This window comes from Martes martes, assembly GCF_963455335.1.
Source record: "Martes martes genome assembly, chromosome: 6".
Lineage (NCBI taxonomy): Eukaryota > Metazoa > Chordata > Mammalia > Carnivora > Mustelidae > Martes > Martes martes.
The window spans coordinates 36530121-36602209 of NC_137893.1; positions in this window are offsets into that span (position 1 = coordinate 36530121).

The following is a 72089-nucleotide window of genomic DNA, read 5'->3' on the forward strand; positions in this document are numbered from 1 at the left end:
TCACAGGGCCTATTAGAATAAATATATATATATATATATATATATATATATAGAGAGAGAGAGAGAGAGAGAGAGAGATGGCCCCTCCCCACCCTGGTTCCACATTTCTTTCTTGGTGACCTCACAGACAGTAGATGGGGAATAGTCAGGTAAAGGAATTGAAAGTAAGGGTCAAATAAGGGAAACAGAGCACTCTGTGTGCCCCTAGGTCCCACAGGCTGTGGCTCCTTTGAATTACTCTATTACTGGGGCCCTTGCACTCTGGGCCTATGATAGGAGTAGCAGCTGTGAGGATCTCTGAAATGCCTTGCTTTGGAGTGAGGTCGTTCTTCCTTTGTCTTAAACAATAGCTCCTAGCTTCTGTGGAAGTGGCTGACTAAACTCCTAGGAAATGTTGGTTAGTTATACCCATAGTGTTCCTTTCTGAGCACATTTCTTCATTTTATCAATATGGATAGGCTGACAATTTTACAGATCTTTAAGTTCTGCTTCCTTTTTGATTAAAATTTCATTTTCAATTCATTTCTCTCTTCTGGCATTTTACTATAAGCAATCAGGAGAACAAAAGCCACACCTTCAGCATTTTATTGGAAGTAGCTTCAGCTAACTACCCAATTTCATAATTCGTGAGTTCTACTTTTCACAAAAAACCAGGGCACAAACAATCAGCCAAGTTTTTTTGCTACTTTATAATAAGGGCAGTGTTTCTTCTAGTTTTACTTAACATGTTCCTCATTTCTTTCTGAGACCTCATCAGAATGACCTTTATCATCTGTATTTCTAAAAACATTCCAGTGAGGATTACCTAAATATTCTATAAGAAGATTGTGTTTTTTTGTTTAGTTTTGTTTTGTTTATTTTGTTAGTTGTTTTGCAATTTCTTCCCCCTCCCCCTTCCAGGTCTCCTCTTTTCTTTCTGGGCCTTCCCCCAAATCACCCATGGAAACAGTTCATTCACATGGATGTAAGATTTTTTTTACTGTGCACTTCAAAATTCTTCCAACCACTACACATTACCCAGTTCCAAAGCCATTCCACATTTTTAGATGTCTGTTACAGCAGCACTCCACTTCTCAGTACTAAATTCTGTCTTAGTCCATTTTGGCTGCTTTAACAAAAATATTATTGGGTGGCTTAAAAACTTTTTTTTTTTTTTTTCCCCTAAGAGTTCTGGAGGTTGGAAAGTCCAAGATCAGGAAGCCAAGATCAGGAAGTCTGGTGATGGCCCGCTTCCTGGTTCATAGATGGTCATTTTTTTGCTGTGTCCTCATGCTGCAGAAGGGGTGAGAGAGCTCTTTGGGACCTTTCTCTTCTATAAAGGTAATAATCATATTCATGTGAGTTCCATCCTCATGACCTAATCAGCTCCCAAAGGCCCCATGTCCTAATACCATCACATTGGAAATTAAGTTTCATTTTATGAATGTTGGTGTAATGCAAACATTCAGTCTAGAGCAGATTGAATCAGTCACTTACAGGCCTGGTCATTTCTACCCAACATGAGAGAACTCATGGGCCTTGTTTAGCTCCAGAATATCTCTTTAGGGTCAGATAATACTGTAGTCTGGTCTGTTTTACAGCTGGACTTTCTACCCATTTTTGCTTCTTTATTTTCTTTGTAATACCTCTTAATCCCAAGACCACTCAAAAATAAATAATTCTGCTTACTAATTCATCTTCAAATCTACTTCCAGAAGAATGCAACCTGTAAATTTTCATAGACATCTCAAAATCAGTATTTCTAAAATGTTAACATTGCCCAGAAACTGTTTCTCTTGTGGGTTTTCTTATACATTACCTCCTGGTTTAAAAATATGGGACACCTGGGTGGCTCAGTCAGTTAAGCATCTGCTTTCAGCTTGGGTCATGATCTCAAGGTCCTGGGATCAAGCCCAAATCGGCTCCCCGATCAATGGGGAGACTGCTTCTCCTTCTGCCCCTTCCCCTGCTTCCCTGCTTGTGTTTCTGTCTCTCTCTCTACCCCTCAAATAAATAAACAAAATCTTTAATAAAATAAAATAAAAATAAAGACCTTATTTTCATTTTTTTAAAATTAGGCTTTCGTTTTGAGAAAATTAGATTTACTTGTATTTGTAAGAAATAATAATGACAGATCCCACTTACCTTGTACCTACTTTTTCCCACTGGTAACATTATGCAAATTATAGTACATATCATAACTCAGATATAGCGTTGATATAGTCAGTATACAGAATATTCTCATCACTGAAGGATCCTTTGCGTTGACCTGCTTCCTCCCTGCCCCTACCCCTCCTTAATTCCTGGCTATCACTAGTCTGTTCTCTATTTGATAATTTTGTCATTTCAAGAATGTTAAACAAGTAAAATCAAACAGTATGTAACCTTTGAGGGTGGGCTTTTTCACATAGTCTAATTCTCTGGAGATTTAGCCAGATCAACAATACATTTGTTTTTATTGCTGAGTAGTACTTCCTGTTTTGTTTAGCCATTCATTTTGAGGGACATCTGGGTTATTTCCAGTTTGAGGCTTTTAAGAATAAAACTAATACAGAAACATTTGTGTATAGGTTTTTGGATGAACATAAGTCTTCCTTTCTTTGGATAGATTCTCAGGAGTGCAGTTGCTGAGTCACTTGCCAGTTGCATGTTAAACTGCCAGTTTTCTATAGTGTCTGTACCATTTTAGATTCCCAACAGCAATATATGAGTGATCCAGTATTTTCACATACTTGCTAGCATTTGGGTGGTCATTTTTTTCCCCTATTCTTAATGTTTGATGTTTGGCAGTAACACTTGAGGTTTTAATTTGCGTTTACATAAGGACTAATGATGGTTAACATCCTTCGTTTTATTTCTTAATTACTTAAATTTTTAAAAGAATTTCCAGTTGTTTATCTCATTCAGTGAAATGTCTCTTCATGTATTTCGCCAATGTTTTAATTGGGTCATTTGCTTTTTTCTCCAGTTGGGTTTTGAGAGTTTGTGATATATTTTTGATATTAGTATTTGAGATATATAATTTGAAAATATTTTCTCCCAGTCTTCTACTTGCCTGTTTATTCTCTTGACAAAAACTCTAATAGAATAAATATTTTTAATATTAATGAAATAAAACTCACACATTTTCTTTTTTTGTAGATCATGCTTTGTATGTCAAGTCTGATAATTTTTACTAGGCCTAGATCTTGAAAACTTTTTCCTATATGGTTTTATAAAATTTTTACACTTTATATTTGTGTTCATGATTCTTTTTTTTTTAACTTAATTTGTGTACAAGGTGTGAGACTTGGTAAACATCATTATTTTGCCTATTGATATTAAATTGTTCCAGTATGATTTTTTGAAGAGGCTGTCTTTTCATCAATTTGCCTTTGGACCTTTTTCAAAATTAGTTGGGCTATGAAAACTCAGTGCTCACAAAATTGATAACCTAGATTTAAAAAACCAATTTCTTAAAAGACGTAATTTGTCAAAACTCACAAAAGAAGAAACAGATAATCTGAATAAAGTTAGATCTATAAGACAAATTGGGACAATAATTAATAACTGTTCAAGAAAGAAAACACTATGGCTAGATGGGTTCAGTGGTAAATTCTACCAAACATTTAAGAAAGAAATTGCAGTAATTCTCTGCTTTGTTTCAGAGGGTAAAAGAAAAGGGATTACTTCCTAACTCATTCTATGAAGCCAGAAATACCCTAATAACACCAAAACCAGACAAAGACATTGCAAGAAGAGAAAACTATAGACCAATATCTCTCACATAGATGCAAAAATTCTCATTAAAATATTAACAAATAAAATGCAAAAAATATAAAAATATATACCATAATCAATTGTGATTTATACTAGGTTTGCAAAGCTAGTTTAACACTTGAAAATCAGCTAATACAATCCATCCCATCAATAGCTAAAAAAAGGTCATATTAATAGATACAGAAAAGAATTGATAAAATCTAGTATTTATGATAAAAACTCACAGTAAATTAGTAATAGGGGGAAACTTTATCAACTTGGTAATAAATATCTACAAAAGCAAAAAAATACATCGCTGACATTGTACTTCATAGTAAAAAAACCTCAAAAGCTTTTCACTGAGATCAGAAGGTCAAGTACAAGAAAATATGTCTCCTCTCACCACTTCTTTTCAGTATTGCACTGGAAATTCTAGCTAATACAATAAGGTGAGAAAAGGAAATAATAACATTATTGTCTATGCAGAAAATTCAAAAGAATTAAACATCTAGAATTAAGTGATTATAGCAATGTTGATGGATACAGGATTAATATACAAAAGTCATTAGTTTTCTTATATCCCCATAATAAACAAGGGGAATTTGAAGTTAAAAACACAATACCAGGGCATCTGGGTGGTTCAGTTGGTTAAGCATCTCCCTTCAGCTCAGGTCATGATCTAAGGGTCCTGGGATCGAACCCTGCATTGGGCTCCATGTTCAGTGGGGAGCCAGCTTCTTTCCTCTCCCTTTGCTTCTCTCCCTGCTTGTGCTTATATGCTCTCTCTCTCTGTCAGATAAAAAATAAATAAAAATCTTTTTTAAAAATGCCATTTATAATAGAATAGCAACTCAAAAATGTGAAATATGTATAAATCTAACAAAATATGTAAAATACCTACATGAGAATAACCTCAGAACTCTTAAGTCTTATTTCAAAGAAGAACTGAATAAATGGAGAGATATTCCATGTTCATAGATAGGATGATTCAATATTGTCAAGGTATCAGTTCTTTCCAAATTGATCTAAGATTCAATACAATCCTGGTAAAAACCCAAGTTGTTTTGTGGATATTGACAAATTGATTCTAAAATTTATGTGGAGAGGAATAAGACCCAGAATAATAAATAAAATATCGAAGAAGAAGAACAAGGTTGGAGGACACTACCTGGCTTAAAAGCTAACTATAAAGCTATAGTAATTAAGCCAATGTGGTATTTGCAGAAGAGGAACAGATCAATAGAACAGAATAGAGAGCCCAGAATTAGAACTCCATAAATATAATCAACTGATCTTTGATAAAGGAGCAAAGTCAGTGCAATGAAACAAAGATAGTGTATTCAACAGTGTTGTTGAAACAATTGGATATTCACATGCAAAACAAAACAAAACAAAAAATCTAGATACAGACCTTGCTTTCTTCACAAAAACTAACTGAAAATGGATCACAGACCTAAATGTAAAACATTAAACTATAAAACTCCTCTATGATAAAATAGGAGAAAGCCTTGATGACCTTAAGCGTGATGACTTTTATTTTATTTTATTTTTTTTTAGATTTTATTTATTTATTTGTCAGAGAGAGAGAGGGAGAGAGAGCGAATGAGCACAGGTAGGCAGAGTGGCAGGCAGAGGCAGAGGGAGAAGCAGGCTTCCTGCTGAGCAAGGAGCCCAATGTGGGACTTGATCCCAGGACGCTGGGATCATGACCTGAGCTGAAGGCAGCCGCTTAACCAATTGAGCCACCCAGGCATCCGAAGCATGATGACTTTTAGATACAGCACCAAAGGCATGATCCAAGTGAGAAATAATTGATGAGTTGGACATCATTAAAACTTAAAACTTCAGCTCCATTAAAGTCACAAAAGAATGAGAGGAAAAATCACAGACTGGGAGGAAAATATTTGAAAATGATACATCGAGGGGTCTCTGGGTGGCTCAGTCAGTTGAAAGTCTGACTTTTGATTTCAGCTCAGGTCATGATCTTAGGGTTGTGAGATCCAGCCCCATGCCTCAGGCTTTGCACTGGGCATGGAGCCTGCTTAAGATCTCTCCCTCTCCCTCTGCCTTACCCCACCTTCCTCTCTTTAAAAAAAGAAAAAAAAAATCACACATCTATAAAAATCTGCTTTGCAAAGAACTCTTAAAACAAGAAAATAATCTGATTTAAAAATGAACCAAACACTTGAATAGACACTTCAACAAAGAAGATAGATGCATGTGGTAAATAAACAGATGAAAAGATCTTCCACATGATAAGTCATCAGAAAGTTCGATCAATCGATCAATTAGATGGTACTATACACCTTTTAGAATGGTTGAAATCTGGAAAACTGACAATACCAATACTCATGAAGTTGTAGAGCAAGAGAAACTGTCATTCTTTGCTGGTGGGAATGTGAAATGTTATAGCCATTTTGGAAGACAGTTTTATAGTTTCTTACAAAACTAAACACTTTTTTTTTTTTTAAGATTTTATTTATTTATTTGACAGAGAGAGATCACAAGTAGGCAGAGAGGCAAGCAGAGAGAAAGGGAAGCAGGCTCCCCGCCAAGCAGACAGCCTATTGTGGAGCTTGATCCGAGGAACCCAAGATCATGACCTGAGCCAAAGGCAGAGGCTTTACCCACTGAGCCACACAGGTGCCCCACTAAACACACTCTTATATGATTCAGCAATCATATTTCTGTCATATTGGTATTTACTCAAAGGAGTTGAAAATTTGCCTTCACACAAAAACCTGTACATGATATTTATAGCAATTGTATTTAGTATTACCAAAACTTGACAGGAACCAAGATGTCCTTAATGTGGGTGGATGGATAGATAAATGGTAGAACATTCAGAAAATGAAAGTATTCAATGTTAAAAAGAAATGAGCTATCAAGCCATGAAAAGACATGGGGGAATCTTAAAAGAATATTAATAATTAAAAGAAGCCAATCTGAAAAGTCTACATAATGTATAATTCCAACTATATGCTCTGATGGAAAGGCAAAACTATGGGGATAGTAAAAAAAGTCAGTGGTAGCCAGGGTTTTGGGGAGTGGGAAGTGATGAACAGGCAGAAAACAGATATTTTAGCACAGTGAAAATACTCTGTGTGATACTATAATGACAGATACATGTCATTATGCATTTGTCCAAACTCATAAAATGCCCAACAGCAAGAGGAAAGAATAAAAAAATTGTGGATTCTTCATGATTATAATATGTTAACATAGGTACATCAGTTATAACAAATGTGCCATTCTGCTGGGGATGTTGACAATGGGGTAGGCTATGCATGTATGGAGACAGGGGTTATTTGGGGTATCTACTTTCCTCTCAACTTTTCACTGAACCTTAAACTGCTCAAAAAATAGAGTCTTAATTTTTAAAAATTAGTTATATGCATTTTTGTGAGTTGATTTCTGAGTTCTCTATTCTGTTTCACTCATCTGTCTCCATCTGGTGACCAACACCAGTCTTTTTACTGTAGCTATATATTGGTTTGAAATCAAGTTGACTGGTTTCTCCTACTTTATTTTTCTTTTCCAAAAGTACTTCAGTTATTCTTATTCCTTATCTTTCCATATAGACTTTAAGATAATATTGTCTATATCTTCAAAACTGTTTCTGAAATGTTGTTAGGAATTGCATTAAACTTGTATATCAATTATAGATGAAATTCAAAAGACATCTCCAAATCAATCAATATCTGTTATTAGAAATATTTGAACAGTGTGAAAATCTGACTTTTTGTGATGTATGTCTGTTTCTCTCATTAAATTATAAAGTACTTCAGGGAAGGCAGTCTTTCCAAATTCATTCATACATTTTTGAGGTCTAGCTTCTTTGTGTGCGAGAGAAGATATTCAGTAAGTCATTACTTAATGAGTTGTATTATTAGTATTACTAACTTTAGCAGGTTACACTACACTCTCAAAGTTTATTTTCCAATACATTATTCATTACTCAAAATAATGCCGTTCTTTTAAAACTTAATTCTTACCCCTTTCTTTCATGATGATATCCTTCCGTTATTACCTTGAGTGGTTTAGAAAATGCCTCTAATTATCTGATAGTTAATTGCATGAAATCACCAAAACTTATTTTGTCTTTTATGTGTTGATTTTGAACAGAATTGGTGATTATTGTGCTTGCCTAGAAATTCACATTTGTAAATTTATGTTAACAGATCAGATCTTTATAAGAGATAACTGGGAATTAAGTCCATTGCATTTTTTTCTCTCTCTCTGTTGCCTGTGTAAAACCCAAGATTACAACACACTGTCCAACATTTACTTTTCTACATACATTTTTCAAGGCAAAAGTACCTTTGTGAAGTTATTATCCATTTTTTTTCATCAGTTCAAAAACTACCCATCAACCATACATAAATAAAGGTGCTCTATTACATTTTTATTGTGGGTTAAATATTGCCAAATGAAACTTCTTTTATTACTAATAATATCCTTCTCTTTTCACATGTAGTGGATTCTTCTAGGTCAATCTCTTAATATAATTTTTTTTAAAGATTTTATTTGAGAGAGAGAGAATGAGAGAGAGCGAGAGAGCACGAGAGGGGAGAGGGTCAGAAGGAGAAGCAGACTCCCTGCTGAGCAGGGAGCCAGATGCAGGACTCAATCATGGGACTCCAGGATCATGACCTGAACTGGAGGCAGTCACTTAACCAACTGACCTACCCCGGCACCCATCTATCTCTTACATAAATTCTTTTCTGAAAAAACTTACCTGATTATCTTTAGCTTATGGATAATATTCAATTTGTTGTATCAATTAGTGGGGAATTAAGTCTACAATTTCTCCTGACAGTGTTTTTATTGCCATTTAACCACTACTTAAATATTAATTTTTCCTTGGAGGAGGAGATTTTGGGTTTCTTTGTTTGTCTTATTTTTTTTTTATTATTTTTTATATACTTTGTTGTTTCTCCCAGTTGTAGATTCCTGGAAACCTATGGTATATAGTATATTATAAAGACATTTTTATATGATTTGATTTGAGTAATATTTATACCTCAGAAGCACACTAAATGGTCAGTTGTGACCCAGAAGCTGTATTTTCAAAACCTTTAGCAACATCTTTCTTTTATTCCTATCTTGAAAATTTTGACCAAACAATTATTCAAGGTATTTTATTGTAATGAATATTCACATGATCATATGATAATAAAGAACTAAACTCTATGGTGGTCATATGGTCTCCATTCAGATTTCTGCTACACCATTCTTGTTATCCCTTAACTGTGTTAGTTTAACCTTTCTACTATGTATTCCTAATGAAGATTATTTTATTGTATAATTCTGTGATTTTTAAAAAGTAGTCAAATTTCTCTTGGATCAGATTTCAGTAAATATCATGCACTTTTGAGAAATGCATCTTTTTGTACCTCAAAGAGGTACTGTATGTAAAGCACTTAGTATGTGCTTGTAATGTAGTAAGCAATATCATATATGTTACTTATTATTAATGGCGTATCTTCAAAGATGAATGCTTTTTCCCATTCACAAGCTACATTGTAGAAATTACTGCAATTATTGGGAGTTACCAGTTACTTCAGATTACTATTACTACTACTACTACTACTACTACTACTATTTCCATAGTACTATCCTAAAAGAACAGGAATATAGCATCTGAATTTTTTTTTAAAGATTTTATTTATTTACTTGACAGACAGAGATCACAAGTAGGCAGAGAGACAGGCAGAGAGAGAGGGGGGGGGGGAAGCAGGCTCCCTGCTGAGCAGAGAGCCCAATGCAGGGCTCAATCCCAGGACCCTGGGATTATGACCCGAGCCGAAGGCAGAGGCTTAACCCACTGAGCCACCCAGGTGCCCCAGCATCTGAAATTTTTAAAGAGAGATGAAAACTTCAGTGTTGAGTTTTTTCTTCTAAAATACATGTATTGTATTATTACAAGTAACATTTAATATATGCTCAATAATCTGTAATAATATTCCAACTGTTGAATGTGTTCATTAATTTTTCCAGTAATATTCTGCCTACATTTCTAGACCACGTGTTCAATTTTAACAAATCCTGATTCTATGGAAGACTGTCACAGTCATAACACCCTCCTTCTAAACTAATTTGCATCACCAGTGCAAGCTGTCTCAGTGCTCTGGTAGTCTGATTCTCTTTGATCAAACTTCAGTAAACATTCTGTGCTTCTGTGCACTATATCTTACTGGCTTCCATTTATCTCCTGGGCATGATTTTAGTTAGAGGGCAAGCCTTAGGGAAAGAACTTTGTAAGATCCTTTAAAGAACAAATTGTCTCTCTGCTTTGGCAGCAGTTAACTTGTCCTGGTCTAATCCTAACAACAACTCATATTTTCTGAAGGTTGTGTGAGAATTTACATCATCGCTGTTCTAGCTTAATCTTATTGTTTGTCATCCCTCTAGGTTAGTATGGATCCCGAGTGATTTGAGGAAATTGAAATAGTGAAATAATACCAATTGAAAAATGATTTCTACTTATAGAGTATTAATCTGTGGAGTTCAAACTCATTAATCTAGAGCACCTCCCTTTGAGAGAGCAGGAAACATGTATGACAATGTAACTGAGAGGTCAGATTGAAAAAAAAAATGAAAGAAAGAAAGAAAGAAAAGAGAGATATTAAAGAACTTTAAGGTTACATAATAAATCAAAGAGGAGTTAGAAAATTTGCTAAACTTTTAGTTTGCTTAATAGGGCATTTCTCAAAGCCAAATGAAATTATTTTGGTTTAAAATGCCCTACTAACCCAGAGAAGGAAACTTCCAAAAATTAAACACGATAATACTCAGAGAAAAAAATTCTTTTAAGGACAAATTTTGATTTTTTTTTTCCCCATTCCACTTAAACTCTTCAGTTACAACTAATAAAACTCATTCCAAAAATATAATCAGGCTCTGTGTGATTTTACCCCTTTTATTCTTTGTTCAGATGTTACTCTTTAGAGATTTAGAGAAATAGATGCTGAGGAGGGATGGCATTTGTTACTGTGGCAGCTGTAACCATTTGGGTGGCAGGAAAGACATTTGTTAAAACAGAAGTATTTCTAACTTGGCAGGTGTGTCCTTAATGACAGCTATAGAACCTTATAACTCTCTGGGACAGTGATGGTAATATCATTGCCTATGGTGTTTTATATAAATGTTCCATTATAGTACAGGAACAAATATATGGAAGATGCCTGTGGAATCAAATAAATAAATAAATCTAATACCAAATATTATAGCCATAGCACTGAGAATATTGACAGTGTTCTTGGGAGTTAAGTAAACTGATTAAAGGAATGTAACTATTTTGTTGAGGAAATTTATTGTCCAACACAAATGTTATATAAGATTAATATCCAGTACCATGATTTCTATGAAAGAACACTACTAAACAAAAGACAGATGAGGAATTTTAAGTGTCTTGGAGAATGAGACAGTCATTTAATAGGGAACAACTAGAGAGAAAAGTCCCATTGGTGGGAACTTCAAAACAAGATTTGAAAAACCAGCATCTAAAATGAATGTGTTTTTTGTTTGTTTTCATTTCTTTAGGATTGTTTTCTGTGGTGTATGTCTAATGTCAAACTTCTCCAAGGACATAAAAAATTCTAGTAAAGTCATCTTAATCACTTAAGGTTTCTTTGAAAATTAGAAGAGGCTTTGAATTTTGCATCCAATAACACCATAAGACCCAGAGAATGAAGAAGATATATAGAAGATACACTAGAGATATATTTTAAGGTTTTAAAAAATATAAAAATATTTTAAAGAAAACACTTTGTTATACTAGTTTCAACAATAAAATACCATATTTTCTAATTTAGTTATTTTTTTAAAGATTTTATTTATTTGACAAAGAGAAAGATCACAAGTAGGCAGAGAAGCAGGCAGAAAGAGAGGGGAAAGCAGCAGGGAGCCTGATGCGGGCCTAGATCCCAGGACCCTGAGATCATGACCTGAGCAGAAGGCAGAGGCTTAACCCCCTGAGCCACCCAGGCGCCCCTCTAATTTAATTCTGTAGGTAGAACGACTGCATCTGAAATATTATCAGTTTTGCTGCCTGAACCTAAAATGCTTTTTCAAATTTACGTTTATCAATTATTCTTAATAATAGTAGAGTTGAAAATATTCTAAGATTTGAAATTTTAACCTTTTTTTAAAGCATACTGACATCCAGTTAAAATTATGAAGGTTGAAAAAAAGTTTTATGTGGCATGGCTGAAATGCATTAATATATTCATGAGGCTAATTAAAGGAGAACAATAGAAAATGGAAGTATTCATTGAATGAATGTAGCTCTGTGTTTGTGTGTGGGAAAGAGGGGTATGTATAATATCCATATATTTATTATAGGTATTTACTTATTTATTTTTGTAGTTCTTTAAATTATTTCTCATATTTCACATAACCTCCTAATTATTTTAAAGGTAATAAAAATGCCAAATATATTATTGGTGACTGGAAACTAAAATTACTTGTTTTTAAGTATTTATTTCCTCAAAGCAATATGTGGTAATGACTACTAACGTTAAATGCTGTACTCTCAGAAGAAATATTATAAATATTGGCTTTGTATGTCTTTCTTATATTCAGACAATAAAAAGAAAGCAATTAATGGTGGTTAGGAAAATATATATTTAGTATTTGTCTCATTTCAATGATAACAAAGAAAGAGTAATGAGAAGCACATTTAAGATTGGAAGAGCAAATACTTTCGACAGGTGCCTGGATTTCATGGAGTATAGAGGGTATTCAAACTGTCCTCTGTTGGTTGCTGCCAGATAGCTATGCTTTTTGGCCTCTTTATAGAATTAAACAAGATTACCCAGCTGGCTAATAATTAACTGGTAGGATAGTGCTTTTCATCCTTTTTATGGAGGATTGTCCATACCTTCCTTTACAGCTTTTTTAATCCTGGATTTGTTTGCATACATGTAGTTGAGAAAAGTTTTTTAAAATATTGAACTCTAGAAATAAAAAAAACTTAGTATATTCAATTTTAGCCTGACAAAAGACTCCTGATTTTGTGTCTCAGGACACTGGTTTTTCTGTTTTTTTAGTGTCACAATAACACCTGTTACAAATAGATAATTTAGCTAAGGTATGAGGATGTGAAGGGTCATATTAATTAGTCATATTTTTAGCAATAAAGAAGTGTCAAGTATTTTTTATGTTAATGCCAGCTTTCTAGATCTGTAACTGGAAAATAGTACATGCTGTCCCAAGTGGGATGGGCTCCAGCTTTTCCTCTCCATTTTAACTAAAAGTGTTTCACTTGGGTTAGTTTATAATAACTTTCTAAGTAAGGTTTTAGATGAAAACATGTCTTGTAAATTAAAAGCAAAGGTGGGAAAAAAAAGTTCTATGGCAAACAGGTTGTTATGTCCTATAGTATGTAAAGGCCAAACTGAAGACCAGATTCTTCACGTACTAATCCCGGCTCACCAGATATATATACATATACATATACATATACATATACATATACATATACATATACATATACATATACATATATATGTGTGTGTGTGTGTGTATATATATGTGTGTGTGTATATATATATACACTAACCTCTTTGTACTTCAGTTTTCTCATGTGTAAAAGAAGATAACAATACTACCTACCTCAGAAAGTTGCTTTGAGAATTAAATGCATTAGTAGTACCTTGCAGAACACTTAGAATGATGACTGGCAAAATACTAAATTGATAAAACTTAGACATTATTAACATTTTTGTTGTCATTACTTTTGTATTTTTATCATTATGCTCATTGGCTCTTATATCTCCTTTTATAATGACATAGGAGGAGATGTCTAACTTACCTCATTAAATTATAGATTGAAGAACAGAGGTAGTAGGTAGGGCTGCTCACAAATATTCTGGTTGTACTTCTAGGTAGCAGAAAGGACTTCACATTCTTGCTCTTGTAGTAAGGAATTGCCATGTGTCTTTTTTTGCTCAAGGAAATGAGAAATGGAAATATGCATATCACTTTCAGATAGAAGCTTTAACAATCAATGCACAATTTACTGTGTCACCTCCCTGTGTCTTGGTGACTGTGGAAGCATGTTAATACTGAACTTCCATCAGCCTCAGTGGCTATAATGGCCAGAGACTTTGTCACTGCCCTGCATGAAACCTGCAGCAAAAATAAGAAGTAACTTTTTGTTGCTTTAAGCTGCTGAGAATTTGGAGTTAGTTTATTATCATAGCTTGAATTAACCTATTTTGACTTATACAGGAGGCAAATATTGGTATTCCTTTCCTTTTTTTCTCAATTTATTCAACAGTACAGAATCTTGTCAAACAAATGAAAGAAAATATCTTTATTGAAATAGTTGTTCTTCCTTGTGAAAACATGTGAATTCCACAAACTGTACTATCTTCAATCAAAGGATTATTTTCACCTTGTGTTTGACATTTTAATATCAGTTGACTGTTGCTTAATCCTGCTTCTTTCGTTTCATCTCATCATGAATCTACCTTATAGGGCTGCTTTCACTGGGAAATTTATAGGTTATTGCTGTGTTTCACTATAAAATCATACTTTCTGACATTTATTTCCCTTGGAAATGACAATGAAAGAACAATTGTTTAGTTGATTATTATGAAAATCTTCTGTGTTTTCTTGGTATTAATCACAAAATGTTGGAAATGTTTTTGTCTTAAAAAGATGTAGTTTCACTTTTATTTTTTTAAAGTACTCAATTAAGATTTTAGAAAGCACCAAGGCTTAGGGGATTCAGGAGAATCAGGGGAGGCATGCACTGAAAGCTCTGGGAAAGAATGAAGACTTCGAGAAAAGATTGTGGCTTCCAGAAAATGTTGTTGTTGCTTTCTAAAACCTTTCAGGTTTTTGTGCTTCTCTCTCTACATACAGGGGACCAATAGATCCTGCTTACATGAAAGTATTTTGGGGAGAATTGGTTTAGGGCACCTGGGTGGCTCAGTCAGTCTGCCTTTGGCTCAGCCCATGATCCCTGGGTCCTGGGATCGAGTCCCACATAGGTCTCCCTGCTCAGTGGCGAGTCTCCTTCTTCCCTATCCCTCTGCCTTTCCCCTCTGCTCATGCTTTCTCTTTCTCTCTCACTCTCACTCTCACTTGCTTTCAAATAAATAAAATCTTAAAAAAAAAAAAAAAAGAATTGGTTTGGTAAAATATTCTGGCCTGGAATTTATAAAAATATAATAATAGGAAGTTAATTAGAGTATGTGAATTTTCATATAGAAACCCAAAATATGGCAAGGTCATTGAATTATTTTATTTTGATGATTTTGTTCTGTTTTAAAAATAAACACATATGTTTTCTTATTCTTTCTGCTCATGAGCTTCTGCTCTGTTTTCTTGCTCATCATGCTCATGAAAGAGACTGTAGGGAACTTATGGCTATGGATGAGTGAGATACTCCCCAAAAAATAACTATAAAATGAGCATGGTTAATTAAGCTATCACTATAATTTACAAACATGGAAGATTCTAGAGGAAGCCACCATAAGGAGTATTAGAGATAAAACAACTCAGAATGCAAAGAAGAGATACAGGGAAAAGTCAACTCCTTGGTGATATCATTCTAACCATTAGATCAAGCCTTACTAGCTTCCACATTTTTTAATATATTTTTAGAACAGTTTTAAGTTCACAGCAAAATTGAGCAGAAAGTACGGAGAATTGTCTTATAACTCCTGCACAAACACAATCTTTCCTATTGTCAACATCCCACACCAGAATAATACATTTTTTACAATTGATGAATCTAGAGTGATTCATCATTATTACCCAAAGTTTACACTAAATCTCTCTCTTGGTATTATACGTTCAGTGGGTTTGGACAAATGTGTAATGGCATGTATCCATCATTATAGTATCATGTAGGAAAGTTTTACTAGCCTAAAAATCCTCTGTGCTCTACCAATCATTACTTCCTCCCTATACCCAATCCCTGGCAAATGCTGATCGTTTTACTATCTCCATAATTCTGCCTGTTGCAAAATGTTAATTAGTTGGAATCATACAGTATGTAGCCTTTTCATGACTTTATTCATGTGGTAATATTCATTTAAGTATAGCCGCCCCCCCCCCCGCCCCACCGTCTTTTCAAGGCATGGCAGCTGGTTTCTTTTTAGCACTGAATGATACTCCATTGTTTGCATGTCCCACCATTTATTCATTCACATACTAAAGTATATTATTATGGTTGCCTTCAAGGTTTGAGAATTATGAATAAAGCTACTAAAAAATCTGTCTGCAGGTTTTTGTGTAGACAAAGTTTTCGACTTATTTGAGTAAATTCCAAGGGGTATGGTTGCTGGATCATTGGTAAGAGCATGTATAGTTTTTTAAGAAACCACCAAACTGTCTTCCAGAGTAACCATACCTTATACATTCCTACCAGCAATGAATGAGAGTTTTATTGTTCCAGAACCTTACCAGCATTTTGTGGTGTTAGTGTTCTGGATTTTGGCCATTCTAATAGGTATGTGGTAGTATCTAATTGTTTTAACTTCCTGATTACATACGATGTACAGCATCTTCCTGTAAGGTTATTTGCCATGTGTATCTTTTTTAGTGAGGCCTTTTACTTACTTTTAAATTGGGTTGTTCATTTTCTTATTATTGAAGTTTAAGAGTTCTTTATATTGCGGCTAACAGTCATTTATTAGATATATCTTTTGCAGTTATTCTCTCCTAGTCTGTGCCTTGTCTTCTTATTTTCTTTATAATTACATGAAGAAATATATCCCTTTCAATTTATAAGGCATTAAAAAATCTAAATGATACAATATTTTTCAAGAGTTTTTGGATGGTAGCATAACCACTCAAAGAAGAGAATTATTTTAAGTGACTTTAAGATAATGCATTTTGACAATATATTTCTAGTAAGTTATAGATTAAAGGCAAGAGAGAGAGAAATCTTAAACCACAAACAATACAATTAGTAGTAAGAAAATAAGTATTATTTTGAAATTATTTTATGTGTATATAAAGAAAGTAGACTACATGTTAATATTATTAGAACCAAGATTTCAATGTAGGATAAAAGAGATATAAATATAAAATCAGAGAGGTCAAGTAAAACTCTATAATCTTAAATTTGAATTTGCAATACCAGCATAAATTTATGATTTCTATTTCCTTTCTAAAAATGTGTATTTCTAGCTGTATACACTAAAAAGAGCAAGAATCAATAGCAACCCAATGGCAAAGAAGATCCACTTTTGGTCTCTAAACATAATTTCCACTAAAGGAATCGGAGTTCTTTGGGGAAATGGCTAATTTCAGGTTTAGGGCAGGATATGAATGCACAAGATGAATCTAAAACATCTTTTTCCCAGGAATCAAGGAATTTGAAAGTGAAAGTGAAAGACTAATGTGGTCATGTGAAAAGGACATTCCAGTCAACCTGAGAAGCTCTCATTGGCATATAAGAAAATAATCTGAGCATTGAAAAAGCACTATAATTGGGGCACCTGGGTGACTCAGTCCTTTGAGCATCTGACTCTTGGTTTCAGCTCAAGTTATGATCTCAGGATCATGGGATCAGTCCACACAGGGCTCTGAGCTTAGCTCGGAGTCTGCTTGAGATTCTCTCCCTCCCCCTTACACCTCTCCCCTCTTTCACTCTTTGTCCTTCTCTCTTTCTAAAATAGATAAACAAATCTTTTTGTAAAAGACTATAATTTATTGGAACAAGACAAAAAAGAATTCACAAACTCATAATAGTCAAGAAAGAAAGACCTAGTTTATCACTGTTAAATGTTGTTTGGGACTATGTTTCTTTTCTTTGAAAATTAAAAGTAAGTGGAAATAATATTTTTTATGAAAAAAAAGGGGGAATTTTTACTAATTTCAGAAGCCAGTCCACACATAATTAAGAATGGTTCAGAAAAATTATGGGTCATTAGTTCAGAAAAATTAAGGGTCATTAAATTGCTTAGCCAAGTACAAAGTAGAAATTTGAGACTTGAAAGAGTATTTTAAAATGTGCTCTATACTTCATTAAAATTCAGTGTGAAAGGAGAATGTCTACTGTAGACATTTTATAGAAAATAGATTTTAGTGAATCTAAAATCATTAATGTTCAATTCTTTATTCCTGCTATTGGTTATTGTACCTCCTCTCTTTTTCTTATCAGTCTTCGTAGTGTTTTTTTCAGACAATGAACATTTCTTTTGTTCATCTCCTCTATCATTGTTTTTATGTCTCCAAAGTCTGTACTTATCTTTATTAGTTATTCCTACTGCAATCTTTAATTTTATGTTCCTTTTCTAACTCTTGACATGAATACATGGATAGTTTATTATTCATTCTTTAAATGTTTTTCCTATGTACAATTGTGAAGTCTATGAATCTTCTTCAGAGCATGGGATTTAACTGGATCCCACAAATTCTGATATGTAGTTTTCCTATTATGAGTCAGTCGAGAACATTACCAAATATTCTCTGATCTCTGTTAGATAGACCTCTTTGCCTTCTGGATTATTTAAAGGGATATAATTTTTAGGATTTTAGAATTTTAAATTGCCTTTTGTTTTTTATTTCTAATTTCATTATTGTCAAAACTTATACTTTCTATCATTTCAGTCCTTTATGAATTTATTAAAATTCACATCATGGACCAACATATGGTCTATTTTGGTAAGTGTTCCATGTGTACTTGAAAAGAATACATCTTTCAGTTTTAGATTCCATATTCCATATATGTCAGTTACATAAATTTCTTGGTTATATTTGTTCAATTTTTTTTAATACACTTACTTATTTTTTGTTGTTGTCTTATTACTGTCATTCACTCGGAGGTGAGTGTTAGAATCTCATTGTGTGGTTATAAATGTGTTTATTTCTCCTTATACATAAGTCAAATTTATGTTTATCTCTTTTGAGTGATTTCTGTTACATCCATCATATTCAATTTTTTAAGAATTTTTTACAGATTCCTGAATGATCAACCACATTATCATTATGGCATATTTCTGATTATCTCTAATAATGACCATGGCCTTAAAAGAGATTTCTTTTTTTTTTAATTTTTTTATTTTAATAAACATATAATGTATTTTTATCCCCAGGGGTACAGGTCTGTGAATCGCCAGGTTTACACATTTCACAGCACTCATCATAGCACATACCCTCCCCAATGTCCATTTCCCCACCACCCTCTCCCATCCCCCCTCCCCCCAGCAACCCTCTGTTTCTTGAGATTGAGTCTTTTATGGTTTGTCTCCCTCCCAATCCCATCTTTTCATTTTTTCTTTTCCTACCTCCCCCCTCCCCCGCCTTGCATCTCCACTTCCTCATATCAAAGAGATCATATGATAGTTGTCTTTCTCCGATTGACTTATTTCGCTAAGCATGATACCCTCTAGTTCCATCCACGTCGTTGCAAATGGCAAGATTTCATGTCTTTTGATGGCTGCATAGTATTCCATTGTGTATATATACCACCTCTTCTTTATCCATTCATCTGTTGATGGACATCTAGGCTCTTTCCACAGTTTGGCTATTGTGGACATTGCTGCTATAAACATTCGGGTGCACGTGCCCCTTCGGAGCACCACGTTTGTATCTTTAGGATATATACCCAGGAGTGCAATTGCTGGGTCGTAGGGTAGCTCTATTTTCAGTTTTTTGAGGAACCTCCACACTGTTTTCCAGAGTGGTTGCACCAGCTTGCATTCCCACCAGCAGTGTAGGAGGGTTCCCCTCTCTCCGCATCCTCGCCAGCATCTGTCATTTCTTGACTTGTTAATTTTAGCCATTCTGACTGGTGTGAGGTGGTATCTCATTGTGGTTTTGATTTGTATTTCCCTGATGCCGAGTGATGTGGAGCATTTTTTCATGTGTCTGTTGGCCATCTGGATGTCTTCTTTGCAGAAATGTCTGTTCATGTCCTCTGCCCATTTCTTGACTGGATTATTTGTTCTTTGGGTATTGAGTCTGATAAGCTCTTTATAGATTTTGGATACTAGCCCTTTATCTGATATGTCGTTGGCAAATATCTTCTCCCATTCTGTCAGTTGTCTTTTGGTTTTGTTAACTGTTTCCTTTGCTGTGCAAAAGCCTTTGATCTTGATGAAATCCCAATAGTTCATTTTTGCCCTTGCTTCTGTTGCCTTTGGCGACATTCCTAGGAAGAAGTTGCTGCGGTTGAGGTCAAAGAGGTTGCTGCCTGCATTCTCCTCAAGGATTTTGATGGATTCCTTTCTCACATTGAGGTCCTTCATCCATTTTGAGTCTATTTTCGTGTGTGGTGTAAGGAAATAGTCCAATTTCATTTTTCTGCATGTGGCTGTCCAATTTTCCCAGCACCATTTGTTGAAGAGGCTGTCTTTTTTCTGTTGGATATTCGTTCCTGCTTTGTCGAAGATTAGTTGACCATAGAGTTGAGGGTCTATTTCTGGGATCTCTCTTCTGTTCCATTGGTCTATATGTCTGTTTTTGTGCCAGTACCATACTGTCTTGATGATGACAGCTTTGTAGTAGAGCTTGGAGTCTGAAATTGTGATGCCACCAACTTTGGCTTTCTTTTTCAATATTCCTTTGGCTATTCGAGGTCTTTTCTGGTTCCATATAAATTTTAGGATTATTTGTTCTATTTCTTTAAAAAAAATGGATGGGATTTTGATAGGGATTGCATTAAATGTGTAGATTGCTTTAGGTGGAATAGACATTTTCACAATATTTGTTCTTCCAATCCATGAGCATGGAAAATTTTTCCATTTCTTTGTGTCTTCCTCAATTTCTTTCATGAGTACTTCATAGTTTTCTGAGTATAGATTCTTTGCCTCTTTGGTTAGATTTATTCCTAGGTATCTTATGGTTTTAACGGGTGTGATTGTAAATGGGACTGACTCCTCAATTTCTCTTTCTTCTGTCTTGTTGTTAGTGTAAAGAAATGCGACTAATTTCTGTGCATTGACTTTATATCCTGACACTTGACTGAATTCCTGTATAAGTTCTAGCAGTTTTGGAGTGGAGCCTTTTGGGTTTTCCACATATAGTATCATATCATCTGCAAAGAATGATAGTTTGACTTCTTCTTTGCCAATTTGGATGCCTTTAATTTCTTTTTGTTGTCTGATTGCTGAGGCTAGGACTTCTAGTACTATGTTGAACAGCAGTGGTGATAACGGACATCCCTGCCGTGTTCCTGACCTTAGCGGAAAAGCTTTCAGTTTTTCTCCATTGAGAATGATATTTGCGGTGGGTTTTTCATAGATGGCTTTGATAATATTGAGGTATGTGCCTTCTATCCCTACACTTTGAAGAGTTTTAATCAGGAAGGGATGCTGCACTTTGTCAAATGCTTTTTCAGCATCTATTGAGAGTATCATATGGTTCTTACTCTTTCTTTTATTAATGTATTGTATCACATTGATGGATTTGCGGATGTTGAACCAAACTTGCAGCCCTGGAATAAATCCCACTTGGTCGTGGTGAATAATCCTTTTAATGTACTGTTGGATCCTATTGGCCAGTATTTTGGTGAGAATTTTCGCATCTGTGTTCATCAAAGATATTGGTCTGTAATTCTCTTTTTTGGTGGGATCCTTGTCTGGTTTTGGGATCAAGGTAATGCTGGCCTCATAGAATGAGTTTGGAAGTTTTCCTTCCATTTCTATTTTTTGGAACAGTTTCAGGAGAATAGGAATTAATTCTTCTTTAAATGTTTGGTAGAATTCCCCTGGGAAGCCGTCTGGTCCTGGACTTTTGTTTGTTTGGAGATTTTTGATGACTGTTTCAATCTCCTTACTGGTTATGGGTCTGTTCAGGTTATCTATTTCTTCCTGGTTCAGTTGTGGTAGTTTATACGTCTCTAGAAATGTATCCATTTCTTCCAGATTGTCAAATTTGTTGGCGTAGAGTTGCTCATAGTATGTTCTTATAATTGTTTGTATTTCTTTGGTGTTGGTTGTGATCTCTCCTCTTTCATTCATGATTTTATTTATTTGCATCCTTTCTCTTTTCTTTTTGATAAGTCTGGCCAGGGGCTTATCAATCTTATTAATTCTTTCAAAGAACCAGCTCCTAGTTTTGTTGATTTGTTCTGTTGTTTTTTTAGTTTCTATTTCATTGAATTCTGCTCTGATCTTTATGATTTCTCTTCTCCTGCTGGGTTTAGGTTTTCTTTGTTGTTCTCTCTCCAGCTCCTTTAGGTGTAGGGTTAGGTTGTGTATTTGAGACCTTTCTTGTTTCTTGAGAAAGGCTTGCACTGCTATATACTTTCCTCTCAGGACTGCCTTTGTCGTGTCCCACAGATTTTGAACCATTGTGTTTTCATTATCATTTGTTGCCATGAATTTTTTCAATTCTTCTTTAATTTCCTGGTTGACCCATTCATTTTTTAGAAGGATGCTGTTTAGTCTCCATGTATTTGCATTCTTTCCAAATTTCCTCTTGTGGTTGAGTTCGAGCTTCAGAGCATTGTGGTCTGAAAATATGCAGGGAATGATCTCAATCTTTTGGTACCGATTGAGACCTGATTTATGACCCAGGATGTGGTCTATTCTGGAGAATGTTCCATGTGCACTAGAGAAGAATGCATATTCAGTTGCTTTGGGATGGAATTTTCTGAATATATCTGGACATATATATATGTCCATCTGGTCCAGTGTGTCATTTAAGGCCTTTATTTCCTTATTGATCTTTTGCTTAGATGATCTGTCCATTTCAGTGAGGGGAGTGTTAAAGTCCCCTGCTATTATTGTATTACTGTCGATGTATTTCTTTGATTTTGTTATTAATTGGTTTATATAGTTGGCTGCTCCCATGTTAGGGGCATAGATATTTAAGATTGTTAGGTCTTCTTGTTGGGCAGACCCTTTGAGTATGATATAGTGTCCTTCCTCATCTCTTATTATAGTCTTTGGCTTAAAATCTAATTGATCTGATATAAGGATTGCCACCCCAGCTTTCTTCTGATGTCCATTAGCATGGTACATTGTTTTCCACCCCCTCACTTTAAATCTGGAGGTGTCTTCGGGTCTAAAATGAGTTTCTTGTAGGCAGCATATTGATGGGTTTTGTTTTTTTATCCATTCTGATACCCTGTGTCTTTTGATTGGGGCATTTAGCCCATTAACATTCAGGGTAACTATTGAGAGATATGAATTTAGTGCCATTGTATTGCCTGTAAGGTGACTGTTACTGTATATTGTCTCTGTTTCTTTCTGATCTACTACTTTTAGAGTCTCTCTTTGCTTAGAGGACCCCTTTCAATATTTCCTGTAGAGCTGGTTTGGTGTTTGCAAATTCTTTCAGCTTTTGTTTGTCCTGGAAGCTCTTTATCTCTCCTTCTATTTTCAATGATAGCCTAGCCAGATATAGTATTCTTGGCTGCATGTTTTTCTCGTTTAGTGCTCTGAATACATCATGCCAGTTCTTTCTGGCCTGCCAGGTCTCTGTGGATAGGTCTGCTGCCAATCTAATGTTTTTACCCTTGTATGTTACAGACTTCTTTTCCCGGGCTGCTTTCAGGATTTTTTCTTTGTCGCTAAGACTTGTAAATTTTACTATCAGGTGACGAGGTGTGGACCTATTTTTATTGATTTTGAGGGGCGTTCTTAGCATCTCCTGGATTTTGATGTTTGTTCCCTTTGCCATATTAGGGAAATTCTCTCCAATAATTGTCTCCAATATACCTTCTGATCCCCTCTCTCTTTCTTCTTCTTCTGGAATCCCAATTATTCTAATGTTGTGTCGTCTTATGGTGTCGCTTATCTCTCGAATTCTCTCCTCGTGGTCCAATATTTGTTTGTCTCTCTTTTGCTCAGCTTCTTTATTCTCTGTCATTTGGTCTTCTATGTCACTAATTCTTTCTTCTGCCTCATTGATCCTAGCAGTGAGAGCTTCCATTTTTGACTGCACCTCATTAATAGCTTTTTTGATTTCAAGTTGGTTAGATTTTAGTTCTTTTATTTCTCCAGAAAGGGCTTTTATCTCTCCGGAGAGGGCTTCTCTAATATCTTCTATGCCTTTTTCGAGCCCGGCTAGAACCTTGAGAATTGTCATTCTGAACTCTAGATCTGTCATGTTACCAATGTCCATATTGATTAGGTCTCCAGCCTTTGGTACAGCCTCTTGTTCTTTTTTTTGAGGTGAGTTTTTCCGCCTTGTCATTTTGTCCAGGTAGGATTTGCTTTCTCCTGCTGTGGAATTCCGCTGTTCTTGGTGAGTGAAGTTGGTTTTGGATGGGTTTCTTGTTGATCTTCTGGGGGAGGGGCCTGTTGTAGTGATTCTCAAGTGTCTTTGCCGCAGGCAGAATTGCACCGCCCTTGCCAGGGACCGGGCTAAGTAATCCGCTTGGGTTTGCTTTCGGGAGCTTTTGTTCCCTGAGCGCTTTCCGTAGAGTTCCGGAGGACGGGAATGAAGATGGTGGCCTCCCAATCTCTCGGCCCGGAGGAGCCGAGAGCTTGGGGTTCCTCTCCTCAGTGCGCTCTCAGAGCAAAGCACCCAACCGCCCCACCTCCCTGGCCTGCGGTCGCGCCTTGAGGAAAGCAGTCAATTGCTGGAGTTGGAGAAAAGCGCCAGGTCGCTTCCATCTCCGCAGCCTCCAGCCACGCTCTGAGCCCACCCAGCCTGCGACCGGCACAAGGTAACCCCGGGCTTAGAGCTCGCTCCTCGGCTTTGTCGCTGTAGCCGGCTTCCCTTCTCTAATACCTGTGAGCTCTGTGGCACTCAGACACCCCCAGTCCTTCTGTGACCCCGCGGGACCTGGGGTTATGCTGACCCCACCTGGGTTTCCCCCCGGTTTAGCCTCTGGAGTGATGTTTCCCAGTCGACCCGACTTTTAAAAGTCCCGATTTTGTGCTCCGTTGCTCCACCGCTTCCCGGGAGCCAGCCCCTCCCCCCGGGGTCTATCTTCCTGTCGCTTTGGATTCACTTCTCCGCAGGTCCTACCTTTCAGAAAGTGATCGATTTTCTGTTTCTAGAATTGTTGCTCTTCTTCTCTTCGATTTCCCATTGGATTTGTAGGTGTTCACAATGGTTAGATAAGCTGTCTAGCTGATCTCCTGCTACCCGATGTCGTCTCAACCTGCGACTTCTCCGCCATCTTGACTCCTCCCCCTTAAAAGAGATTTCTTTCCGATACAGTACATTTCCAACTCCAGCTCTACTTTCGTTGGTGTTCATGTGATAAATCTTTTTCTATCTTTTATTTTTGTATACTTATGCATGATATGTGTCTCATGAGAAAGTTTAAGCAATCATTTCTTTTAATTGAATATTCAGACCACTTATATTAATATAATTTTTATGTATTTAGAATTAAATTTATTATTTGCTTATTTATCCTTTATGCTTTAATGTTTTCTTTTCTCTACTCTCTTTACTTCTTTTGACTTCCTTCAGTATTTTTAAAATTACTCCATTCCCCTCTTTTAGATTGCTAGTTAAATATCCTTTTATTATTTTAATGGCTACCCTAGCGAGTATAATATCACAAAGCAAAGATAGTAGAACAAATTAATGCTATGTATACATTGCACTTTTGTAGGATATTCACTTATATTTTAATTTTTATGTTTTAAATAAACAACATATAATTATTTCTGTTTTGTTCTATTCTATTATATTTATCTACATACTTTTTTTTCTTTTGATTATTGATCTTATCTGCATGTCCATACTTGTATCCCAGATGATTTTTTCTTTGGTATTATGGGTTATTTGGAAGTATACTATTTGGTTTTCAAATACTTAACAATTTTTTTCAGAGATCTTTCTTTTAGTGGTTTCTAATTTAATTACATTTATAATATTTGAGAGCTTTTTATGACAAACAGTTTTGCCTATTTTGGTACATGTTCTGTGTGTACTTGAAATAAGTATACATTCTGACATTCCTGGTTAGAGCATTCTAAATGTCAATCAGTTCAAATTAGTTCAAATCTTCTATATCCTAAGTGATTTTCTCTTTCCTGGTTTTATCATGTAATGAGGGAAGGCCTCTCTGACTACAGACAGCGCATTTCTTTCTTTTCCCTCAATCTAGCAGTTTTTGCCTCATACATTTTTTTTTTAAGATTTTATTTATTTATTTATTTATTAGAGAGAGAGAGAGGAAGCACAAGCAGGGAGAGCAGCAGGCAGAGAGAAAGACAGGCTCCCCACTGAGCAAGGAGCCTGCTATAGAAGTTGATTTTAAGATCCTGGGATCAGGACCTGAGCCTAAGGCAGATACTTAACCAACTGAGCGACTCCAGGCATCCTGTGCTTCGTGCATTTTGAATCTCTATTTTGAGGAACATGAACATTTGGATTATTATGGACCTCAGATGAACTAATCCTTCTATCACATGAACAGTCATTTTTATTTTTGGTAAAATTCTTTGGTCTACTTTGTCTGAAATTAATGTAGGAAATTCAGCTTGCTTTTAAGTAATATTAACATGGTATATCTTGTTTCATCCTTTTACTTATAGCCTATTTGTGTTTATATATTTAAAGTGTGTTTGTTATAGGGAGCAAGCATTTGGGTCTTGCTCATTTCTCCATTCTACCACTGACTTAATTAGGAGTGTTCAGATAATTTATTTCATGTGATTATTGATATGGTTAGGTTTATTTCTGTTATTTTGCTATTGATTTTCTATCTCACATGTTCTTTGCTCTTTTTCCACTTTCTGTGTTTTCTTTTGAATTAAGTATTTTCTACAATTTTTATCCCCCCCCTTAGGACTTACTAGTTATGAATCATGTTTTGTTATTTTAGTGGTTGGTTTAAGGTTTATGATTTTTATGGTTAAATTATCAATCTAGTTTCAATTAATATGTTAACATATTAATATTTCCATATGGTATGCATTTCATATTATAAACCCCACAGTACATTATTTTTTAAGAGCCATATTTTCAGAGAGATAAAGAGAAAAGTTATTACGTATTTGTCCATGTAGTTATCATTTCTAGTGCCCTTTGTTCACTTTTGTGTAGATTTGTAGATTTATACCTCCTTTTGATATCACATTTTTTCTACTGGAAGGACTTTTTTTTTTGTATCTGTAGGGCTTTGGGTCTGATGGAGATGAACTATTTTAAATTTTGTATGTCTAAAAAGTTTTCATTTTGCTTCCATTTGTAAAAGATAGTTTACCCTGCATATAGAATTGTGTTTTTTTTTCTTTTTTTTTCCTCTCAGTAATTTTAAGCAGTTCTCCACTATCTCTCCACCACCATCACCCCCCCCCCCATTATAAAGCTGGCTGTCAATCTCATCTGTATTCTCCTATACATAAGATGTGTTTTTCTGTGGCATCTTTGGTGTTTTTTTCCTGCAGTACTGGTTTCAAGCAATGTGATTATAATTTTCTTCAGCACTGGTTTCTTTGTGCTTTGTGCGCTGGGGTTCCTCGAAATTCTTGGACCTTTTTTCATAGTTTTTTTGGAATTTGCATAATTTTCCAGGATTATTATTTTTTTTAATTAGGCCACTCAGACTTGTTCTACAGGTCAGTGATGCTCTTTACATATTTTTTATCCTTCTCTCTGTGTTTCATTTTGGATTGTCTATTGCTGACAAATTCAGTTCAAATCCAGTAGTATTTTCTTTGTAATATCTAATTTGCCATTAATTCTACTCACTGCCAGTTTTTAAAATCACAGCCAGTATAGATTTTGTGCTATAATTTTGATTAGAGTACTTTTCAATCTTTCATGTTGGCAGTTACCTTTTTTAATATGGCCCACATATAGTTATAGCTGTTTGTTAGTTCTGGTCAGCTTCAATGAACTTACTTTTCTTTTCATCATGAATTGCATTTTCTTGCTTTTTTTCATACCTGGTAATTTTTGCCTTGGATGCCAGATAGTGTGACTTTTACTTTGTGATATACCTGACACTTTTGTATCTCTATAAATCTTGAGGTTTGTTGAAGCAATTAAGTTAACTTGGAGATGCTCTTGCTTTTAATATCAGTTGGGCAGCACCAGAGCAGTACTAATTTTAAAGCTAATTTTTCTCCAAACATGACATAAGACTTATCTGGATTTTATATCTAATGTCACATGAATTATGAGGTTTCTAGTCTGTTTAGTGGAAATTAGCACTATTCCCAACCCTATGTGACTGCCAGTGAGGCACTGTTACTTATAAATCCTTTAGTGTTTTATTTTGTTCACTTTAGGTGATTAGACCTGCATGTCCTGATTAGTACTCTGCTGAATATTCTAAGATGATCCTCTATAAATCTCCATATTTCTTTCTCAGAGCATCCTCCTCCTTTCCAGGAGGCTGTTCTGCAAACTCCATTTTTCCTGTTCTCCCCACGTTCAGCTCAACCTTCTGAAGGGAACCCCTTCTTCACAATATAGTCTGACACTGTCTCAAAGCTGTAACTTGGGACAATTAATTGGATTCATCTAAATTGTTCCTTGTCTCTAGAGATAATTTTTCTTCATTGCCTGAAATCTAGTTTCTTGAAAACTATTGTTTTATATGTCTTTTCCAGATTTTGGCTATTTCAAGCAGAGAAAATTCTAAGAAAGGAAAATTTGGTTCTCATTATTCCATTTTGTTTAGAAAGGGAAGATCCTGTCCATTTAATTTTTAATTTTATCAATACATTTTTGTTGTTGTTGCTGTGGCACTTTTACTTGACTTTTTTTTTCATACTCTGCTGAAATTCTCAACCTATCCCTAATTTGTTCAATGTATTAATCATGATTATACATAAATTTGTATCCAGTAACTTCAGTATGGATCTTCTGTGGATCTGTTCCCATTTTGTTTCCCCTCCTGCTTTTTAGTAACCCTTTGTATTTTTTGTAATTGGACTGTGTTTCAATAAGTGGTACATATTATATATGAAAAATTAAAGATATAATCTTATTGATGTTATGTTCCTCCAGAGGCTATTTAGTTTTGCTTCTAATAGACCATAGGCTAGGAGAAGAGCTCTTTAATTCAATAAAAAAACTGAACTGATATAAAGATGGGTGTCAATCTTTTATTCCTAGGAACAGCTCTTTGGAGCCCCCACTGGGTATTTTTAAAACAAGGGTCCCTTCTCTAAGACATATGTGAAATTCCTTTTTTTTCCCCCATCAACCAGGTAAGTCTTCACAAACTCTGTGAAGCTTTTCAGCTGTGTTTGAATCAGTACATGGTTTGAAGGCAAAAGCAATATTAAATACTGGGCTTTCCTCTGGTTTTCCCTTCTCTCTGAGATTAAGTTCTCATTACCTTGGTAGCTTTCAGATGACTTCAAACAGATTTTTTTTTTCCTATCAAGTTTTCAAGTTGTTTTCAGCACAAAGGTTGATCTGAAACAAATTCATCTACTAAAGCTTGAAGCAAAAAGTCCCCAATAATATATTTTAAAATAACTAGAAGGAAGGGGAAAATAGAGGTACTGACTTAATGCCTTTTTGGCTAAGATATTTTAGAATCTAACATACATCTTCAGCAAAGAGTTAAAAATGGAACAAAATCATACAGGATGTTCTACATTCATATATTAAAATATTCATTGAGTGCTTACTACTAACCAGATTAATGGTTATAAGTCATATTACATTATGAGTTTTAAACTTACAAAGACAAGTTTATGCTTTTACAAAATATCTTTTTATCCCAGAAGGATGTTTGAAATAAGTAAACAAGAATAGTATAGATTTGAAATTCGAGACTGAGCTATTTGGGAGTTATAGAATTCTTAATTATAAAGAGAAGCAGGAAATGTTCAAACTGGAAACAGAGGAGTAAGTAAATTACAACTGATTCATTTGATCAAATGAAATGTGATTTAATTCAAAACATATTTACTGAGTGCTTACTTTTGCAAGTTACTCTGCTAAGCACCAATGAGAGGGACCATTGTTACACAGCCTCCACCAGTATTTATTATTAATTTGGATTGAGTCATTTTCAATCTTGTATGTCACAGGAATATATTTTACCCTTTGCTGAAAAATTCAGTTATAGAGAGACGGATCTAGTAGAGTCTTTTGATGTTATGAGCACTAAAAAAAAATGAGTCGTTATATGAGGGGCACTTGGGTGGCTCAGTTGGTTACGCATCTGCCTTTGGCTCAGGTCATGATCCCAGGGTCCTGGGATTGAGCCTTGCATCTGGCTCCCTGCTGAGTGAAGAGTCTGCTACTCCCTCTCCCTCTGCCTGCTGCTCCCCCTGCTTATGCTCTGTGTGTGTGTGTGTGTGTGTGTGTGTGTGAAATAAAGAAATAAAATCTTTTTTAAAAAAAAAATAAGGTTTTATGTTGAGAAATTATCGTAAAAACCTAGTCTCTCAATGACTCATCATTACCAGTATAATATTTCCAAATCATTGTGTCTTGTTTATATGACCACCCTAATTGCTCCTCACTCTCTTTATTCTTGAGTAGAAGTCATTGAACCACTTACTCTTCAACATGCCATTTCTCTATATACTTATCTCTCAGGATGGTCAAATCTTTGCTACCTCATTTAACTGGAAAACAACTACACAAACTCCAAAGTTTAGTTAAAAGTGTTCTTACATCTCTAAAGTATTCTGTAGCAGCCTTATTTAGATTCTTACTTTCATAAGAATTACATTTTATGTATTATCTGGTCCTGTTTGTGTATTTGTTTATCTTGAGAGATAAACAGGAAAATTTCATTTGAAAAAACTCTTAATAATTCAAACCTACCTCTAAAAAGTGGTGCATAATTTTTAACAATTAAATTGACACAACCATGTATCAATAGAAAGCCAAGTTCAGTATAGCCAAGTTCATAGGTCATTCTGCTATAAATCCTAAAATTATGCACTTTTGATGAATTTTTAATTTAGGGTTGAGTTACCCTATTTTAAAGTTTTTGCATAAAATAAGACTTTATTAATATTTTATATGATGCTTTCAAACTTGCATAATTCAAATTTGCATAAAGTTCAAACACAATACACTATTGTTATGGCACTTGTTTTTCTATTTTGCACCCATCTAACCAATAGACTTGTGTAATCCTCAAATTCAGACAATATTTTTCATGTAAATATCACCAAAGCTTAAACTAAAGCTGTGATGGTGTTTAGTATGCAGTTATTGTTGAATGAATTAAAAGACAAGAATAGAACCACTAAGCAATATATATATATATATATATTTTTTTTTAATTAACTTATCATCTCTATAAAGTTTTTTAAAAAGAAGGAAGAAAAGAAGGAAGGAATCTTATAGTTCAAGAACACATAAATTTTTTTTTGTTTGTCTTTGTGTGGGTTCCACGTTGACAGAAAATATTCATTTTGGCTGATTATTAAATCAGTTGGTAATTATTGCAGTTGTTCCAATTCCTTTTGTTTTTTAAATATTTTATTTATTATTTATTTATTTAAGAGAGGGGGAGAGAGAGAGAGAATGCATAACAAGGGGGAGGTGCAGAGAGAGAATTTCAAGCGGACTCCATGCTGAGCTCAGGGCCCCACTCAGGGCTTGATCTCATGACCCATGAGACCATAACCTAAGCCAAAACCAAGAGTTGAACGCTTAACCAACTGAGCCACCCAGGTGTCCCTGTTCTATTTCCTCTTAATATGGTTTTTATGTTTGTTACACAACAGTATAGTTTCATTCACCTCAAGCACTATAAACCATCCCATTTGATTTTATATATTAAAAATATTTCTAAAGTGATGATAAAAACTTTTACAGCTTATTCATTTATTATTTAAGAATTCTGTTTTTTAAAAAATTCACTTGAAAATGAGTATTTTAGCAAACCAGTATACCTATTAAAATTAGTCTCTAATCTTCGTTAAAAATGCTTAAGCAATTGAGGATGTAGAAGTGTGTTTGGAAAGAACTGTAAAAATAATGCATTTTTCTTGTTTTACTTTTATGTTTATATGTTCAAAGTGAAAAAAAAACACATTTTACTATTTTTTCAAGTTTTTATTTAAGTCCCAATTAGTTAACATACAGTGTAATATTATTTTCAGGTGTAGAATTTAGTGATTCAACATTTACTTATAACACCCCGTCCCGGTGCTCATCACAAGTGCCTTCCTTAATCTCCATCACCTATATAACCTATCCCCTATACTCCCCTCCGGCACCCACCAATCTGCTATTACAGTTGAGTCTGTTTCTTAGTTTTCCTCCCCCTGCCATGTTCATTTGTTTTGATTCTTAAATTCCACATCTGAGTGAAATCATAGGACATTTGTCTGAGTTATTTCACTTAGCAAAATAATTTCTAGCTCCATCCACATCATTGCAAATGGCAAGATTTCGTTCTTTAATATGACTAATAACTCTGTACCACAACATCTTTATCCATTCATCAGTCAGTGGGCATTTGGGCTTTTTCGTAATTTGGCTGTTGTTGATAATGTTGCTGTAAACATCGGGGTTCATGTATCCCTCTGAATTAGCATTTTTGTATCCTTTGGATAAATACCTAGTGGTGCAGTTGCTAGGTAGTAGAGTAGTTCTATTTTTAACTTTTTGAGGACACCCCATGCTGTTTTCCACAGTGGCTATACCAGTTTGCATTCCCACCAACAGTATAAGAGGGTTCCCCTTAAATTTTACTATTTTTGACACTTGCATAAATGTAATGAACTACATAGAAAATCAATCCATGGTTTCTTTCTTTCATTTTGCTACCTATATTTGCAGATCAAATATATAAAACATTTTTAAGACACTGCAGACATTCATAGTTGATTAAAATTATTATTTGAGATGCTAAATGTGTTTAGTTACCTGGAGTCACGTGTCAGTAGAAAATCACACAAAATAATATGCAAAGTCCTCACATCAAGAATTTTTTAATTTAATTTTTTAATTAATTTCTAAAATTATTTATTTATTTATTTGGATTTTAATTTATTTATTTTAGAGACAGAGAGAGTGGGGGAGGGGGGAGGAGTAGAGGGACAAGCAGACTCCCCACTGAGTATGGAGCCTGATTGGGGCTCAATCTCAGGACCCTGAGATCATGACCTGAGCTGAAACCAATAGTCAGACACTTAACCAACTGAGCCACCAAGGTGCCCCAAGAATTAAAATTTTTGGTGAGCCTTTGAAATACCCACATATGATATGTATGTTATCTATTTCTCTATGCACACACATATTTGTTTTTTTGAAGCTTATGTGTATGTATTTACTGAATATATCTACTTGCTTCTTTTTATTAGAACTGCTGATCAAAATAGTTTAGTTGGCAGAATCATAAACCTTATAGGACAAAATTCTAAATTTTGTAACAGGCGTCAGACTTATGTACTGATAACAGCATTGATGTTTTCTTGGAAAATCTGGGGAACTGAAGACAATAATAAATCTATCCATATGTGAGATGGATACACTGCCTTGTAATGATACACTCTTTTTTTTTTTTTTTTGACTTGGGTGGGAAATTTAAATCGGATTTAGAATGGGAGGAGAGACCTGTATGGTAGCCTTTTTTTTTTTCCTCCTGAGTGGCAAAATGCAAGTCTTCAAATTATGTTAACTGTATATGTTGTTGTTGAAAAGGCTTAGTAATTAACCTCATGTTATGATGGGCATTTTTCTTATGTAAAGGTCCAGAGAAGGTAAGAGTTAGAATTGGTCTTGGTTGGAAATTGGCAAAAGGACACTTGGCAGTGGAGTTTTGCCCAGAATTTTGTTGTAGGTTTTCAGCTAATTAAAAAAGAGAAAATGAGGGGGGGGGGGGAAGGAAAATGAATATAATATTGGGACATTTGTCGTTCAGCCTTATAAGCTTCTTTCTTTTCTCTTTCTTTCCATGTTCTTTAATCTATGGACAAATGCCATGTGCCATGAAAGCAATTGGCTCTTTAAACTGGACACTATCCAAAGCCCAGTGTGTAAAGATGAAAACTAAATAAATATTGGAGCCAGAATGTTACACATCTTATCTTTGGAGAGTTATTATTTCAGAGTTGCCATATGTGATGCCTGTCTACGGTTAGCGTGGTCAAAATCATTATTAGGCATAGCGAACCTACAACACTAATTCCAGGGTCATGAATTGAGTTTAAAAGCAACTCTTTTGCAGTCAGGTTCTGGCAAAACTTCAAAGCTAGCATTCAAAGTCAGAAAGCTTAAAACCATGCAAGCTTATTTAGATTCCTTAAATGGGCTGGTTTAGGAGATTTCTGGGCATTTGAAGTGTTGTAAGCTATTGCAGAATGAAAAAAGTTAATCTGTGCAGCTACGTTTTCAATAACGTGACATTAGATTCATTTCAAAGGCTTTTCTTCTTGGGTATCAAACCACACTCAGGATTTCTCCAGGGTGTAAGATACACAGTCTCTTCCTTTATTTATTTATTTATTTGTTTGTTTATTTATTTTTAATGAAGGGATTGCTTCTCATGTTGAGGATTATATAGTCAGAGTCTAAAGATATTTGGTTTTTTTTGTTACATCAAACAGCAAAAATGTGCTGTTTTCTTTAAAAAAAAAAAAAAAACAAAAAAAAACTATGCCCAAAACTAGAGAGAAAGTACATTTTTTTAAGGCAGCAAATGCCTAAAAATACAGGTGGATTTTGGAGTAAAACTGGCATTTGTGGCTCTATGGGCTATATTATCATGAAATTTGAAATATAACATTCTAAATTCTCTCAATCTCTCTCTCACTTTCTCTCTCTAACATCTTTAGAATGCATCTAATTCTCTAAGTTAGTAGAATATATGAGATGAATATATTTATATCATTGACCATCTAAGCTTCTTTCTACTTAAGTCTTTCAAAATGCATTTTAAAATATTAGGCAATTTAAAGATTATTTAAAAAACTCAAATAGGACCCTGAATAGTCAAGAAATAATAAATAAATGTTGTGGAAAAAATGTTTATTTTGTTTTCTTTATATGAGAAGAAAATTTCCCTTAGACCATTTTATTAGTGTTTTACAAAGTATTTTTCTCCAGAAGATAGGGAGAATATCCCATCAAAATGTATACTTAATACTGTTGAAAGATAAACTGAAATTTAATAAAAATTTTAAGAGTTTATTTGAGCAAAAATCTTTTGGAAACAGGCAGCATCCAACCTAGCAGAGAGAAAGGAGCTCCAAGTAGCTGTACAAAATTAAAGACTCATATTGACAGAAGGGAGTGGGAACAAAAAGGATATATTGGCAAAAAAGTGAGTTGGTTGTTGTAAAGTTACTTTCCTTGAGAGGATGGCAGGGGTCTATCAGATTACCTAACTAGTGCTGATTTGGCAATTCCTGATTCATTGGTTTAAGATTCCATTTCTGGAAGAGTCAAATTATAATTAAGTCTTGGTTTGCTGATGCAGAGCTTAGCTTATGCAACTCGATTTTAGGCCTGTTGTATTGTTTTTAACAATACTCAAATCTGTATATTCACCTGATATTGTGCTCAGCTCCAGTCTCTGCATTTGGGAATATTTTGTCCTTGGAATATCAATTTTGGAACTTTTAAAAGTTGACACAATTAGCCACAAAGAGTGTATAGAGGTTTTTTGTTTGTTATTTTAATTGCAAACTATATTTCATATTTCACCAACTTGGTTTGAAAGTGTCTGGATCACAGTAACTTCACCTTAAAACACATTTTCATCTCTTTGGGTACCTTTCACAGTATTCTCTATTGAATAGATTAATTTTAAAACTAGTTTTGGAAAAATGGATATATGAAATAAGGAATAATTTAATTTTGATAATTATTTGGAGATTCACATCTTGACCCCAAACCAAAATTGAAAAGTAAGGTTGTCATGCATTTCTTTTAAAAACCAGCTTTTAGGGGCGCCTGGGTGGCTCAGTGGGTTAAAGCTTCTGCCTTCGGCTCAGGTCATTATCCGGGGACCCGGGGATGGAGCCCCGCGGCGGGCTTTCTGCCTAGCGGAGGGCCTGATTCCTCCTCTCTCCCTTCCTGCCTCTCTACCTACTTATGATCTCTCTCTCTGTCAAATAAATAAATAAAATCTTTAAAAACATAATAATAAAAACCAGTTTTTATTTCCTGAGGTAACTTGTGTTCTCTTCTAGATAATTATTTTTCTAGATTTTAAGTCAAATGTTTAAATTATATATTTATAACTGCTTACATATATATTTATAAGTAGATATAAAACTATAACTATTGAACTATTGAATATATATAAATAAATATATTCAGTAGTTGAATTAGCAAAATTGGAAATAGTATTTCCAAAAACTTACATTTAGAAAACTGTAAATCCATAATATAGAATATAACCACTAAAACACTGATGACTATTTTTAATGTCCTTTGTCATCTCGCCTTCATTTCTGTCCCTTCCACCATCTCAAGGGAGAAACTGGCAGTTCATGTCTCATGATTCTTTTGCAGAACTGTTTCAGGTGAAATTCTGTAGGCAAAACCCTTGTCTCTAAAGGAAGTTGTACACAAGCAAATTGTGATTTTGGAAGCCCCACCTAACGATCATCCACTTGAGTCTTGAAGCACCTGAGGTCTCCGACAGCATTCAGGTATCCACAGACATGCTCTTCAGGATCACTCTCTTTGATAATTGAGATATGGCAATAATCATTGGTGGCATGTTCTTTGTAATCCTTTCACTTCCAGATTGACTGAATATGGCCTTACTAGTTTTCATTCCCCTAGCCTGTTGAGAAGCACTTAAATGTCCACTTAACCAAACCCTTGTGGTAGTGTCAATTTACTTCATGCTTCCTGGACATAAATACCTTCTGCAGCAAATGAATGATAGATTTTAAAAATACATCATAATGCAAGTGAGGTGATCCACAAACACATGGACTTTTTTAGTGCCAGTACAGAACAGTATTATTGATGAATGACTGTTCTGAACTCTAGATTTTCCTAAAAATACTCAAAATATGCTGAGTTTTCCTTGGTTATAATTTTACCTTATGAAGTTGAAAACAAGTGTCCTATGATTAACTGTTTTAGAATATAAGCAAGAACACGCAAAAAAAACTTTTTTAAGTTAGTTGTTTTTTTTTAATTAATTTACTTGTGGGATTAAATAATATAGTCTTTGGGTCCCTTTTTTTTTCTTAGTCAATAAGACCCTAAACTAAAAATGTATAAGGACTTGAGAATTTAAACAGGTACCAAATGAAAATCAAAACAAACTTTATTATAACATAGTTAAAAACCAAGTTAAACTTTTATTTTGACTAAAACCTAATCTGGTAGATATCTCTGAAAATATTTCTAAAAGTGAATTTCTTATAGAATTAAGTTAGGGCATAACTATAATATTTATCTTCTTTGGTAGAACATCAAAAATTTTTGATTGTCATTTGAAATGAAAACATTTTACATTTAATGCTTATAATTTTTTCCCATTTTCAGGAAGCTTTTCCATATATCTTATTTTATACCCATTTCATAGACTAATTTCTTAAGGGTTTTCTCAAAATGCTGGACAGGCAACTTAGAAAGAACTAAAGCAAAAGAATGCCCACTGTTTTTTTGGAAGTGTAAAAAGGGCTATTGTAAGTGAGGTGCCATTTAAATACCTCAAGATGAGACAGGAAAGAGAAACTCTTTGTTGTTGCAGAAGGGGCCTGACATTTTAGGAAGAAAGTATTTTAAATATCAAAGGTGAGTAGGAGGTAGCTGAGAAGCAATACAAATGTGTTCAATGCCAGAAACATGATTGAAATACTTTGATATTTCTTCCTATTCAGGAAAAACAGAGACAAAGTGGAAACCTGAAGTAGTCCATTAATGAAACAGATCTGGGAGCTAAATGAAGAGAGAGAGAGAGAGAGAGAGAGTGTGTGTGTGTGTGTGTGTGTGTGTGTGTGTTGATATTTTGAAAATATGGTTGAATAAATACTAAACAAAAATTAATATGGAATTAAAATATAAGAACTAAAGCTAGTTAAATCAGTAAAAATAAATGATGAAGATAGCCTAAAGTAGATATGACTTGCTCAATGAAAATAAAAATGATCTTTAGATGTCAAGGATCATTATTTTAACCAACATTATTATAACACAATGTACTGAAAATGTAAGTATTAAACAGAATTCAGGGAGAATCCTGCCAACGCATTTTAGGAAAGATGTTGTAATTGATTTTAATGAAATAATATGTAGGGTTATTTAATGTTGTCACTGGAAGTGTCTACTAAGGATTTTTTAGCACTGTACTGTAGCACACCAGAGAAAGCATGTGGGAACTCTCATCCTAATGCCTCCACCATGCACCAATAAATTCATAGGTGTAGGCAGTTTCAAATGAACACTCTCACCATTAGGTTAACATCATCAAAGCTAAGTGGTTTTATTTTACGTGTGAAAACTAGAACACTGCTCACACAACTGCTGACATGCAAACAGTTTATATAAGTTACTAACTCTAAATGTCCATTCATATAGCAAGGGCAGTATCTCCATGTTTCAACTGTTTGACACAATGATGGATTATTTATTTACTGAACAGCACTGGTGGCCAGAAAATCTGATTTCCATGCATGAAATCCATGAAACCTCAGCCACTGAACAGTTTCTTTTCCATGTGGCAAAGGTCATCTATCAAGGGATTTTCTCACGTTTTGTGTGATTGGTCATGCCTCATTTCCTTCAAGAAAATATGATTTCCCTAAAGTCCGTGCATTTTAAATGACTCACAAAAGGCCTAGAAAGTTATTTCCTCTCTGTTTCTGATAAGCACAGAATATAGAGGCTAACCTACAGGGAATGACAAGTAACTGTTTGTAGCTAGAAACCATATTTAATCCTATCATTAGGAAAGCCTTAGCACTCACCAGGTATAAAAGGGCTGCAAAATTAGACACTTAACCTTGTCATTTAACCTTGCAGAGTTTAATCTGTATTCAAACTTTAATAAATATGTTCCAAAGACCTATCCTTACATTTTAGAAGCGATTTCTTTCAAAAAATGTATTTCGGATTTTGAATTTTATTTGCTAAAGAACTATGTGAAGATTTGACTCCCTCAAAATGCAAAATCATTCTTTTTATTTTTGGCCTAAAAAAATCAATGAGAAAAAAACAGTAAAAGATGATATTTTTAGTAAAACCTTTGAGAACAATAAGTATGAAACATGGTAAAATGAAGAGCAATTCAAAAAGCACCATTTGCCTGAGAAAAAATTATAACATGTAATTCTAGAGATTAAAAATAAATAGCCCTAGTATCCTAACTTAATTATGTTTACAAAATGTTCTTTGGCACACAGTTCAAAAGGATCTTAGAGTAGCACAAATATCCCAAATCTTTTCATACTTGCAGGTTATGTCCAAAAACTTCTAAGTATCAGTGGCTAGTTGATATAACCAAAAGCACACCCACACCTCCATCATTGTACCCATGTGTTCAGTTTAGGCAAGTGATGCAGGAAGACCAAGAATAATCACTGATTATTAGTATTATTGTGATAAATTTATAAAGACATCAGCTATAGTTGGTAGACAGGATGTGACAAATGATAAATAGTACTCTTATCAGTTACTGAGTAGAATATAAAACAATGTCACAGATAATGTTGTGAATCTATTGAAGTGTAAGCTTCATAGCTCCTGATTATATGGAGCTCTTTTCAAGGCCTTGTACATATTTTTGATTTAGTAGTTTTGAATTATTTCTTTTTTAATAAGGGCATCTTTGATTATATTAGGCCCTCAAAATCTGAATCCATCAACTGGGACTGTACCTGGATTTCTTTACTATTTTTAGCTCCTTTATGTAATTAAGCATTCATTTGTCTGCTCAAAACTATTCAAAGTTAGATTTGGAGGACAATGAGTAGGAGGTTGGGAATAGCGAGCTTTCTTACTACATTTGTGTTTGTATATATGTCTAATTTGAGTCGTAACTTGTACTGAGATCTTAGGAATAAAAAATGTAATCTAAGGGACAACCATCACAGTTAAAATTGTGTTCAAAGAAAGTGGTATAGAAAACAATAAATTTCCTAAAGGAATTGCAAAAGAAGGGTAGAGAGTTTACAAACAGATAAAAGCAGTATTTATACACTGACACAAATACACACATACACATTTGGATATGGGCAAAATATGTTAATACCCTCTTTCTCTAGCAGTTTTCTTGACAACCAATATATATGAGATTTTGGAAAAATCAACCTTAATATCTTTATCTTAGTTATGGATATTTCTGGAGCCTCAGCTACTTTAATGTACCAAAATTAACAAAATGATGTAAACGCAGTGTATTTATACACACACATACACTTACATATACACATATATCATCTTTGGTTATATGTGTGTATATGTATATATGTATATATATGTGTGTGTGTGTATGTATAGAGTATATACATATATATACATATATACACGCATATATATACATATATACTCTATACATATATATATAATTATATAGTAATATATTAATTAATATTTTAATCTTTATGAACAGTAATATATTAAATATATAGGTGTGTGATTACATGTGTGTGTGTGTGTGTGTGTATACACACATTAATGAGACCAAATATCAACTCAAAGGAATTTAACTTCTATAGAAACACAAATTTCCAATTACTAATTTTGAGTAATTGACCTATATTAAAAAAATAATAATTACTCACAGACTTGACAGTAGATACATATTTTTTACCTTGGACATAATACTGTATTAAAATTAATGATAGCAATATTAGGAGTTAGAATTTTTGTCAACATTTTTTGTATAATTTGTTGTATTATATATTCCTAATGTCTTCCCTAAATCTTAAGAAAGGGTCATTTCTATGTCTTTTAAGAGTAACTTCAGTTTTAACACTGAACTTCTGTTAAGGTGTATTGGTTTACAAAAAAGGAGAATACTGGAGAATTTACTACAAATAATCAGAATACTTCTTTAAACTATTTAATATACTCAGTTCAGCTATATATAGATTAATATTCCTTGAATTAGATTTTGTTGGAAAATTACTTTTCTACCTAATGATTTAATATTTTTGCCATGAGTATTTTAAATTATAAATATGTATTTTTTAAAGATTTGCTTATTTATTTGAGAGAGAGAGAGAGAGAGCAAACATGTGCACAAGTGGGAGGGAGGGCCAGAGGGAGAGAATCTTTAAGTAACTCTCCATCAACTGCAGAGCCAGCCAATAGGGAGCTCCATCTCAGGACCCATGAGATCACAACCTGAGCCAAAAATAAGAGTCAGAGGCTTACCAGCTGAGCCACCCCAGCTCCCCTTAAATTATAAATATGTATTTAACCAAATAAAGTAAAACACGGTTTGCTTAGCTATTCCTCAACTAAATGTATCACTTTTTTAAAAAAATTATAGGGGCACCTGGGTGGCTCAGTGGGTTAAGCCTCTGCCTTCAGCTCATGTCATGATCCCAGAGTCCTGGGATGGAGCCCCACATAGGCCTCTCTGCTCAGCCGGGAACCTGCTTCCCCCTCTCTCTCTGCCTGTCTCTCTGCCTACTCCTGATCTCTCTCTCTCTCTTTCTGTCAAATAAATAAATAAATAATTTTAAAAAATAAAAATAAAAATAAAAAAATTATCGTTAGTCTACTTCATAATTGTGTGGTATATTTGAGACATACATTTTCTTATAATAAATCATATTAATATTAAACTATATAGCTTTGTAAATAAGTATTTTGACAACTAAATGATATGATTTTACTAGTTGTACTTTAAGGAGTTACAAAGATGTTCATCCAAAGAAGTACTTAGTATTTATTTTCCAATATAATTCTTACTAAAGTAGATTAAATTTTTTGGTGTTTTTGGTGTTTTACTTACTTGTTATATTATGAAAAGAGAAAGATTTCTAATGGACCCAGTCCTTTTTTATGAATTTTGAAAATAACAAATAATCGTTACTTATCATAAATTTTTGACAGTTTAAGGATTAAAAAATCAATTTCTATAAAACTAATATCTAGATTACTGATGAAAAGAAACTTGCTTCATTACTACTCACTACCACAGAACTGATTTTGTTTTGTTTGAAATATTCTAACTTTATTTAATACGTTTTACTGATTTTCAAACTTTTTATACTGTAATCCATATATTCAGTACATAGGAAATAGGTTTAATTTCTTATGGCAAAGTATTGTCAGTCACTGTACTCAACAATTGTACATGAATGAGAACAGTGCTTAGTAATTTGCTGAGTATATAAGAACAAAACTAGCAGTCTTTCCCTTTATCATTTATAAGTATCAAGAGGTCCACAAATAGGGCTGCTTATATGGACTCCAATGTGAAGACCTGGCAATGTATGTAATAGCTGTACACTGCAGCTCCTGGTGCCTTATGCTTTATTATGTCTAAATGTCTTGAGGTGAGGAAGAATCTGTGGATTACAGAGAAACTAAACTCTAAAGAACATATGTTGCTTGACATTACATATTTCCAGTGAAGATGCAATAAAAAGTAGGTTGATACCCTTCTTACAACAAAATACAGAAATGAATAAGGACCTCAAAATTCCCTAGTATTCAAAAATTTACCCTGATGCATGCAGTCCAGTTCACAAGAGACTAATAGAATTCAATTTTATAATAATGTCTGCCTTACTGAAAAAATGCAGCGGTCCCTTGAAAAAAGAAATGCAAAAGTTTCTATCAAATAAATGTAAAATATGTTAATAAAGTGATTGGAAAGTCAAATGCATATTAAGGCTGACACTTGGGATTGCTTTGGTTTCTAATGTTACAGATTGTGACAAAGATCAGAATTATTTGGTGTAGTAATTAGTTATCCTTTTTATTCAAGTCCAACAAAACAATCTGTTTCATTATCCAACACTCACCCCCTCCTTCATTTTTCTTCTCATTCTTCTATACAGAGTTTTTTTTCCCATGAATTCGAAGATATTTAAAACACCATTTGGTTAAATTACGTATTTTAGTTTTATATTTAGATTACCTTTCCTTAATTAATGTAATAGTATGATGGCTCTTTGTCTCCTTCTGTCTTTTCATTTAATTTTTTGTCATGGGAGTATGGATCAAAATTTGGGGTTTCAATAAGTAAACGTAAAATCTCAGTATTCAAAGACATGGTGCCATGGTCCATTTCTATTAAATCATCAGGCTTTTCTGTGTTAATGTTTATATTTATATTTAAACATAATAAATTATACATGTTATAATGAATAGCATGGAAAATAATTGAAATCATGCTACTTCATAATTATGCAAACCCAGTGAAATGCTTGAAATGTTTAAAGTAATATAAATGAATAAAAGAAGAAATGGGTTTTGGTAAAAAAAAAATTATTTTTGGATAATAGGTAATGCCTGTTAATTTGGAGGGCAAATTATAGGTAACTACGGATGAATGAAGTCACTGCTTATTTAAAAATGTAGGGGACAGAAGCGCCTGGGTAGCTCAGTTGATTAAGTGTCTGCCTCTTGATCTCAGCTCAGGTCTTAATCTCAAGGTCATGAGTTCAAACCCTGTGTTGAACTCCACACTGGGCCTGCAGCCTACCTAAAAAAAAAAAAAAAAAATGTTGGGGACACCTGGTATTTTAAACTTAAATCTTATTTATATTTAAACTTAAATCTTAAATAGGTTACTACACTGAGGAATATTTCTATCTATATGAGTTTCTATTTTAAGAAGCAAAGAAACATGAGGTTGCATTCTGAGAACTGGGAAAAAACTCAGTGGAAATATTGCCAAATTTCAGGATAGTGTGAGATGGTCACACAACCCTGGCATCCCCTAAAGTCCAGTAGGGTGACAAGTTTATCACTTTCCTAAATTTTCCATAAGAACTCTTAAGTTATTCTCTTAAACTCTTATGATTTAATTCCTTTGGTTTTGGTGAATATTCAGTCACAACCCCACTTTTTCCAGAGGGTCTTCCACTCTAATCAAGTCAAGCCCATTATTTTTTCCTCCCAGAAATGTCTTTGATCTTGCCTTTCTTTTAGAATATATACAGTGTTTTTAAGTATCTTTCAAGACTTTTCTTTTCTTCCAAAGTAGAAGTTTAACTCTTAACAGAACAGAGGTATTGTGAGTGTTCCTCACCATTGAATTCCAATGACAAGAATATTGCTTCGAATAAATAGAACACTTCTTAACAGAAGTGTTGGTTCAGGGGTGCCTGGGTGGCTCAGTGGGTTAAAGCCTCTGCCTTAGGCTCAGGTCATGATCCCAGGGTCCTGGGATCAAGCCCCACATCAGGCTCTCTGTGCAGCGGGGAGCCTGCTTCCTCCTCTCTCTGCCTGACTCTTGGCTTACTTGTGATCTCTCTCTCTCTCTGTCAAATAAATAAATAAAATAAAATAATATAAAAAAAGAAGTGTTGGTTCATTGGGGTGTCTGGGTGGCTCAGTTGGTTAAGTGGCTGCCTTTGGCTCAGGTAATGATCCCCGGGTCCTGGGATTGAGCCCCACGTCGTGCTCCCTGCCCAGTGGAGGGCCTGCTTGTCTTTCTCCCTGCCACTCTGCCTGCTCTATCTCTCTCTCAAATAAATACATAACATCTTAAAAAAAAAAAAAAAAGTTGGTTCATTGATAGCAATAAATGGAAGACTGTAATCAATTGACAAAAGCCATGATAACCTTGATAATATAACAATTTATAAGGTTTCTCATTTATTCTTTCATTTTCACAATGACTGAGCTAGAAACCCCTATTCCCATTTCACATGTGAAACTAAAACCCTAATTAATTTGTCAGTACTGTTCAAAGGTACATAAGTGGTCACCTAGCCTTGCCTTTTATACTCTTGATTAGGAATATCTAGTGGTATTTTGTGTATCTCTGTTGACACTTCATGCCATGGATTATTCCTGCTCTTATTACTACTGGAAGTAAGAGTCATAGTGCTTTTAAATCTAATGAGATTAGAAAACCAATTCTAGGAAACTCAGAACTAATTCAGAAAACTGATCCTTAAAGTTCTGATCCTCTCTTGGCCCCCAAATCTGTATTAGTCACAATTCTATAAAGAAAATTTCTATAAAGAAAAGAACATTAAAGAAAGTGAGCAAGAAAGAGATTGAGAATTGGCTCATGCTATTGTAGAGACGGGCAGATCCAAATTCTGCAAGGTAGGCTGGCAAATGGGAGACCAAGAAAAGAGATACTATTGTACCTTGATTCCCAAGGCAGTCTGGGGCAGAATTTCCTCTTCCTCTATTTTTTTCATCTCAGTATCTTCAACTAATGGATAAGGTCTACTATGTTATGGAGTGCAGTTTGCTTTTCTCAAAGTCTGTTGATCTAAATGTTACTCTTACCTAACAAATACCTTCACAGTGACATTTAAACTAGCATTTGACTAAATGCTGAGTACTGTGGCCTACCTAAGTTTCATGTAAAATTAATCATCACAAGGCAGCAAAGCTCAGTTGCTCTGGACTTGCAGTAAAACATACTCAGGATTGTGCTAGACTCCCTGTTCTTCCTAGCTTGACTAAATGGGTTCCTGTGGCACTGGGGATGCTCTTGGACAAAATTTATGAAGACCTGGTTAAGTTATATCTGAGCTTGCAGGGAATAATCATAACAGCTGCAGCCAAAATTAGGTGATAGGCAGAGAAGATGAGTCTGTGAGAGCTCCCAAATCTATTTCTAGCCTTACCAACTCTACCTATGCATCAATAATTTTAACAGTATAATAATCACATTAGACATCAGACATACCCTGATTAGCAACACATTCTTTTTTTTTTTTTTTCCTACAGCTGATCTTTCAACATTTTCCTTATTAGTGAATGGTGCCAATGTTCATCAGTTTGCACAACCTATAAATATGGGAATCATCTCAAATCTACTCTTTGCCAGTATGTTCTCTTGGTTATGCTTTCTCTACTTCCACTACTGCTATCCTACTTCAAGTCATTATCAGTTTTTGCCAAACAAACCAAAATAGGCTGCAGAATGGGCATTTAAAAATATAAATCAGATATTACCACTCTTGTTCAAAAGTAGCTAATGTCTTCCATCAGAATCATAATGAGAGCATCTGGGTGGCTCAGTTCATTAAGCATCTGCCTTCTGCTCAGGTCATGATCCCAGGGTCCTGGGATGGAGCCTTCATGGCGGGGATGTTGGTGGGGGAAGCTGCTTATCAGGGAGCCTACTTCTCCCTCTCCTCTCTGCTCATCCTCTCACTCTCTCTCTTTTAAATAAATAAATAATATCTTAAAAAAAAGAATCATAATGAAATCTAAACTCTGTACCTAATCTGACTCTTTCCTGACCCTTGATGCCTCTCTTATCTCTTCCCATTTTATTTGTTGTACTCCAGTCATATTCCTATATCTGCTCAAATGTCACCTTCTCAACAAGCCTCCCCCAAAATGCCTTATCTAAAATTATCCACCCTTTCTCTGCCTCTTTACCATCACACTTCATGCTTCACTCTATTTTGTTGGTTTCACAGACTTATCATAATACCTGGCATTATATCATGCATCTGTTTGTTTTCTTTCCCTCATTAAAATGTAAGTTTTATGAGGGCAAAGTTTTTCCATTTCTATATTATTTTCTATGCCTAAAAATTAAACTAGCACACAATTACACTGAATAAGTAGTTGCCAAGTGAAAGAATTGCTATTGAATTTAGATACATCTGACAGTGGTTAAGAAGAAAATTTAAATATCACAATCTGTTTATTTATGACATAATTGCAATAACAAGGGATTCATTGAGAAAACATGTTGGATATTTCTGCAAAAGAAGCAAGCAAAATAATTGGAGTAGTTACCTTAAAAAGTTACCATCAAAGAAATATACACAATGCTAAGGTTTTTTCACTTAAATTTTAGCACTTGATGGTTTAAAGAGTTCCATAAGGATAAAGGCCACAATGTTATCCAGATATGTAATATATATTTTTGCTTATACTTGTTTTATAATTTAAAAAATAACATTACAGGACTTTTTGGCATACATTTTTTTTCTCATTTTAAGATAAAAAAAGGTACACAGTTACCCTTTATTGTTTTAATATTTTTCTTGGTAGAATTTCTTTTCCTTCTCCATATGATTTATTTATACCTAAGAGTTTGACATCTTAAACTCCATGCAATCCTGCTTCAGTAGATATGTGCTTAGTATTCTAATTAAATGAAAATAGCTAACATTAACATGGGACACAGATTCTATACAAGACTTATTATATTAAACTATCCAGGAAATAACTCATACTGAGACTAAAATAAACTAAACCCAGAAAGAATTTCTCTGGCTTTAACAAAAATTACTGTTTGAATTTATAGCTTATAATTTGACATTCTCAAAAGGAAAAGTATAGCATTTTGAATGCTTAATTATAGAACAAAAGAAAAAAGTGGATGGCCTTATATTAAACTTTGACATTGACATGTAAGGTATTACAATAGGTATAACTAGTGGTACCTAGTGGTGTCTGGGTGGCTTAGTAGATTAAGCAACTGACTCTTGATTTTGGCTCAGGTCACTATCTCAGGGACATGGGATCCAGCCCTGAAGTAGGCTCCATGCTCAGCAGGGCGTCTGCTTGTCCCTCTTCCTCTGCTCCTCCCCCCCACCATTACCCCATGCTCACTCACTGGCTCTCTCTCATAAGTAAGTAAGTAAGTAAATAAATAAATAAAATATTTTAAAAAATAAATAAGTTAAATAAAATAGTTACTACTATTATGGTAATTGGCTCATGGCCTTTACTTAATATTACTTAATAAATGAATAAATTAGTTATAAAGAAAATATCTTCAGTCTTTTGCTTTGTGAGTCTAAATGCCATTTCTGATCCAATTTGACTTTCAATGAAGTAAATCAAAGAGCTAGATGAGTATTCTAAAAATTGTTTCAAATAGCAAATTTCACACCTTCCCTTGAGAACTTCATAAAATTGGGGCACCTGGGTGGCTCAGTCAGTTAAGTGTCTGACTTCAGTTCAGATCATGATCTCAAGGTCCTGGGATCCAGCTCCTGTGGAGCCCCATATAGGGCTCCATGCTCAGTGGAGAATCTACATGTCCCTTTGCTCCTCCCCCTGCTTCTGTCCCCTCTCTCTCTCTCCCTCTCTCTCTCTCTCTCTCTCAAATAAATAATAAGATCTTTTTAAGAAAGAATTTTATAAAATCATCAAATGCAGTTTTCCTGTTATGATATTGATCTAATGGCCTGTTTTTACCTATTTTTTTCACATAGTCTTCTCTTTTTTAATTATATAAATTTAGATAATTTTATATGAGTTATTCTCATACATCTAAGTATTTAAATAATATTTTCTCATTAAAAATTTTGAGAAGGAAATTTTTCAAAAACTCATTTCTGCTTTCATATTAAGTTTTTATTTTTATTTCTCCCTAACTGACCTCTAAGTCATCAACATTTATCTTCCAGTTAGGTATACAATCTGACTAAGTTATCAGTGAGATCAAATATTACAAAGTGTCATGTTTTCAAATGCTATGTCTCATTTCTGACACATACCAAGTCTGATTTTTGTTATCAATCCGGTTCTTTTTAGCCTACCTTGGTTTCAGATTCCATTTGACCATTAAGTGTTTCAATATTATGTTCTGTTATTTTCCTCCAGGCACAATCATATTCTCAAAGTGAATTTCTTTCTACTTTTTTCAAACCAGGGAGTGAAACTTATAGTTTTGAACACCCCTGGATGCTATCTTCAGCTTCACGGTGTAGCATCATCACCGTCCTACATCTGCACAACACCGTCCTGCACAAATCTGTCGCTCCATATGTCACACCGTGCAAGGAGATTACAATGGACTTGAATTTGGATCTCAGTCAGAGATTCTCTGGAGACCTTCCACATAAAAAAATATTGCTCAAGCCGATATTTAAATCTTTGCCTAGAGCTACCCCCACTCCAAAGACAAATATAATGAGAATGAAAGCAGAAGCCCCAAATTCTATCACCATATTTTTTTTTTCCTTCTTTTGAGGAGTTTGTCCTGTTCTCCTTGTTGTAATTCCTTTCTGTTGGTACTGGCAGATGCCAGATGGGCTTTATTTTTAAATTTAAATGTTTTATTTTGTGGCAGTGTTGCCCACTGCATTGTGTTTAGTGCCAACTCTTATTCCTTTAAAATTCAAATGCTTGGCACATACTTAAATTGTTTAAGGCTCAGAGACTAGGAACTTATGTGAGGGGGAAAGTGTACATTGCTTTCACTCTAATATTGAGAATAATTGAACCATAGAATGGCTATTAATAGGAACCTTTGAACCTAGCTATGTGTTTCTTTTGGTCACATGTGGTAGCTAAATACTGCTCACAGTCTATTGACAAATAGTAAAACCTAGAAGAACATAAGCTGTTAAAGAGATTCAACAATGCAGAGAACAAAGATACCTTGAAAAACAAAGCTGATATATCACAGTGCCCATACTTTTTTCTTATCGACACAAGAACAGCGGGCAGAAACTTGGAGAGGTAATTAGCACTGAAATTTAGAAAGTTTTTTATCGATGGCATAAAAAAGTACTCGTCTTGCAAATATAAGCATAAAATCCATTATGTAGAAATAATTTTTCTCACATGAGTACATCGATGTTAATATTTATTAAAAATGAGTAAAATTTATTCTTTGGTGTATATAGCTTTTTAGTAACATTATTTAAATATAGTTTGGCAGACCAGTTAAATATTAAAAGTATATTTAGAGGCATCTTCTTATAACCAAAGACCAGTGCTTTTGTGTGTACAAATTATCTGAGTCTCAGAATCCATGTATGAGTAAAGTAGCTTTCCCATTATGTCCTTCTGGTACTGAAAATTATTTCTTTTTTCAATCTATTCAGTCCAGTGGTCAGTAGTATAAAGCACAACTCAATTCTGCCTCTCATCTTCATACTATATAAAATATACTTTTAAGTATATTCATCTGGAAATTTCAGCATTTTAGAACATATTTCACAAAGAAAGAAGAATCACTGACCTCTGAACAATAACAAGAGCATTATAAAATCCATACACTAACGTGTAATTACTTTTACCTTTGCTCCTCCCCAAAACTCTGCCTTAGCGATACATTTTTCTCCTTTCCAAACTCAACTTAAATGCTTCTCTGATTCACAGAGGCAAAATTAGTTGGTCCCTCTTCTGCTTTGCCATTTCGTTTCTGTTATGCCTCTTATCTTCATTATGTATTTTTTAATTACACTAAAGTATAAGTATTAAGGGGCCAAGGCAAAAATTTATTTATCTCTTTATTTTCCAATAAAATTACTGCATAGTTGGGGCGCCTGGGTAGCTCAGTGGGTTAAGCCTCTGCCTTTGGCTCAGGTCATGATCTCAGGGTCCTGGAATCAAGACCCGCATTGGGCTCTCTGCTTAGTGGAGAGCCTGCTTTCCCCTCTCTGCCTGCCTCTGCCTCCTTGTGATCTCTCTCTCTCTCTGTCAAATAAATAAATAAAATCTTTAAAAAAAAATTACTGCATAGTAAGAACTCAGTAATAGCTAGTTAATGTAAGAAATGAATTTAAAAATGGCATTAAATTCTCACTTTGAGATTATTGACCCTCCTTTCAGTTGTACCATATTGGATATTATGACAGACCAGAGGAACAATATGTGAGGTTAGAGAACACCCTAGGATTGGGGAATTATTAAGCAAGGGCACAGTGATGATGATGATGATGATGATGATGATGATGAAGAATCATGACTGTGAGGCAGAAAATCTCAAAAGCAAAAATTAAGTAAAAAGTAATTTACAGGGCGCCTCGGTGGCTCAGTGGGTTAAAGCCTCTGCCTTCGGCTTGGGTCATGATTCCAGGGTCCTGGGATCGAGCCCCACATCGGGCTCTCTGCTCTGCAGGGAGCCTGCTTCCTCCTCTCTCTGCCTGCCTCTCTGCCTCCTTGTGATCTCTGTCTGTCAAATAAGTAAATAAAATCCTTAAAAAAAAAAGTAATTTACAGGCTATTGTGATAGAATGTGATCGCTGAAGTTAAAAATTAATGTGCAGAGTCATCAAGATATTAATGTACAGAAATGAGCAACAAAGAAAAAAAAAGGAAAACATTTGTTCAATTGATTTTATCATTGTTATATATGACAGTAGAATGAAGCACTGAAAAGCCATCATTACTTACAAATATTGGTATTGGAATATTTGAGTGACAAATATGACATCATAAATTATGGTATTAGAAAACTAAATTAGTCCTTTAAATGTATGACTCATTTGGAAGAAAGTACTATATTTTTGCCAAAGATTAATGCTCTAAGTAGCTAGGTATTTTTATTTGTTTGTTTTTAAATGAAATGACAAAATGGTAAGAAAATATATGTATGTTGTTATTGGAATTGTCATGCAGTGACTGAGTTAGTGTCCTTGTTTAAAAGTTTCTATAAGATTTTATTGTTCTACTCTGTCCATCTTTGTAGGTACCAGGTTACAGAACACTTAAATAATGTAGGAAGAATAAGACAGAAACAGAAGACTGCCAGAACGTGTTGAATAATTGGGCATCTCAAAACAACTAGCTGACCGCTGAGAAGGACAGTTAGGGTGAAAACGTAGGCTGGATACTCTACACCAAGAAAGGCTTCTCAGATTTGGTAGAAAAGGCAGCAAATGATTTTTTATTTTTTTTCTCTCTACTCATCCATTCTTCACATTTTTAAAAACCAAGAGAAAGACTGAAGTGTTGAAAGTGGTGTTTACAACACAACCTAGAGAATATTGACATATCGATCCTACCCTTTATGCAGATTTGTTCCAGAAGGGAAGCTCACTCATATCACACACACAGTGCCAATGGAACAAGAAGGTGTGCAACTGAAAGAGCAGAGCAGAACTTCTTAGCTAAAATAAATGGTTTGTAGGATTTTAATAATATTTTATGATTTAATGATATATTGATCCTTAATAGTATCCTCAGTTCAAATGTCATTCTTATAATAAGGAAATGAAAAGAGAAAACTCTTTTCACCATTTGCCCTCATAACCCACGGTTGCCATTTTCCTCAACCTCTAATTATTTTATAGTTAATAAAGGAAAAAAGTTCTTTCTAAAACTTGTGCTTGCGGCTTAGGGTTTGAACTCACAGTATTACTTAACGTGAAAAGGGAAAAGCTTAATTACACTCCACAAGCAGTTCTAAAATTATGTTATTAAACTGGTGACTAACAAAATCTTTTTCTTTGAAGAAAAAAATGGAAGAAAATAGACTAGAATTTTGAATAGCAAGAGAAGTTAGTGTATGTTAAATAAACACGTTTTAAATGGAAGGGTCACCAAACATTGTAAATCTATGAAAAAAATGAGATCCTATACTGTGTTTTTAAATTAGTAATTTAAGCAAACTATATTAGAATCACATATGATTTGCTTTTGAAAATAACTTTTGCAAAGAGAAGGTTTTCAGATTTGTTCCTAAATTAATAATGGGATGAGCATCTTTATATACCACTTAACTCAGTATAAGTAGGACAATAAGGCCCAGAGTTTGCAGTAAATGAACACAAATTTGTAGAAAACTTAACCTCTCATACCTAACATAAGTACATCTTTGATTAGTTAATGCAGTTATTTACAGCTATATATTAATAAATGCAGTTTCTTCAAACAGTGCGTCCTCAATTTTACATAGCAATGTACCCAGCAATAAAACCATAAAAGAAAACAGTAAGATAGTTGATTATTAACTGAAGTGTCAGGAAAGAGAGGTAGAGTAGAAGTAGGCACTATTGAATTTGATATTTTTATTTATATATATATATGTGTATATATATATACACATACATATATATGTGTATATATATACACACACACACACACATATATATATATGAAATTTCTCTCAGAATGCAGAGGATTTCTAAGTTGGTAATAGGAGGGAAATGTTTTAAAAGATAAATTATGTCATATTTTGGGGCGCCTGGGTGGCTCAGTGGATTTAAGCTGTTGCCTTCAGCTCAGGTCATGATCCCAGCATCCCGGGATCGAGCCCCGCATCGGGCTCTCTGCTCAGCAGGGATCCTGCTTCCTGCTTCCTCCCTTCTCTCTCTGCCTGCCTCTCTGCCTACTTGTGATCTGTCTGTCAAATAAATAAATAAAATATTAAAAAAAAGATAAATTATGTCATATTTTAAAATTCTCTCTTAACATAGCATGAATTGAAAATCCCTAAAAATTGGTTAATAAATACTATATATCTCATTTGTTATTCTAAAATAAATATAAGTATAGTTACTAAAAACAATTAATATATAGCAGAAGATTAGTGCAAATCTACTTACAGTTCAGAATATGTACCCTGGAGTTATTAAAAAAGAGTGAGAGACAGAATAAATGCCTCAATCCCCACACCCATCTATGTGGCTTGGGAAGGATGGTTATAAATAAAACCTTCCCTTTGTGATTTTTATATTTGTGAACAGTATTCCCCCAAAGCATATGATGATTGGCTGAAGGCTGGCTGTAGCCTGCGGAGAGAGACCAATGGCATCTCAGTAGTGATCACTTAGGCATCTGGTTTCTGGCTATGTTGTCAGATTTGTGATCACCTTGAGTTAAGTGTAACATTTCCCCTTTTATAGAAAATATATTCCCCAAATCAGTCTTTTCTGGAATATTCTGATCAGGTTTGTGTCAAATGAACAACAGAGTACTTACGAGGTTAAGAAAAGTGAAGTCTATGGTTTTCTTATTTCATCTATAGGAAAATAAATTATCAGCTTCTCTATGAACTATGTCATTGACTCTAAAAAGTTTCACTTTAAATCATCACTAATTTTCTCAAGTTCTTTATCTTAAAATGTGTAGATCATTATAAAAATAGAGCAAATTTCACAAAATCACGAATGTAGACAGATCATTACTTCAAATTATCCAACAGCAGGCTGGGCATTGATACGTCAGTGAGAAGAAAAACATCAGACATGGATGAATGCTGTCTACAAACCTGCAGATGAATTCATCAGCCACAAGAAATGCATCTCTCAGCAGCAGGGTTAAGATTGGGTGTCATTTGAGAAATATGCAAAGATATTTTTGTCAGTCTTCTTTTGTCCACCCACCACTCCCTTCTGTCCTCCTCTCCCACTTATGCACCCTTCTTATACTATGATTCTACAGATCACTCCTCACTGTTATGCTCAGTGCTTCTGCACAATATTTAACCCAATTTGAGTAAGATTAATTGAATTAAAAATTAGGTATTGAATGTGATTTTGTCAACAGAGTTGCATTTTTTTCTTTCTTCATGAAGGGAAGTTTCCCTCACTGTGGCAAAAAGTAAATGTTGCCGTATACATACAACTTCAAGTTATATTACAATACCTCAAGTTCCCCAGACTTCAGGATATCACCTCTCCTTTGAACACCTAGCCAACACAAGTCCTCCTTTCTACCTGTCTGTAGGAATTCTATGCTTTCCTCCTTCCTCCTTTTTCTCCCTTCCTCCTCCTTCCAACATATGTCATTTACTACTGCTGAAAATCCCTGAGGATACCTGTTAAATCAAATGGATAGCTATCCCCTCTTAGGGATTGCTGTCCAGCCATCAGTTTGGGTCACCTGTTACAATTTCATATCTGCTTTCCTGGCTACTGATGGCCTCACTGGTTTACTTTTCTCTAATCAGAACAAAGTAGAATTAATAAACCTTTCCTGAAATCTTAATGAAAATGAAAGCTTTAGAGTGTAATGAAGAAATGGGGGGGGTACAATACAACCCTGAGTTCACCAGTAAGATCCATATTTTCCATGTTCTCTGACCCCTTGGCCTGTCACAATCGTCAAAGATTTTAATACTCTGACCCCTTGGCCTGTCACAATCATCAAAGATCTTAATACCTTGTACACAAGGGCTTATTTCAGGCCCACTTTATTCCTATGCAAGTTCTATTATTACAACCAGAAAAGTACTAAAAAATGCACTTGTATTAATTTTATAAAAATCAAACTATAACCCCAGTGCAGACAAAGATGTAATTTTTAGATTAAAGTTCCTACATTGGATTAACTCATTGGTAAAGTTTCTGAGAGTTGTACAGTTGTGTTACATTTTATCCGCTCACACACATACACAACTGTCCTCCCAGAACTATGACAGAGGACACACTTCCAAATACAAATTCTGTCCAACTTCACAGGACTTTTTATGACCTCCACATGACAATTCTACACTCAACTAATTTAGATCCTACTCTCATAATAGGAAGAATACTACATTTGTTTTCCAGCAACAAATTTGCACACAGGAAACAATTTTTAAATGTATGTAAAATGAATAATGATGCATTACTAATGTATAGTCAGTATTTTAAAGTCATATTTTATTGTGATATTGTTACTTGTTGCCCGTATTTTAAAGCATAAATATATAAATATATGTATGCACACATATGCATACATGTACATGCTATATATTGAATGTTGTGATTCCCTTTACTTTTCCCATGATTTGTAATTAAAATGATCAATGTATTTAGACAAAAGGCAAGATGTTCACATCATTTTCTTTAGTAAATGGGAATTCATTTTGTTTGAATTTGTGCTTGAATGTCTAATTATGTTGTTTTGGGGACTCTGGGGATTTTACAATTACCTCTTCAAATGAAAATTGATCAAGGTTGAATATCAAAGGAAATAGAGAAAACCTTTTAAATATATTTGGTTTCAGAAACTTCAAAAGTATACTCTAGTAGGTGCTATTTATAGTTTGAATTGAGTGTCTCTTACTGCTTGGTACCATGCAGCCACATGGACAATAATCAAACTAAAAGTTGTAAGCTTCTATTAGGAAGCTTACAACTGGTAAGCTGGTAAATATTTTTGTAAAATTTAAGTGTAACCCTGAACCTGGGTAAAATTTATTTATTCTACAAGTTTAATATAACCACTTATGTTTTTTCTTTCCTACTGAATTTTATGTTTTGTTTGTTTTCCTCTCTGTTTTTGTTTACTGTAAGAACTAAAAATATATTTATTATACAAGCTGATGCTTGTGTCAATTAGTATTTAGAGCAATTACATAAACACTTAGGTATAATTGCTGATAGAAAATTTACAAAATAAAATGGAATTTTAAATCAATTAATGCAATGCAATGCAACTTGTTTGCATTCCATACTGTAATTGAGCATGGTATTATTTTTTCCTCCATAATTGAGCATGGTATTTTTTTTTCCTCCTCTGAGTTCACCTATGGAACATGAGTTTGAAGAGTGTTCCTATATCACATTGTCTAAAAGTTAAACTATTAAGCATTATTTATTAAAATCAAATATTATATCATGCATGAAGGAGGTAGTCATTATTAGTAATTAAGGAGTCTTGCCCAAAAGCAAACACAAACATAACTAGTAGGATTCTCTTCAAACCATGGAAATTCAAATGTAAAATTGAATTAATGAAATGTGCCATCATAGGCAAGAAATAAGTTGATCATTCAGCAGAGACCCACAACTTGATTCTTAAAGTCTTTGTCATACTTTTCTACAATTATATGTCAAATTTGGGTTAAAACTGTGATACATCACTATTTTTAGCCATAAATATCTGTGGAAAACCCATGCAGTCATGAATGAGCATTTCTCTTTTTATGTCTATAAATGTAATTTGTAAATTTCGTAAAACAGTACTATTTAGGAAACATGAATTATAGGACTTTCAATTTGCTTTGAAAATAGTATCTAATCTGAATTGCTTTAAATGCTTTTAGTTTGTTAGTTAAAAAAACAGAACCATGAGTATTCTCTCTGTTGAAATAGTCGCAGGATATTTGCTCACTAATTTGTTCAAATAGGTCAGCTATGACTTGCTACACGACAGCTATGTATCCCTACATAGAGGAGCTGTGTCTAAGTTAAAATGAGAAAATGATACTATAATCACCCCATGTATAAAAACAGCCTTAGGCTGTTCTCCTAATATATCCTGTTAACCCTTGTATATTGGTATTACATAAGATACTGACACTCTTCTGAAAGGGAAAAAAAATCAAGAGAATTATCCATTAAAATCCCATTATGGAAATTACACAAGTTATTTGTATCCAGGGCTGGCCTCAGGCAAAATCTTGAAGTTTTTGCTTTTTCTGGGTCCTGTGCAAGGTCTTGCTCTTAGTATCTATGGAATGGTTTACATGCAAAATACAAAATGATAAGAGCTTAAGGTGGTACCTCTTTTAATAATCCCAGTATTTTTTTAAAGCAAAAATCTATGACTTTTGTGTATCTCCATGCATGATGTCACTGCCCACTCAGTTGCCTGAGACAATAAATGGACATCTTGATGCCTCCTTTACCAACATAAACAGTTGTTTATTGGGTCTTGTTGGTTCTCCATCCTGAGGATGCCTTCCATTCCTACCTGTCTTTTTCACGCTTCACACTGCCAGTGCTCTGTCAAGTTCAGATGTTCCTAGATTCCCATAGAACTATTGTGGTACCCACCAACTGCATATCTGCCTCCAGCCTTCTTTCAGCCAACCCATCTTCTATAGTTCTTTCAGAGTTGTCTCTCTACAGTGCAAAGATGGCTTTTTTTTCCCCCATTTAATTTCAGGCAGTAGCTTCTTAGACCTTCACAAAATTTCTTGGATTATCAGGCCTAATTTTTCTCATATATGTCCCATATAGACTGCTCACCTCTATAGAAAAACTTCAAGTATACACATGTAATGTGCTTTTTCATAAATCACCTCCTTTTTTGTTTATTATCTGTCAATGGAATGTATGAATGAGTGCATGCTCTGAGACTGTTTTAATCAAAATTAAACAATCTCTTTCTTTTATACCTCTTGTTAAATAATATTAACATGTGATGTAAAATAATACATGCTTATCAAGAAAATGTGGATAATACTGAAAAGTATGAAGGAGAATTTTTACAAAGCATATGAGCTTTATAACATGGAGATTACCATTACTATTTCAGATTTCATTCCATTATTTTTCTATACATTTACTCCATAATTTTAATACCTTTTAACATTATAACCTAACTTAACATTATAACCTAAACATTTCTTCTTCCTAGAAAATTTGCTGAACATATTTTTATAATTCATTTGTGGTTGTACTATAAATCACAATTTCCTCATTGCTAGACATTCAATTACATCTACTCTTTTACTATTTATTTTAATGAACATATTTTTCATTTTTTTGAGTATTTCTTAATATAAACACCAAGAAGTAGAACTATTGGGTAAGAAGACAAAGAAACGAATACATCTTGAAGCCTATTATTGCACTGCTTTCCACAATGTTTTAACTGTTTCTGTTCTTGCAATCCAACTATGAAAGTCTTATCTCACCAGCCTTGAGTAGTCTCATTCTTGTAATTACTACTTTGGTGAAATAATCACCTCGTAATATTTTAACCAGTGTTTAAGCAATCACTTTTAAAGGTGTGGTAGTTTTTATATATTGTCGTTTTATCCATCCAGTTCTTAACTTTCTTGTAATAATTTAAATGATGTCTACAAGTGTGAGGATATAAAATTTGTCATATTTGATTTATTATTTTCTAGTTTGTAATATGCATTTAATTATATATGCTGGCATATAGATAATTTCACATTTCATGTATGCAATCGATTTTTAGATTTATTTCTACAGTTGTTACTGAGTTTAAAAAGTATTCAAATGTTCAAAAATTTGACAGAATTAATTTCTCTTCTTTTTTTCTTATTTGTTTAATTGCTTCATATTAAAATTTCAGTCAACTGTAATTTCAACTGAGCTATTTAGGCATTAGGAATTTAGCAATTTTATGAAACTAATGTGTGCAAACATGCAATTATGGTTCCTTGACCCTTGGGGTTTTCAGGGGATTGACTCATTCACAAGTGACTTTCCAATTCAGAATCATACCTGTAAAATAAAAGGAGAACTACAGAACAAAAAGCAATTTTCCAGAAAATAAAAGGAGATAATATTTTGGGGAGAGAGGCCACCTGTAGAGAGTCTAGCACAACATAAGAATCCTACCTGAGAATCTGCTTCCATAATGCTTCATAATTTTGGGATTAATTCCGTCCTTTAATTTTGAATTCACAGATTTCTCTAAAAGATCTGTCTCAGCTACAAAATCATAGTTAGTTAAATGGAAGAAAGGTGAGAAGAGGACAAAGGGATAGTATAAAGTAGAAGTTATTTGTGTGTCTATGTATTTGTAAATGGTCTGACAACAGGATTATTATAGCCAAGTAGTTAACAGATTGTTCAGATTCATCTATAGTTTATATATAAATGGCCTTTCAGTGACAATTCATATGCTTATTTAATGAGGAACTCACTTTTATAGTAACAGAAAGTACACTTCAAAAAAATTTAGAATTAGCATGCTGTCAGTAATTCAAAAATGAAGTGAAATATAGTGAATTTGAATAAGTATGTCAGAAAATGTGACTAGTTCATCCCATAATTATTTCAGACCCAGTGGACAGAGGAATCTATGTTTCCCTAGCTGCAGTGAGAGAGTTACATTTGCTATCATTGCCAGAGTGAATTACAGCATCAGAAGCTTTCTCTTAGTAGGCCAATCATGTCTGATTTTACCATTGTCCTCATTGCATACACCTGCTATGGAAATTTAATATACTAAACAACATGCCTCCTTTTTCCTGTTGCTTCCAATTGGATCTCATGCATTTGCATTTAACTCTGAAGGCTGTCAAATTATATGCAACAATTTGGATTCAGCAAGTTTAATCACATCTAGAGACGATTAAAAGAATATTTTAATCATCCATTTTCTTAGTTTGACCTAATTTATTAAGTCACTGCTTTGTCTTGCATTTCAGTTTTACTGAATTTTCTATATAACATTAACATTTTCTATTTAAAAGGATGGGATATTTTTTAGAAATATGTTAATATGGTAGCAATAGGGATGCAGTTATAAGAACTTTGCAATCATTCTCATTCTTTCTTTAGACTGCGCTGTTTGTAACAACCCTTTTGACCTCACAAGTCTCAACACTTTCCCCTCACATACATTTTTTTCCCTCTCATTACCAAAATGCTAAGTTGAGACCATTAACATCTGCCTAGAGCAGATGTCCCTGAAGTTCTCCTACAAACATAAAATTTCCCTGAAAGCCAAAAGCATAGGTGTTATAAAGAAGCAGTTTTTAAACATAACAGAATTCATTGTTTTCTGTTTTTTTTTTTTCCTGGCACAATACCATTATTCTTTTTAAGAAATTTTTTTTTAAACTAACATATAACATATTATTGGTTTCAGAAGTACAGAACTGTGATTCAGTCTTATATAATACCCAGTGCTCATTGGGTATTACATCCCATGCTCTCCTTAATGTCCATCACCCAGTTACCCCATCCCCCCCACCACCCTCCCCTCCAGCAACCCTCAATTTGTGTCCTGTGATTAAGAGTCTCTTACATTTTGTCTCCCCCCCGGCTTCATCTTGTTTTATTTTTCCCTCTCTTTCCATATGATCCTCTGTTTTGCTTCCTAAATTCCACATATCTGTGAGATCATATGATACCTGGCTTTCTCTGATGGACTTATTTTACTTAGCATAATACCCTCTAGTTCCATCCGCATTGTTGTAAATGGCAACATTTCTTTTTTTTTTGGTGGCTGAGTAATATTCCATTGTGTGTGTGTGTGTGTATATATATATATATAGAGAGAGAGAGAGAGTGTGTGTATGTGTGTGTGTGTGTGTGTGTGTGTGTGTGTGTGTATATACCATTCATGCTTTACCCATTCATCTGTGGATGGACATCTGGACTCCTCTTCCATAGTTTGGCTGTTGTGGACATTACTACTATAAATATTGGGATGCAGGTATCCCTTTGGATCACTACATTTGTATCTTTGGGGTAAATACCCAATTGTTGGGTCAATACCCAACTTTTTGAAGGGCCTCCATAGTGTTTTCCAGAATGGCTGCACCAGTTTGCATTCCCACCAACAGTATGAGAGGGTTCCCCTTTTTCCACATCCTCACCAACATCTCTCAATTCCTGACTTGTTAATTGTAGCCATTCTATCCAAAGTGCGTGGTTTTTCATTTTTTCATTGTGGCTTTGATTTGTATTTCCTGATTTTTAGTGATACTGAACATTTTTTCACGTGTCTGTTGGCCATTTGGATGTCTTCTTTGCAGAAATGTCTCTGTTCATGTCTTCTGCCCAATTTTTGATGGGATTGTTTGTTCTTTGGGTGTTGAGTTTGATAAGTTCTTTATAGATTTTAGATCCTAGCCCTTTATCTGATATGTCATTTGTAAATATCTTCTCCCATTCTCTTGGTTGTCTTTTGGGTTTGTTAACTGTTTGCTTTGCTGTACAAAAGCTTTTTATCTTGATGAATTCATAGTGGCTTATTTTTACTTTTGTTTCCCTTGCCTTTGGAGATGTGTCTAAGAAGAAGTTGCTGTGGCTGAGGTCGAAGAGGTTGTTGCTTTATTCTCCTCTAGGATTTTGATGGATTCCTCCTCACATTTAGGTCTTTCTTTCGAGTCTATTTTTGAGTATGAGGTAAGGAAATGGTCCAGTTTCATTCTTCCATGTGGCTGTCCACTTTTCCCAACACTATTTGTTGAAGATTCTGTCTTTTTTCCATTGGATATTCTTTCCTGCTTTATCAAAGATAGTTGACCTCATAGAGTTGAGAGTCCATTTCTGGATTCTCTATTCTGTTGCATTGATCTATGTGTCTGTTTTTGCGCCCGTACTCTATCATCTTGATTGTAAGGATCTATTTAGCCAGAGTGACTCCATCTCGGTTAAATAGCCATTTTGTTGTTTGTGCAGTAATCTTAAATTGACTCTCCCCACCCCCCAAGAGAAACTTACTTAGAAGCAAGTCCAGGAAACCAGTAAAATGTAGTCGGCTAGTTCCTGATAACAGAGCCCAGAATACAAGGACAAGTCAGGCCAGATGGAGACATCTAATCAGTACCAAGTACTGATTGTAACAGTGAGAAGGTCTTGCCCAAACCAAAATGACTTCATCTTGGGAAGGATGACGATTTTATTATTCACACTGAATATGTTAGCTGACTAAAGCCTTCCCAGAAAATACTGTTTGTAACAGTTCCTAGTATGGAGTAATCTTAAATAACATGTCACCAGACCAGATGAAACTAACCAATCAGCAAGAGACACACAAACCCTGTGGGTTGAGATACCAAGATATGGGTTGCAGTTTTACCCAATAAAAGGTAGCCTGTAAGATTGGGAGGGGTCACTCTCTTCAGAGGTGGCCCTGACCAGTCAGTTGATTCTTGAGCCTGTAAGCTGGGGGTGGTCGCTCTCTTCGGAGGCAGCCCTGGCCGGTCAGTCTGACTTCTAATGCTTGGCATAGAGTAAAGCTTTGCATAACTTTAACTTTGTTTCAGTCTCATTCTCCTGGCCAATCAGTCTGCCTTCTAATGCTTGGCATAAAATAAAGATTTAAATAACTTTCACCTTGTCTCAGTCTCGTTACTTTGATAACGGACCTAACATTGATGATTATAGCTTTGTAATAGAACTTGAAATCCAGGATTGTGATGCCACCAGTTTTGGTTTTCTTTTTCAACATTTATTTGGCTTTTTTGTTTCCATACAAATTTTAGGATTATTTGTTCCAACTCTCTGAAAAAAGTGGATGGATTTTGATAGGGATTGCATTGAATGTGTAAATTGCTATAAGTAGCATAGACATTTTAACAATATTTGTTCTACCAATCCATGAGCATGGAACGTTTTTCCATTTCTTTGTGTCTTCCTCAATTCTTTCATGAGTATTCTATAGTTTCTGAGTATAGATCCTTTGCCTCTTTGATTAGGTTTATTCCTATGTATCTTATGGTTTGGGGTGCAGTTGTAAATGGGATTGACTCCTTAATTTCTCTTTCTTCTGTCTCATTGTTCGGGTATAGAAATGCAAATGATTTCTGTGTATCAATTTTATATCCTGCCATGTTGCTGAATTCTTGTATGAGTTCTGCTGATTTGGTGATGGAGTCTTTTGGGTTTTGCACATAGATTATCATGTCATCTGCAGAGAGTGAGAGTTTGACTTTGGCAATTCAGATGCCTCTTATTTCTTTTTGTTGTCTGATTGCTGAGGCTAGGACTTCTAGTACTATTTTTAATAGCAGTGGTGATAATGGACATCCCTGCCATGTTCCTGACCATAGCAGAAAAGCTCTCAGTTTTTCCCCATTGAGAATGATAGTTGCTGTGAGCTTTTCATATATGGCTTTAATGATATTGAGGTATGTTCCCTCTGTCCTTACACTGAGAATTTTAATCAAGAAAGGATGCTGTACTATGTCAAATGCTTTTTATGCATTTATTTAGAAAATCATATGGTTCTTGTCCTTTCTTTTATTTATGTAGTGTATCACACTGATTGAATTGCAGATGTCGAACCACCCAGGAATAAATCTCATGTGGTTATGGTTAATAATCCTTTTAATGTAGTGTTGGATCCTATTGGCTAGTATCTTGGTGGAAATTTTTGCATCCATGTTCATCAGGGATATTGGTCTGTAATTCTCCTTTTTGGTTGGGTATGTGTCTGGTTTGAGGATCAAGGTAATGCTGTCCTCATAGAAAGAGTTTGGAAGTTTTCCTCCCATTTCTATTTTTTGAAACAGCTTCAGGAGAATAGGTATTAATTCTGTCAGTGTTTGGTAGAATTCCCCTGGGAAGCCAGCTTGCCATGGAATCTTGTTTGTTGGGAGATTTTTGATTACTGCTTCAATTTTCTTGCTGGTTATGGGCCCATTCAGATTTTCTCTTTCTTCCTGTTTCAGTTTTGGTAGTTTATACATCTCTAGGAATGAATCCATTTCTTTCACATTGCCTAATTTGTTGGCATATAGTTGCTGATAATATGTTCTTATGATTATATTTCTTTGGTGTGGTTGTGATTTTTTCTCTTTCATTCATGATTTTATTGATTTGGATTTGGGTCCTTTCTCTTTTCTTTTTCATAAGTTTGGCTAGGGGGTTATCAATCTTATTAATTCTTTCAAATAACTAGCTCCTAGTTTTGTTGATCTATTCTACTGTTCTTTTGGTTTCTATTTCATTGATTTCTGCTCTAATTTTTATTATTTCTCTTCTCCGGCTGGGTGTAGACTTTCTTTGCTGCTCTTTCTTCAACTCCTTTAGGTGTAATGTTAGGTTGTATATTTGAAACCTTTCTCGTCTCTTGAGAAAGTCTTATATTGCTTACATTGCTTCCCTCTCAGGACCACCTTTGCTGCATCCCAAAGATTTTGAACAGTTGTGTTTTCATTTTCATTTGTTTCCATGAATTTTATTTTTTATTCTTCTTTAATTTCCTTGTTGACCCATTCATTCTTTAGTAGGATGATCTTTAGCCTCCATGTATTTGAGTTCTTTCCAACTTTCTCTTATGACTGAGTTCCAGTTTCAAAGCATTGTGGTCTGAAATATGCAGGGAATGATCCCACTCTTTTGATACTGGTTGAGACCTGATTTGAGACCCAGGATATGATCTATTCTGGAGATTGTTCCATGTGCACTTGAGAAGAATGTATATTCTGTTGCTTTGGGATGGAATGTTCTGAATATATCTGAGAAGGTCCAGTGTGTCATTCAAAGCCCTTATTTCCTTGTTGGTCTTCAGCTTAGATGATCTGCCCATTGCAGTGAGGGGGTGTTAAAGTCCCCTACTATTGTATTATTATCCATGTGTCTCTTTTATTTTGTTATTAGTTGGGTTAGATAATTGGCTACTCCCATGTTAGGGGCATAAATATTTATAATTATTAGATCTTCTTGTTGGATAGACCTTTTAATTATGGCATAGTGTCCTTCCTCCTCTCTTATTACAGTCTTTGGTTTAAAATCTAATTTTTTGATATAAGGACTGCCACCCCAGCTTTCTTTTGATGTCCATTACCATGATAAATTGTTTTCCACCCCCTCGCTTTAAATCTGGAGGTGTCTTGGGGTATGCAATGAGTCTCTTGCAGACTGCATATTGATGGGTCTTGCTTTTTTTATCCAATCTGATACCCTGTGTCTTTTGATTGGGGCATTTAGTCCATTTACATTCAGAGTCTTTACTGATAGATATTAATTTAACACCATTGTATTACCTGTAAAGTCACTGTTTCTATATATTGTCTCTGTTCCTTTTGGGTCTTTGTTCCTTTTGGGCTCTCTCATTGCTTAGAGGATCCCTTTTAATATTTCTTGTAGGGCTGGTTTAGTGATCAAAAATTCTTTCAGTTTCTTATCCTGGAAGTTTTTCCATCTTGTCATTCTGCCCAGAGATGAACAGATGAACGAAAGAACAAAATATTAAAATGGCAGCAATGACCCCAGAGAAATATGTACTAAACAAATCAGAAGAGACCTGAAATTAGAAAAAAGAAGAAAAAAAAATTAAAAGGGGGGGAAAAAAACAGACAATATAATCAGATAGGTGAGCAGAACAGAGCAATACACTGGATTCTACATGTATTTTGGTCTGTTTTTTTAGAAAACTAGATCCCAAATTTGTAAAGAAAGAAAAGCTTATATATGTACAAAGATAAAATTAAATATAATGAAAGGATAGAGTGTAATAATGGAAATTAAAAGATAAGAAAAAAAAAAAGAGAGAAAAATAAACAACAACAACAAGAAAAGAAGGGACATAGATGGGTGAATAGAAAAGAACAATATACTATCTTCTGGGTGTATTTTGGTCAGTTAAAAGAAATTATATCTCTGTGTTCGTCCAGTCTGTGACAAGCACTTCTATCTCAGGCACATGACTCTGCTTTGACTCTCAAACCCTGTAGACTTCTGTGGCATGCTCTTTCACCACTTCTCCAAGGGGAGGAAGGTTCTGCTGCTGTTGGGTCCCTGCTTGGAGAGCAGTTGCCCAGATGTGCTACAGTTTGCAGTTCATGGCAACCCCAAGCTGAGAGACCACTCCTGGCTCACTCTTTGTAGGTGATCATTCTCTGATGCCTGGGAGCAATGCTGTACTCAAACACCTGGTCTTCCTGTGATCTCAAGGATCCTGAGACCACATTGTCCCAGCTAGGATTCTGTCCCTGCTTAGCCTGAGTGACATCCCTCACCAAAGCAGACTTAAAAAGTTCTGATTTTGTGTTCTGCTGCTCCATCACTTGCCAGTAGCTGGTTTATAGAGGCTCCCTCTCCCCATGGTTCACGTTCCCATATATTGCCTCAAATTTACTTCTCTGCACCTCCTACCTTGCAAAAAGTGGTTGCTTTTCTATTTGTAGACTTGCAGCTATTCTTTTCTTAGATCTCCATATGAGTTTGCAGGTGCTTGGAATAATTTGATAGCTATCTAGATGAATTCCTGGGACCAGACAAAAGGTCTCCTACTGTTCTGCCATCTTGGACTTCTCCTATTCTTTTTAAGAAATTTTCACATGATTATTTCCAAATTTGATTCAACTTATGTAGTTGTTTTAAACCCTGTATTTCTCAAAACTAAGACTTATTCCAGATAGTTTAATTTTTGTTAAATTAAATGCATTAACAGTTTACCCATATCCTCAAATAGTGTTGAATCACTGCTCTTTATGGTGCAAAATGGCATAAAAATAGTCATTCAAAAGATTAAAAAAATTATATCTACTGAAAATTCATAAGATATTCAACTGTATTAGAAACAAAATGAATCCACTTTAGAAAATGAGCTATTATATCTATTCCTATTAAATTGTCAAATATTTAGAAAGAAGAGGAGAGAGAAAAAACAAAAGGAGAAAAAAAAAGACACCCTTTCTCCATTTCTTTGCACATTGACTCTGTACTGAGGCTCTTTTTCCTCACTCTTCCAGGCCATTCACACCTGTGCCTGCCTTCACTTCTAGCTTATAACCCAGAGGTGAAAGTTTAGGATTTTCTCTGACATCTTCTGAGTCAGTGCCCCATTTTATGCATGCGTGTGTATAGGGCACTTTTTAATGCTCTAATCTCCCAAAGAAATTTTCCCCAGCTTTTTCTCCCAGGCTTTTAGTGCTCTTGAGAATGTCTCAAGGATATAATCTTTTGACTCAGGCTGCTATGGGCTGCTCATTGACTTTAAAATGTTTTTGAGGAATGCAATCTACTCACTTTAGTAGGTTCCTACTTAGGCAAAACAAAGACAAACAGCTGACATCCGTCCTTCAGTAGGCCCCAGTTAGCTTAGAAGAGGCATACCCAATTATTTGTTAATAAGGATTGCCCTGCAATAACTTTAGGTTGCCTGGGTGGCACAGTCAGTTAAGCTTCTGACTCTTGGTTTCAGCTCATGCAGTGATCTTAGGGTGGTGGGATGGAGCCCCCATAAGGCTACAGGAAGTCTGCCTGATACTCTCTTTCTCCCTCTAGCCCTCCCCACTGTGCTCTCATTTTCTTTCTCTCTCAAATAACTAAATCTTTTTTAAAAAGGTAACTGTATAAATATATAAGCTTTTTCCTTAGCATTCCAATCAAAGTCACTTGCTTTCCAGGATATTCAATGTTTTCCCAGGATACTCAATGTTTTCTTCCACAATTATTTTTGTTACTCATCACTGAATTATCCCTCAAAAGTAGACCTAAGGAAAACCTACCTATTCTTTCACTATTATTTCAAAACCACATATTTCATGATCTCTATAACCAGGCATGTTTACCTACCTTGTTGAACTTCTGAAGCATTTTTGGTATTTTGTTTGTGGCTCATTCAACCTTATATTACAATTGCATGTATATCTGATTGTTTTCCCTTTATTAGTTTATAAGCTTTATGAGAAAAGAAACAATATCTTATTTTTCTTTCCAGGGTATTTACAATAATAGGGCACTGCATAAATACTGCAATTTTTTTTGTGGTTTTGTAGTTATTGTTTTTAGAGATTTATTTATTTTTGAGAGAGAGAACAGTGGTGGGTGGGGGGTGGGTAGAGGGAAATAATCTCAAACAGAGTCTCTGCTGAGTACAAAGCCCAAGGAGGGGCTCAATCCCAGGACCCTGAGATCATGACCCAAGCCAAAATCAAGAGCTGGATGCTCTTTATTGCATAGACCACTGGGTGTTATATGCAAACAATGAATCATGGAACACTACATCAAAAACTAATGATGTACTTTATGGTGACTAACATAACACAATAAAAAAGAAAGAAAGAAGTGGACGCTCAACCAACTGAACCACCCAGGTGCCCCAATACTGGATATGTTTTATATCTCTATTTTACATCCTGAAACTTCAGGTCTATGTTGTCTTGACACAAACACACCTTTTTTTTTTTTTTTTTAATTGTTGTTATTTACTTGCTAATTATTATTTATTTTCAACATTCAGGTCAATTATATTCCTCTTTTAGGGAGTTCTCCCTGAATATGCACTAGTTTAATTTTTATTCTTCTTCTGTCAGATGCTACAGGAATCCTTGATGATTTCTTTTCTTTTCTTTTTTTTTTTTTAGATTGTAATCTCCTTTAGGGAAGGAATGAAGTCTTATTTAATATAATTGCATAGTGTAGTCCCTGACACATAGTAGACACCTAATATTTATGGAAAGGAGAAAGTAATGAATAAAGAGAAATTACTAACTTCTTTACAGTATAAATAAAACCATATTCTTAAAATATATTCATGTAAAATAAGAAATTGACCACAATCATTTCTCATTTGTGGTCAATTTCTTATTTAGGAAAATTCCTTAGTTAGGAAAATATAAGGAAAACATAAACAAGGCCTGAGCAATTACCTTCTCCAACCTTCAGAAAACCTTCACAATATCAACTTCAGATATATGACGTTAATGAAGATGGGGAAGGCAGGATTAAGAACTTTGATTAAATACCACACACCCATTTATGTGACCATTTTGTCATACATATCAACACAATATGAATGTTTTCAAATTTTATATATGAATTTTTTATCTTATATGGGTCACTTAGTTTGATTTCTTTTGGCATTTAGCTACATTTATGCAGTTTATAACATAAATATGTTACCTTCAAGATTCAACATTTTGTAATATTGGAAATATTTACCAGAATCTCATAATTCTTGTGATTATCAGCAAAGTAGATTCGATTATCAGATGTGTTTTTTTTATAGTAGTGTAATAGCATTTACCATCAATGATGACTATTTACATGCTTAAAAGATAACTATGTCCATCTGAATTATTTTTTAAAAGAAAAATTTTTTGATAAAATAGGTTAAATTTTTACAATATTTTGGTTCTAATATGCATCTGTAAAACATCTATTTATCTTTCTATCCATCTAACATGTAATTGCCTGGACTGCAGTCTCAAATGATGAATATTTATCATTGGGGACAGACAGAGCCTGAAAAGAAGTTGAAGTGATGCCCCTCAGAGGTCTGCCACCATGTCTCTCTACTGTAACCCTCCATATATTCTTAATAGCTGAAATGGCATTTTACCTGTAACTCATCACTGACTTAATTATCTTTCTGCTCTTATCTAGCTAGGCCAGGAATAGAATAATAAAATAAATGACAATCTATGTTGTTGCTCTTATTTAAGCAAATTTCCTAGATGACAGTTGCTCCTGAAGGAAAGAAATCAGATTGAATTATTGGTGGCAGAGACTGAAGAGTACTATACTCTACTGTCACATAAAGGCTCTGAGGGAACTTCCCAGATTATGAGCCTCACTTGTGTGTATGTAAATAATTGCATCTTTTTTAGGGATATAATGCTAGGTAACATGCATATTTATTTCATATCTCTTTTAAACATGATGTTGATAAATGAACACAATAAACATTTGTGTCACCCAAAGAACAATACCCCTTCTCTGAAAACATATGAATTCAGGTGTAAGTAGTATAATGTTTGCATTTACTTTTTTATTTTGGAAATTCAGAAATCATAGGAAAACACTAATGCAATAAAAAATAACTTTTTTATTTAAAAATAATTATCGCTCTCTTCCTGTCAGTCTCTTCCACATCCTTAAAAAAATGGATAGAATAAGTGAATTTAGATGATGGTATATGAACCTTGTATAAATATGATTATACAGACCTAATTCTGAAAGTCTTCACTCCGTTGGTACTATAGGACATCAGAAATACAAACTGAAATTATGCAAGGCAATCTTAACAATCAGTGGGAAAAATTACAGTTGTTCTGTGACTTTAAAAACGTGTCAAACATTTTTAAAAACTGTTACTGGCAGTTATAAATATACAGGGAAATGAAAAATAGTAAAACTAACATTTAATATACTATAAATCATTAGAAATGTTGAAATTTAAGTGCTTTATTTCTTTGAAAAAAATTAGAATCTTATTGAATAATACTTGCCTTTTCTCTCTTCATATAACTTACAGTGCACAGTGAGAATTTTTTCTATGCCTTGGAAAATTGTCAGACTCCTTTCCAAGTTTGGGTTAGCTCCCAACATTTTATCCTTTGCATTTTCAATATCATGAAATATCTCTGAGAGTTTCTTCAAAGTTTTTTTTACCAATGCACTTCCCCTGGAACTTTTTTTTTTTTTTCATTACAACCACTTTCCTCATTTATAGGCAACAACTTAAAAAAAATACAACAAATAAAGTGGAAGGCAACACCTAAAATATTTAAAGAATGAACAGATCTCATAAACAATTTCTTACAGAAATCAGAAGAAAACATACTAAGCTTCCTTGCTGTCAAAAGAATAATAGAAAATCTCCAACTGAGAAATTGGAACATATAATAAATTTCTATAGAAACAGAAATAATAGAAAAGTAAATATGTAAAAGAAATAAAAATTTAAGTAGTCAAAAAATGTAATATAAAATGTTTAGAGCAAGCCAATAAGAAGGAGAATTGGTACCAAGGAAAACCAAGTCAGATTTTGAGGAAAATTCTGAAATAAATGTCTCAAAGAACAAAAAGGAAATAGAAGAAAGAATGAAAATTATCTGACACAATGATTGGAATGAGTATAAGAAAGACAGAAATGAATACAGCTTTGGAGAGCTGAGATAATATCAGATATACACACTGTGAAAGTACTATATTATGGGAAAAATTGACACAAACCATAAACTCAACAACAGTAAAATAATTTAGAAACAGACAAATGAATATAAATGATAATAATATTTTTCTCCCAGTTAGTAAAAAAAAAAAAAGAAAGAAAGAAAGACAAAACAGTAAAGGCAAAACAAAATGAAATGTCATACTTTTTGCAGTAAAAACTAAACTCAGCCTCGCTTCAGCCAGCTCTGCAACACTAACTGCCAGAAGACAATAAGTAACATTTATAAATTTCTGAGGGGAAAGATCATGCCCCAACTTTTACATAGCCAAATTGACTTTCACATTTAAGGATCACATTTAAGGAAAGAGAATCTCATTATAAAACAAATAAGGTTATAAGCGATCTATGTAAATCTTTTTCTAATCGCTTGAATGTACAGATTAAATAAATCACAAGTTCAAAATTGATAAAATGTGCTATAAGTATAGGAAAGTTGACTCCAAAAGTTGTTATCAAAAATTGTGTTACAGATGCCTGGGTGGCTCAGTCAGTTAAGCATCTGCCTTTGGCTCAGCTCATAATTCCTGGGTCCTGGGGTTGAATCCTCCATTGGGCTCCTTGCTCAGCAGAGAGCCTGTTTCTCCCTCTGTCTGCTGCTCCCCCTGCTCATGCTTTCTCTCTCTCTTTTTCTGTCTGCCAAATAAATAAATAAAATCTTTAAATAAATAAATAAATAAATAAATAAATATAAATAAATGTTGTGTATTATTCAAATGGGTCATTTAACTAGTTTGGCATCGTTAGAATCCAGCCATAGTATAGTAGTATATTTAAGTTACTCAAAGAAGTTCTTGGTCTTTGTTACTCTTATGTTTATGCTTTTGCATGTGCTGTATAACATTGCATAAAAATATAAAATAACAATGGTAATATGTAATTTGAGTGTGGCATAAACAATGCAATGTATAAACAAAAGTTGATGATACACTAAATGATCTCCTTCCCAATTTTCCTCTTGTTGTAGCTAGAAGCTAATTATCCCAGCATGACTTAGACTTAAGGGACTAGCCAATACTATGTATGGACGAGGCTGGACCGGTGCAGATGTCCGTCTTCTTTCATATCTCCTTTCATATCATATTGTTTCAGTTCTTCAATATTCTTTCATGATGTCTCTTAAATAGGTCCTCTTTTCTGAATCTCCACCACCATGCTAATCTGAGGTTTTTACTTGGGTTTTAGTAGGCAAACACCCACCCATCTATTCTGGCATAAAAAATCCTATTTCCATGCCATTTTAACACTAATCTCATACTGATAAAGATCTTTCTTTTAAAAATGGAAAATTGATGCTATTTATCTGCTCTTCTTTTTCTAGCTGACTGTAGCTTCCATGGAACAGATGAAATTGTGTTAGTTTTCCATGGATTTCTGAGAAATTACCACAAATGTAGTAGCTTCAAAAACCACAAATGTATTATCTCAGTTTCCATGGGTCAGGAAAGCACAGCACAGCATGGTTGGGTTCTCACCAGGTTGAACTTAAGGCATCAGCTGAGTATGTCATG